The following is a 72,089-nucleotide window of genomic DNA, read 5'->3' as shown; positions in this document are numbered from 1 at the left end:
TCTTAGTGTCATTTCGCTTGGGGAAGAAGAAGTTTTATTTTTCTTAGAAAGGCAACTTCTTTAACACATGCACTCACGATTTAGGGATACTAAAATAACGTCGTTTTGGCTCAAATTTAATTTAACTAATTTAATTTAAATTTAAATTTAAAAAATAAACTTTAAAAAAAAGGGATGAGGAGACAGGCGTGGAGGGCTACAAGCTCTCGTTTCTTTGCCATCGCCAGGAGGGGCCAGCGAGGGTGGGGGATGGCAGGCGAGGGTCGCTAATGGTAGGCAAGGACCTGCGGATTTGGGTGAGGGTTCACGACCCTCTCCTAAATCGAGTGAGGGTCGCTCGCCCTCACCTAGACTTGGTCGAGGGCTGCCACTGGCGATCTTTGGCTAGGTCTGGGCAAGGGCCGACAACCCTCACCGAGTCTAGGGGAGGGCTGCGATCCCTCGCTTACCGTTGGCGAGGGTTACCGGCCCTTGGCCGGGGCCTTGTGACCCTCACTTGTCATCCACCACCCTCGCCGGCCTTCCCGGCGATGGTGGGGCGGCAGCGGCGAGGAGTGCTGCCCTCCTTGCTTGTCCTCCTCCTCTTCCTCCATTTTTTTTTAAATTTTAGCTTATTTTTAAAATGTATTATAAATAAAATTACTATTAAAATAATAAAAAAGTCTTGTCATCGTTACGTAGGATAAAAAAATAAAAAAAGCCACGTCAACATTTTCTATTTGCCAAATTGGATGGTGTTAATTTTATGACTCGATTGAACTAATTAATAAATTTTAGGATTTGATTGCACTTTTTGCAAGTTTTAGGATTCAATTGCACTTTCGTGACAAGTTTTAAGATTTCTAGTGAATATATACCCCTTTCTTTAATGTCAACGAGGTCCATAAAATGTTTTTTGTTTAATCTAGTCTTTGAACTTTCAAAAACCCAATTAATGTAGTCTATTCGTTAAAAATCCTAACCTTTTAGCTGACGTGACCATAATTTATACTAACCTAATATTAAATTTTTCATGTGGTATCCACTAGAGGTGGCAAATCGGTAGGTTGGGTTGGGTTTGGGTGGGTCATAAATGGGTTCGACCCAAATCCACCCATTTAACTTACATTAGCCCATTTATTTTTTAAACAATTTAGATGGTCCATATCCAATCCAAACCCACTCAAAACTCTAGTGTCTCTTTGACAAATCCTTTATTGTCCCATAAACCAAACCAACAACACTAGTAACGATGATAGCTCCTTCATTCCTGACCATTCTCAATCCTTTTTCCATCAACTGATTTATAAAAAAATCACACCTTTTTCATCATTTCCCTCAAAGAAACCATGAGCACAGCAAACCACCAGCAACACCGCTGATGACGACCTCAACAAGGACAACATTTTCCCTGTTAGCGACTTCTCCGATGCCAGTAACCACCATCACCAACATCGTGGCAACAACCTCAATGGCCTAGTTCTAACCCCCGTCACTTCCTCTCCTTGGCCCATTGGATAGCTTTGGCATACTCTTTGCCCTCCCCGAGTATGAGAATGGCTCCATCTTCGATCGCAAGGCCCTGGTCTCTCCTTCTTCGTCTCTCTAGGGGGCAATGCCTATTTCGTCTTCGTAGATAATCCATCGTTGGATAGATTTCCACTAGCTTCTTTTTCATTAGAAGCAAAGTACCACCAATCGGTACTGGTGAACGTACCTATGTTGATGGGGAAAAGACACCACGAGTTTGTTGGTTTTGGGGACAAGAATGACGATGATGATGGTGAGAAGGATTTGGATGGGGAAGAGTTGTTTCCACCACATGAGATTGTGCCTAGTCAACTATCACGTCGCAGAGCCAATTTGGAGGATCATCTGTGTGACATTCTGAATTTTGACCATTTTCGGATATATATGAAATGTTATTTTATCGATGCACTATTAATTAAATCTCACTCTGAATTGATTACTCATGAAATGACTAATCGTTTGGGAAAGGCTAACTAGGACTTAAGTACACGCAACCTAAGAACTCGTTCGTGGATTGAGCATTCGACCATAAGAATTGACAAGGGATAATTTTGGGCCATTATAGACCGATCAAAGGATGGTTATGGAATGATACACCAATGATATACAATCGAATCACGGGTGATTCCACTTGACCATTGTATAGATTGCTAACGACCCTAAACCAATTCCCAACGATCGTGTCATTCGGAACTAGTGATTAACCCTTGCAATTACAGACAGCCGAGGTCACCATGGCTTGAGTAAGCTTAAACATGGCTTGATTTCGAATCGACCACGGGTCGAACATGCGTAACTTCTAAAAGCCACCCGTTAGTTTGAGATACACTAAAGTCGCAATTGATCGATTTTGGCCATGAATTAGAATTCGAACTTGGGCATCGAACTTCCAAAGGTGTCAAGACTAATTGTTTGGGCGTCGCCTCGTTAAACTCATCTATTTATTGATTTGCTCAGAAATTCTCGAAAAAGCATGATTTAGATCGGAAGTTCGAAAAGACCTTTTTACCCTTAAGTTATTTTGGATTTCTTTGTCGTGTTAAAAGGCAAACTGGACGTTGTGTTACTCCCTCTCTTGGTTAGCCGAATTGGACAACTTTGCCCCTCTCCTCTTTGCTTAATTACTAGATTGCCACTAGATAGAGTGAATGGTGACCATTGGATCTTGGAGTATTGATCAAGATAGAATCTAGGCCATTAGTTCTTAGTGGGGTTGTTGGTGGGGTTTTGAGTGGTGATTGTTAACCTTGTCTCTCTCTCTCTCCTCCACTTTGATCAAGATCACTCACACACACACTCTCTCTCACTCTCTCTCCCTTTCTCCCTTCCCCTTCGGCCAAACACCACCGATCAACCCCCTGCCGTGATCACCATCAGCCACTAGCAGCCGTCCAATCGCCGTGAGGCCGCCGTTCACCGTGACCAACTGCGACCATTGCTGCTCACTGCCACCTCTTTCACTCCCTTTTTCTCCATTTCCCTTGCTCGATCATCACATCACCGCCACACCCGAAGCTACTACCCTTCCAGCCCATGCCACCCAATGCCGAGAACCGCCGTCCGCCACTGCTATCCTCGCTGTGGCTGATTGTAGACCAGCCACCCTCACCCCGACTCCTCTCTCTTACTCCCTTGTTCGACCATCATTCCCACACTATCGCCACCATCACCATCACTCGCGACCAGCACCACCACCGCCTTAGCCATCCGTTGTCCGCCGTGGCCGTTGCTTCGCCACGAAACTATTGGAGCCGCTTGCTGCTCGCCATCTCGCCGTGGCTATTACAGCTGTCTTGCTTGGCTTTCTTGTTTAGGTTAATGAGTAAGTGACTTATTAAACCTTGGTTAGGACAATATATGACTAATGGATGTGTTTAGGGGCTGTTTAGGGGTTGTAAGTGGTTGATTTTGTGGTAGTTTAGTGGCTGATTTGAGGTTGAGTAGTTAGTGGCTGATCTTGATTAGTTTAGTGGCTGATTTAGGATTGATCTTGTGCTGAATTGTCGGTTGATCATTAGCAATTAGTGGCTAATTTGTTGGTCGATCAGTGGTTAATTTCGGTTTATTTAATGGTCGATTGTGTTCGATTGTTTGATGGCTTGATTTAGTGGAATTGTAGCTAATTTGATTATGGTTTGATTAGTGGCTGAATTAGTGCATGATGATTGATTTCGGCTCGTCATTGGCAAATGGGATTTATTTGTGGAATGGACATGCTATCCGTGTTTGAAATTGAATGTGTTTCGTGACATCTTAGTTCATAGAGATTGGCACATCATAAACACTCGGCAATTGCTAAATTGCAAAGGTAAGAATTGGTATTAAATGATTGACGTATGTGCATGGTCATGAAAGTGCCATCTAGGCGGGGGTTCTAGACAATGCCCGGCGGGGGTTCCGATGCTGTCTAGGCGAGGGTTCTAGATGATGCCGTGTCGCGGTGGAGGCCAGACCGATGCTCCTTTATGGAATGCCGTCTGGTACCCGGCTTGTCAAGGGGTATTCGATCCTAGACGTTGCCGTGCCCGACGAAGCGGGACGATGCCCGGGTATGTCGGAAGACTGGCGAGGGTTCGGTTGTGGCCCGGGGGGTCATTAATAATCTGGACAACTACAAGTGTGATATGCATTGGGGAATGCTATATGCTTGAGATCGATGTTGAGCATGTCTAGATTATGGATTGTGTTTTGCATGCTATTCCATGGTTTGTATCGTGTGTGCTCGGGGAGCGTTGTTATGTTATGATGGTTATAATGTACAAGGGCATGTGTATGCCAAGGCAAGGTAAGAATGCTTGTGATTGTTCATGACACGTTGAATTATGCTAGAATTGCATGTTAGGGCAATTCGGAAGTACGTGTTATCCTAAGCGAGGCTTAGGGAGCTTGCTTATTGCGTTTTATCTCATTGTTGTTATCTAACCATTTCATACCCCCGACCATGAGCCGTCCTCCTTTGTGTTTTGGTGTGCCTGTGGACATAGACATAGAGTTTACGGAGTATGCAGTTAGTCCAAACATGGCTTACTAGAAGCACGAGTCCACTGTCTGGGTCGACTAGGGTCTATCCGGGTGGAAGGCTTATCGGTTTGTAGCATGGTTTATTCGAGAAGGGGACGTGGTATTTGGTCCCATTTGTGATTTTGACGGACCTCCTGCGGGTGGTATTGGGGAGGAAGTCCGAGATCCCATGAACCTTGATCCCCCAGATGGAGAAGTGTCTGATCTAGAGTCTGATCCGGATGGCATGGAGTCTGATCCTAAGTCGCCTCTCGGTTACCATCAGTAGGGTCGATGGGTTTGGAGACCTAATCCTGTTTGGACCATCCCTCTTTTTGATAGAGAAGCTAAGCTAACCCGACCACCGATCCCTTTTTGTACGCGAGTAGTTTGTTAGCAAGTGCCTCTAGTAAGGTTTGTATGTATGAACCTTCTTAAGGTCGGCTTTATGTTTATAAAAGTGGCTTCGTCCGTTTGTGTATCAAGTGCTTCCTTTTCTTTCCCTCTCTGACTGTTGTTTGGGTTGTGTAAGTTTGCTTCAGCATGTGTTCTCTAGTTAGTAAGTTATTTGGGTCGGCGACAAGTCCTGGACTGTCCATTCATAACGACCGAGGCGCGATGTTGCACGTTCGTAGGGTTTGGGGCGTGACATGCCCATTTAATTAGTACCAGAGCAAGGTGAGCTCGATCCAAGTTTGGTCGAGACCTGGAGTGATAAGGAGCGATTGCTTTTGGGATAGTTAGTTGGGGAGACCTGCTTGGATCACAAGTTTAGAATGTTTAACGCATGCCCTGAGAGTATGTGCTTGTGATTGCTGAATGATTTCGTGTTATTATTATTGAGTACTAACGTTGTAGGGGAATTGCAAGAGCAGGAGCTTTGCTGGTTTTATGTTTATAATGCTTGCTTTGTGATGGCCTGCTTTGTGAACATTGTTGTGGTTCGCTGTTGAAGATTGTTTAGCTTGAATAGACGACTTTGGTCTCTAATTCCATGATGGAATTATAGCAAGCTTAGGTATATGGTGAGTGTCCTGTGAGGATGAGCAACCGAGGAAGGGGAACTCGGGGCTAGCCCGATAGGCAAGAAAGAGCTGTAGAGGACCCTCGAGTGGATGGGGTCTTGTGAGCCCTTGAAACGATTAGAGATTTGATGGGACGGCAGGCTCAAGAACGAGCTGCTGCTACGGCTGCTACGGCCAAGGCTGCTGCCGTCACTGCTAATGACAATCCGGTGAATGGAAATGGGAAACGTCAAATGCACTTACTGGCGAAATAGTTTCTGAAGCTAAAGCCATCCAAGTTTGACGGAAATGGTGATTCTGAGGCTGCAACCCTTTGGGTAAAGGAGTTGGTGTTGACACCTGATTTTTAACTTATTTTTTTTTTCATATTTTTAAAAATCTCAAAATTAGGACTAGAAATCTTGGCCAAGCCTAGAAACCTATTTCTAAACCAAAAATAATTTTTTAGCATTTTCTTGCATTTTTCCTTAATTTCTTTTAGTCAAAATAAGTAAGAAAATCAAGAAAAATAGCAAATGGCATCAGAAAATTCCAAAGAAATAGTCATTAGTCTTATTTTAAATCCAATTTCATTAATACATCATCAATTTTGAAAAATCTCAATCGGGTATATTTTTTTCCCAAAATTGGACAAAATTAAACCCGAATTGAACCAAAAATGCAATTAAATATTTTCTAGTCATTTTTAAGTCATAGTGTCTTCACAACAAATGATTCTGGGACCTTGAATTACATAATGGTAGGTCCAATTGCACATTTTGTCAAAGAAATCAGCAAATACCAAATTTTAATTGAAAATTAAGAATTTTGAGCCCAAATTGGGAATCGTGCCCAATATGAAATTGTCGAACCATGATACCATCCTTTCTAGGGTTAATCAGATGTGGGTAATTCAATTTTGGCATCAATTTTGCCGAATCAGGTCATTAGGACATCAAATTGAATAAAACCCTATTAACCCGAATAAAAAATGTGAAAATCTTGGACACAATTATAACAAAAATTGGGGAAAATCACATATTTGGGTTCAAAATATGATGGGGAATTCAATTTCGGGGTTTAATTTTGAAAATTGGGTCAAAATTGAGTTTAATTTGCGAATTTAGATCAACCTGGGTCTGTCTGGTCGACCGGGTCAACCCGACCCGACCCGGGTTGTTCATCTCCCTTACCCGACTCACCCAGACTGCAATAAACCCATAAAACATACAGTTCAAACCCACGACTTCATGAACCTTCCCCGATCGATTTAACACGTGCAAATCGAGTTGGCCAGCTGGAAAAAATCCAGCTGGCGCTAGGGAATCACTCCAACCGATTCAAGGTCAGTCAATAACAAACTTTGGGCAGGAAATTGATCAATAAAAAAAGCTGGAAAAACTGATCATGAAGAGGAAGAAGTGTTCGACGAAATTACAGAGAGAGAGAGGAGAGAGAAACGGGCGAAACAAAAGGGAGAAAGTTAGAGAGAGGGTCTAAGGTTCCCATCCGAGCGTCCGGCACTGCCCTAGACGGCGTAGCACCGGCAAATCGGGGTTTGGCAGTAACCTCCCCTCACTGTTCCAGTCGGATTCCCTGGTCTTGAAGGTTTGAAACCGAGGCTTTTCCGGTCAATCCAGAGCTCTTCTGGCGAGGCCAAGACCACCAGGTGAAAGTGCAAGTGTCAAGGCACAACCCTATAGGCGCGGATCAGTTCGACAATTTCTTCTGATCATCGAACGAATAAGGCAAACATTGTTTATAGTCACGGTTTTCCCAAAAATTTCCAGAATTGAATCTTATGCTCATGTGATTTCGTTGATGATTTTTTCGCACTTTGATGTTGGAAACATGTTCCCGATCCCATTTTGTGCTGTTTGATTGCATTTGGATCATTAAAAATGTACAAACCGAGTCGGTCATGCATGAAAACCACTTCGTCGGAGCTCGGAGGTCCTCACCGGAGCATCACCGTGGCCATTGGCCTGTCAAGTTAGCCTCCTTCAACCTTGTTTGATGCTTTCTTAGTGATTAGAACCGAATTAGACGGCTAGGGCGAGTAGAATCAAGACTTGAAGTTTTGAGGAATTAATCTAGAATTGTTGCAAGTTAGGTTTTTTGACCGGATTTTTCGCCGGCCGGTGAATGACCGCCGGTGTCCTGAGTAGGTTAGATTAAGAATAGAACAAGTGGACTTTGTAAGGCCATTCAAAAGGATTGAAAAAGATTCAAGTAACTAAATGGTCATATGATTTTAGGAGTGGAAAGTCAATTTTGATGTATTCAGAGTTTATAAGTACTCAAATTGAGTCTTTCCAATCTTAATGGAGTATAGAAAAGGGGTACCTATTCCAAACATTAATTTTGACACCATTCTTAATCATATGTTCATTTTAAGGTTTAGAATGGAATTAAGATGTCAAATCATTCCTATTACATTTTTGTCTCAAAACGAACATATGGTTAAAATGGGATCTTTAAAACATCACTAGTAATCCATGGTGATTAACAAAAACTTTTTTCAATGCTTTAGATCAAACATGGTGAATTAGATATACAAGTAATTCCGATCCCGCGAAAAGAGCTTTTAACATGATGGGGAAATATGACAAAGGACAACCAAGGTTGTGTCAAGGAGAGACTTGGGTAGTTATTTGAGTTTATCAACCTTAAACCCCAAGTGAGTATGATTCAGGCATTAGCCCATTTTTAGGAGATTTCCACTAGGACATTTCAACTTGGTGAACATGAAATAGTCCCAACTTTAGAGGAGTATAAAGCCACTATTGGGGTGGACTTCAAACCAAGGATCATAAACCCCCAATTGGATTGAAACCTACAAGTGTTATAGCTGAGTTCCTTAATTTGAAGACTCCTCTAGTTGAAAAGTTGATCAAGTCAAATATTTGGAGGTTCCCCTTATCCTTCATAATAGCGAAGTACTCCAAACTTCCAAAGGATACTAGGAATACTTCTGCAAGGGTTTTTATTCTTTCCTTCTTTAGATTTATCCTATTCCCTACATCCAAAACCAGGTTGGATTCTCTAGTTGTAATAATCGCTAGGCAAGCTTGCCTTAAGTGGGACTTCTCCAATATGCTTCTAGTAGAGACTATTATCTCTTTAAACAAGTACCAAAGTCAAGGGAAGGGTGTACTTCAAGCCTTAACTGAATTACTTTCTATATGATTCATTTCACACATTCAACCTCGGGGACGCTATATGAGTATTCAGGAAATTTGTTCAGATGTCAACCCCATTGAGAGGTACCTCAAAATCCAAGAGAAATTACCAAATTACGCTTTCCATGAATGAGCTAACTTCATTAGGGCATTGACTCCTGATCAGTTCCAATGGATGATCAAGTGGCCGAAGATAACCAAAGCTCGAATTACTTGCCAAGAAGGCAATCTGGTGCCATTACTTGGTTTAAATGGTGGAATCGCATATTGCCCATTAAGGGTCATGCGACAGTTTGGAATAATTCAACATATACCACCTGTTTGGCATCCTAAGGAGTTCACATTCGAGATATCAAAAGGACCCCTACCGGTGGAAGAAAGTAGAGAGTGACAAGAAGGAGTTGACAAAATTATTGATTCTTTGAAGAGATCATATGAGCAAACAGTAGAATGACCCGAAGGTTTAAAAGAAGAAATGAAGCTTTACTTGGTGTCAAATGAATACATTAAGTGGTTAAGGGATAAGCGTCCAATTAACATCAAACCATATGTGCCATTGAGCGTTACCTCAAACCTTGATGAGCCACATGTTCCAAAGTACATTGTGCCAAATACACCCAGCGTGGAGCCATATATTCCCGAGGAAATTGTAATCGATATAGACGAATGGGAGGCACGAGTTAGAGAATGGGATGAATATGAAAAGGCTGAAACTACTTTAGCTAGCAAGAAAACTATACTTGATTAAGCTAGTTGCTCTATTTTGATTTGAAGCATTGTAATGTAAATTTTCAAAATTGAAACAATTTTTGGCAAATAAAAGTTTGATGAGATTTTGATCACATTTTGGAAAAGAAATCACCATGGATTACTATTCTTTGAATTGTATGATTTCTTAAGATAAACATTCATAAGAAGTTTTACACAAGGTTAATGCATGTCTAAAAGTTCTTATTCTTGTTAATAAAACAGAAAACATACAACTGAAAGAACATAAGTCATAACCATTGTTTCCCCATACTAATGTTTCATATCTTTAAAAAGAGGTAATATAGCAATCGAAGAAAGGAGAACTCGAATCCGAACCTGTTTACAGACAAAAATGGCGGAAGAAGAAACTCGCAACCGCTTGGTCGAAGTCGAGAATCAAATGACCTAAATGGCTGCTATGATGGCAGAGATAGAGGCTTTCATCATTACCGCAAGAGGATTTTATCCCATGGCTCCTAATGCTAATACTCCAAATGTTGGAGATACTTCTAATTAGAATCAAAATAAGGAGCTTGTTCAAGAAAACCCGCCAAAGACAACACCCAAGGTGGTGAACTTAGAAGAAGATTGCCCTTCGAAGAAAACTCTCTCTATAGCTAAGGATGAAGAAGAAGTTAAGAGGCTGGCTAAAATTGAAGAATGTTTAGTAAGTCAAGGCTATGAATTGCAAAGATTTGATAAATTCTCGCCATATGCAAAAGTGGTTGTTTCGGAAAATTACAAGAAACCAGAGTTCGTAAGCCATTTGAAGTATTATCTCTGCAAGATAGCGAGGTATTCAGATAACACGCCGCTTCTCATTAGCACTTTTCAAGATAGTTTCAAGGGAGCAGCTCTGGCTTGGTATATTGCTTTAGATATCGAGGACTTTTGTGAATGGGATCATCTTGCTGGTGAGTTTCTACGTCAATATAAATTCAATGTTGAAGTGCTCCCGACTAGGGAAGATCTCATCAGAATGGAGAAACGAAGAAATGAAGGATTCCGAGTTTATGCCCAGAGATGGAAGACTGTCGCGTCGCAAGTAAAGCCCGCCATAAATGAGGATGAGCTTATTGAGCTCTTTCTAAAATCATTGTCATATGAATACTACGACAAGCTACATGTATCAGGTTGTCAAACATTTACTATGTTGGTAAAGGTTGTCAAACATTTACCAAGGCCTTATTATAAGAGGAAAGACAAGGAGCCCATTCATGAGGTAACTATGGTGTCTGGCCCGAACACTCATCAGACACCATTTCCAAAACAACCCAATATAGCTTGGAAGAATCCAAGGCAATTTGAGCCAAAGAAGAAGCCCGTAAAGCAATTCACACCATTACCACGACCCTTGTCGAAGCATTGCCTATGCTTCTCGAGAGGCATTTAGTCGCTCAGGAGGTTTCAAGAGAGAATATTCCAAAATATCCTGGCTTTAATGAATCAAAGATATGTGTATACCATATAGGAGAGTGTGGACATGACGTAGACAATTGCCTCGTGCCGAAGATTAAAGTCCAACAACTCATTGATAAAAAAATCCTCAACTTTCAAGAGTCAGAACCAAATGTGCATCAAAATCCACTCCCTGAGCATAATACGGTAGGCATGATTTGGGGCAAAGAAGAGCTAATGGAGTCAGATGAAGAAGATGAGTATGAGGCCAAAGTAAAAGCCTCTCGATAAGGGGATGTCCGATTTCGCCAAGAGTCATTTTGAAAAAGTGAAGTCATAAACAACTTGGGAGAGGATTCCGGTAAATACAATTTTCAAGTAAAGTATACACTACCGCCATGGGCATTTAAGAACGAGATAATTTTGCCCGATGGTTGGGGCGGCATGGATGATGAAGCGAGCTCCAAGGAGGAGATTTTGTTTGAGAGAACAAAATTTGAAGAAGAGATAGATGAGGATGAGAAAGAAAATGAAAGATCTGTCAGGGTGAGATGCATTTTACCCAAGAATCACTCAAACAAGGTGAGATTATAAATCTACTTGGTCAAGACAGTGGCAGGTACAACTACCGTGTCAAATATACCCTTCTTCCATAGGTGTTTAAAGACGAGGTTATCGTACATGATAGATGGGGTGATATGGATGAAATTCCAATCAACAAGCTAAATCTCGAGGAAAAAGAAGATTGAGAGGAACAAAAGAAGGAAAAGGTTTGACGAGGTGATAGGCAGCTTATTCGCAAAGCATGAAAGCATGGTGAGACTGTGGACTTGTTAGGTCAAGATAACAATTGTTATAACTACCGTATCAAGTATACACTCCCTTTATGGGCATTTAAGAATTAAATCATCATACCTAATGGTTGGGGTGAAATGGATGACAAGGAAGCTAATAAAAGTATCATATCCATGATCACACCATTTGTGATCAAATTCGATGAAGTGGAAAAGTTCGGAGAGGAAGGATGTCATATTGAACCGGTTACTATTCAACTTCCAATGGATCAACTAAAGATCGTGGAAAAGGAATCAAAGCATGTGGTCATTATTTTGCCCCCTAAGGAAGAATTTGATACTAAGTGCGTACCTTGGGATTACGTACCAAAAGAGGTCGATGCTATAACCCGATCGGGAATATGCTATATCCTAAAAGATGGTGAGCATGAGAAGAAGAGTGTAACCGAGGAAGATGTGAAGCAGTTACCTTTAGTCATGAAAACAAGCGAGTATGAGGTGATTGAATAGTTAAGAAAGATGCTGGCGCAAATTTCCCTACTAGATCTCTTTAAAATTTTAGAGAGTCATAAAATGGTGTTCATGAAACTTCTCAATGAAGTTCATGTCCCAGAGACAATTAACGAAGTGCAATTGGAGGATTTCGTTGGCATCATTCTGTTAAAAGATCAAATTGCTTTCTCTGATGAGGACTTTCCAATTGATGGACATTCACACAATAAAGCCCTATATATTGCTGTTAAATATAGGGGCAAAGAGATGTCGCGAGTATTGATTGATAAAGGCTCTGCACTTAATCTGTGCCCGCTAAGCACCCTCCATTGTCTGGGGATCAATGAAGAGCTTATCAAGCCTTCTAAGGTAATTGTACGCTCGTTTGACGGAATGAAGAAAGATGTCATTGGCAATACTGAACTTGAAGTGAATATAGGCCTGTACCCTTCTTGATTGATTTTCAAGTGATAGATATTCTGAGGACTTTCAACTTATTACTGCGTAAGCCTTGGATTCACATGACCGGTGCCATCCCTTCAAGTCTTAATGAGAAGGTTAGATTTGTTATTAACGGCAAGATGATCATCGTACATGGAGAGACAGACTTCACTACCTATAAGGAGAGTGCAATACTCTACATTGAGCCTGAGGTAAAAGAAGAACCAAGCTACGATTCGTTCAAAATGATCTCGATGATACAAATTACTGCTGGCAATATTATGAAGACCCCGGAGCTCTCAACATCGTCTATCATGGCAGGGAAGATGTTATGCCAATATGAGTTTATCCCTCGTGACGGACTTTGATCGAAAGCCCAAGGGATTAAGGAGCCTATTATTCCACTTGCCACAAAGAAGAGATATGGTGTGGGTTATATCAAAAAGGGTTTAAATGATCACCATGGAGGCCAAGGTCGAGGTCAAGGAAATAGTCATGGAAACCATGGAGACTGTGGAAGCCGAGGTGATCGCATCAACAACCTATCACTTTGGAAGGATAAGGCTAAAGAGCTCCTGTACCATCAAATTCATATTTAGAAGGGTAAGGCTAAAGAGCTCCTGTACCATCAAATTCATATTTAGAAGACCTTTACCGGGCCTGCCATATTGCTCCAAGAGGAAGACATTCATTTAGAGGAAACGATGGCATTACCCGATCTCTTCGAGGAAGATACCATTAACGTCATCATTTCAAAAATTGAGAATGCTTATGCATTGGAGTAGGAAGTTTCTCCAAACTTTCTTCTTGCACTTATGTTTCTGTTGTTGCATTGTTACTTTCACAGTTCTCTAGCTACATTTCAATGTCATTTGTTATGTCAGTTGTGTTACATTCTTGATTCAAGTTGTAATCTCATCTTTCAATTTAGTAAAATGTTCAAATGTTTTGTTAAGAACATATGGCAACAAAACCAAACCTATGATGAATATTGCTCTCACTTGTGAGGCTTGAGGCTTTGGGTTTCTTTAGTGTTCCTAGTTGCAAAAAATGATTTTCAAGAACAAGGATGTTCAAGGATATGAGGACTAGCTCTATCTCTCCCTCCTTTCAAAACGAATTTCAAAATGAGTTTTCAAAAGAGCTTTTCATAAAACTACATGCATTGTTATATTTCATATGTAAATACTAACCATGTTTGTTGTATGTCGGGCATGAGTGTCGCGCCGCGCTTTTTTTTTGGGGCTTTCGGGATTTGCGCACTAAGGAGGTATTTCCGTGTAAGGGTTTCTCCTAGACCATACCTCACGTGACAGCAGATGGTAATTTCCTATTTAATCTAAGTTTGTGATTTTGGAGTTGTCACTAGTCATTATTGGTAGGTAGACTAGAAACCTAATCGAGGTACCGGAGAAATACCACAATTCTACGAACCAGAAATTCTGAGTACGGGACTTGGTTACGTTATTGATCCCGAATCGAGATCCCTAATGCCCTTTCGGTACCTAAGAACGATACAATGTCTAACGTGTCATCCAAATTTCCGAAACTTACCCACTAATTCTATCCATTATAATCGCGGGAAAAACCAATCAAGTATTAAATGCACAATCGATGTCAATCAAATCAATCATTCCTAAATGGTCTGTAAAAATGAAAATCAATCAAAACATCCAAACCCTAATGAAGTTTTAGAAGCTTATTCATTTCATGATTTACATTTTTTAGGGTTTTAGGGTTTTTTAGGGGTTATAACCCCTGAATTTGAAATTTTCTAAAAATGCCACGTGGGCACTTCCAAAAATTCAAATTTCACTTTCTAAGGTTGGCCACAGTGTTTTTGGACCATTCTGTGAATTTTAAATTTTTTGAATTTTTTTTCTTTTTTTTTTTCGAAAATTTCATTAACCGAGAATTGATTTTTATGATTTTCTGAAAATTTTTATAAATTTTCCAAATTTTCAATTTTTTTATGATTTTCTAAAATTTTTACATTTTTTATTTGTATTTTCTGAATTTTTTATGAATTTTCTGTAATTTTTTGAATTTTTATCAATTTTCTAATTTTTTATTTTTCTGTGAATTTTATTTTTTTTTGAAAATTTTCGAATTTCTAAATTTTTTTATATTTTTCTGATTTTCACATTTTTTTCGAATTTTTTTTATGTTTTTTATTTTTTTTACGAACTTTTTAGATTTTTTAAGATTTTTTTAGATTTTTTTTGTTTATTTAATTTTTAAATTTCCCGCCGGGAAACGAACCGGACCGGCCCGGTTCAACCCGGTTCGGCTTGGCCGAACCGGGCGTCGCCGGCGCCGGCGCCGATTGTCTCTCCAGCAGATACGGTGCTCAAAACGGCACCATTTTAGACCTTTTTCATAGGGGCATTTCCCCAAACACCTGGTGTGCATATTTCTGCATTGAGCATTTTCGAGGCTGCCGGTTTGAACCCATCTCCGGCGACCTTCCGGTGAGTATTTTGCCATTCCGATTAATTCATTGCAAAGTCCACTTGTTCTATTCTTAATCTGACCTACTCAAGACACTGGCGGTCATTTACCGGCCGACGAAAAACCCGGTCAAAAAACCTAACTTGCAACAATTCTAGATTAATTTCTCAAAACTTCAAGTCTTGATTCTACTCGCCCTAGCCGTCTAATTCGGTTCTAATCACTAACAAAGCATCAAACAAGATTGAAGGAGGCTAACTTGACAGGCCAATGGCCACGGTGATGCTCCGGTGAGGACCTCCGAGTTCCGGCGAAGTGGTTTTCATGCATGACCGACTCGATTTGTGCATTTGTAATGATCCAAATGCAATCAAACTGCACAAAATGGGATCAGGAACATGTTTCCAACATCAAAGTGCGAAAACATCATCAACGAAATCACATGAGCATAAGATTCAATTTTGGAAATTTTTGGGAAAACCGTGACTATGAACAATGTTTACCTTCTTCGTTCGATGATCAGAAGAAATTGTCGAGCTGATCCGCGCCTATAGGGTTGTTCCTTGACACTTGTACTTCCACCTGGTGGTCTTGGCCTCACCGGAAGAGCTCTGGATTGACCGGAAAAGCCTCGGTTTCAGACCGTCAAGACCAGCCAATCCGACTGGAATAGTGAGGGGAGGTTACTGCCAAACCCCGATTTGCCGGTGCTCCGCCATCTAGGGTGGTGCCGGACACTCGGATGGGAACCTCAGACCCTCTCTCTCTAACTTTCTCCCTTTGGTTTCGCTTGTTTCTCTCTCCTCTCTCTCTCAGTAATTTTGTCGAACACTTCTTCCTCTTCATGATTAGCTTTTCCAGCTTTTTTGTTGATCAATTTCCCTCCTAAAGTTTATTATTGATCGACCTTGAATCGGTTGGGGTGATTCCCTGGCGTCAGCCGGATATTTTCCAACTGGCCAACTCTATTTGCACGTGTTAAATCGATCGGGGAAGGTTCATGAAGTTGCGGGTTTGAACTGTTTGTTTTCTGGGTTTATTGCAGTCTGGGTGAGTTGAGTAAGGGAGATGAACAACCCGGGTTGATCTAAATTCGTAAATTAAACTCAATTTTGACCCAATTTTTAAAATTAAACCCCGAAATTGAATTCCCCATCATATTCCGAACCCAAATATGTGATTTTTCCCAATTTTTGTTATAATTGTGTCGAAGATTTCACATTTTTGTATTCGGGTTAATAGGTTTTTATTCAATTTGATGTCCTAATGACCTGCTTAGGAAGAATTGATGCTAAAATTGAATTATCCACAGTTGATTAACCCTAGAAATGATGGTCTCATGGTTCGACAATTTCATATTGGGCACAATTCTCAATTTGGGCTTAAAATTCTTAATTTTCAATTAAATTTTGGGGTTTTCTGATTTCTTTGACAAATTGTGCAATTGGACAGACCATTATGTAATTCAAGGTCCCAGAATCATTTGTTATGAAGACACCATGACTTAAAAATGACTAGAAAAAAATTAATTGCACTTTTGGTTCAATTTGGGTTTAATTTTGCCTAATTTTGGGAAAAACACATACCCGATTGAAATTTTTCAAAATTGATGATGTATTAATGAAATTGGATTTAAAAGAAGACTAATGACTATTTTTATGGAATTTTCTGATTCCATTTGTTATTTTTCTTGATTTTCTCATTTATTTTGACTAGAAGATCAAAGTTCTTGGATTTAGTAGCTGAAACTTGGAACACTCATATGGTTGGCTTTCCTATGTATGTGGTTTGTTGCAAACTTAGACTTCTCAAAGTCAAGTTGAAACACCTGAACAGAAGCTCTTTCTTAGCCATTTCCACCAGGACTGAACAGGCCAGATCAGAACTCTATTCTGTCCAGGCAGCCTTGGATCGTCTCCCCTTTGACCAAAACTTGCTTGCTAGGGAACTGGAGCTCACTCAAGCTTTCTCTACATTGAGAACACAAGAGGAATCCTTCTTTAGACAAAAATCCAGAATCCGTTGGCTTAAGGAAGGGGACTTGAATACCAAGTTCTTTCATCATTTTGTTAACAAAAGGCGGCTATAAAATCGTATTCTCTCGGTTTCAACAGACGATGGTACCCTTCTAACCGATCCTCTTGCGGTCAGAAATCATATTGTTGGTCACTTCCAAGAATTGTTCGACGGTGGTCCTGCTACTGTTCAGGCTTCTTCCCGGGAGATAGAGCACTTCATTGGTATGATGTTAGATGAGAATCAAAGGACCCTGATAGCACAACCGGTCTCGGATGGTGAAATTCAGTCGACCCTTTTCTCACTTGCCAAAGGCAAGGCCCCGGGCCCGGATGGATATAATGTTGATTTCTTCAAATCCTCCTGGGAGATTATTGGACCTTCCATACTTAAGGCGGTAAGGGATTTCTTTGAGTCCGGTTGTATGCTTAAAGAAATAAATACCACCATCTTATCCTTGGTCCCGAAGTCCCCTAACGCCTCGGCTATGAGTGACTTTCGACCAATTGCATGTTGCAATACCATTTACAAATGTATATCCAAAATCTTGGCAAGGCGTATTGCGCATGTTCTCCCTTCTTTGATTAGCCATTCCCAAACGGCTTTTGTTAAAGGGCGCAGGATTAGCGACAACATCATGATTGCCCAAGAATTGTTTGCGGGTTTTCATCATGAGGCCTACCTTCCTAAGTGCGCTATCAAAGTGGATTTCGAGAAAGCCTATGACACAGTTGACTAGAACTTTATTGAAGAGGCCCTAAAGGCCTTCAAATTTCCGGATTCCTTCACCAAGCTAGTTATGGCGTGTGTTACAACAGCCAAATTTTCGGTCTCAATCAATGGAGAATCTCATGGTTTCTTTGCTAGTAGCCGTGGTATACGCCAAGGTGACCCCCTTTCCCCCTACCTTTTTATATTGGTTATGGAAGTCTTTTCCGGAATTCTCAAGACCAAAACAGACAATCGGGAGTTCCGGTGGTATTGGCGGTGCAATAAAACCCGGATTTCTCATCTATTTTTTGCGGATGATGTCCTCCTTTTTTCGGAAGCTCACCTGAGATCGGTTATACTGGTCAAGGAAGCTCTTGATTTGTTCTCTGACTGGTCTGGTTTAAAACCGAATCATGGGAAAAGCAATGTCTTCATCTCGGGAGGTTCTCCGACTTTATGAGGCCAAATTCTTCAATGCCTTGCTTTTCAACAAGGAACTCTTCCTTTTCGGTATCTAGGTGTACCCATTATTTCGTCTAGACTTCGTAAGGAGGATTGTAAAACCTTGATTGATGCTATAACTGCTCGAGCCCGCTCGTGGACTCAACGCTTTCTGTCTTTTGCTGGTCGACTGCAACTCATTAAATCTGTTTTGCTTTCCATTCAAGTGTATTGGGCCACCATTTTCTCCCTTCCGAAAGCAGTGTTGGATAGAATTGAGACTATATTGAGGAAAGTTCTATGGAAAGGCCCCAACCTAGGCATGGGTGGAGCTAAGGTAGCATGGAGTAATGTATGTCTTCCTAAGGAAGAAGGTCGGCTCGGGATTCGTCGGCTCCTCGAGTACAATAGAGCTATGCCTTTTAAACACATATGGCTTCTCTTTTCTGATAAGGAATCCATGTGGTGCAAATGGATACACTCAACTTTCTTAAAAACAAACTTCTGGGTTGTATCCAAGCCTACCTTTTGCTCTTGGACTTGGAAGAAAGTCTTGGATATTCGAGCCTCAGCTCAAGATCTTTTTCGTTGGAAAATTGGCAATGGTCTCTCCATCTCCTTTTGGTTCGATTGGTGGCATTCTAGAGGCCCTCTTTACCGTCTGTTCAGCGATTCGGATATATATTAGTCGAGGATCCCCAGGGAGACTTCGGTAAGGGCGTTTTATGACTCTGCTTGGCAACCTTCAGCGACATTGAATTCCTTCCTGAGCTGGTCGGATTCACCGCCTATTTTCGTGGATGATGTTCCGGATGAACTGACATGGGCTCCCCCCCCTTCTTCTGGATCCTTCTCGGTTTCGATCGCCTAGAACCACATCAGAACAAAGGGACGTCCAGCCCCTTGGCACTCATTCATTTGGGATCATCACAATAACCCTCGCCATGCCTTTCTTCTATGGTTAGTATCCCTTAACCGTCTACCTTCCCAGGTATTCCTCTTACAAAACCGCAGGATTGACTCCGCCATGTGCGCCTTCTGCGGGTCTATACCAGACTCGGCCAATCATCTCTACTTTCAGTGCACGTCAACTAGAAGGCTGGCTTCTTTCTGGGTCACAAAATGCTGCCTCCCATGGCGCAACCGTCCTTGGCACGAACATATTACTTGGGCTATGAAAGTGTGCGGTGGTCCTTCTTTTGCTCACCGTATATCCAGGTTCTCCTTTGGCGCCCTTTGCCATATCATTTGGACCGAAAGGAACAACTCAATATTCAGAAACAAGGATGTCTTCATTCCGGGTATTCGCTCACACCTTTTCATAGTGGTGAAAGATAAAGCTATATCCATGGGGACAATTGCTGACACTCCTAGAAACCGCAAGCTACAACGGAATTGGGGTCTTTCTCCTTCAATCTTTGAAGTGACTCGAGCGGCTACCTAGTTTAGTGTTTACCTTCTTTGCTTTTGCTTGGCCTTTACATGGCATCTTGTATAGATCCTCCCAAGCCACCCATGACCCTATTTGGACATCACCTTGTCCTTGTTGGGTCAAGGGTTGGTGTTGGTTTTAGGTTGTATTTGGTGTTTTGAAAAGTTATACATATTATTACCTTTACCAAAAAATAAAATAAAAAGGAAGACTATGTTAAAGAGTGATAACAAGGAAAGTAAATTGGAGCGATACATTCCTTTACATTTTACCAACTCCTTAAGGGAATTTGATATCTTTCATCATCTTAAACTCCTTTTGGTTTTAATCTGCAAAACGAACAAACATGCACATGAAATGCATAATATGCATGCTATGCACATATTCTATAGTGGCCCAAATCATTCTTTTGGAAAAGGCCAATCTGATTTTCATTTCATTTAGGAGTAGAATATCTTGACTGCATCTGAATTTACAAGATAAGCCAACTCTATTCCATCCATATCTACAAGAATCAATGCTCCTCCAAGTAAGACTTTCTTGACAACTTATGGACCTTCATAATTTGGCGTAAATTTCACAAGCGGATCTGAATTATTGGGGATGATCTTCTTTACTTCTCGATCTTCTATTTCAAAATGCCTTGGTCTAACCTTCCAGTTGAATGATTTAGTAACTCTCCTTTGATAAGCTTGACCATGACATATAACCCTCAATCTCTTCTCATCAATCATGTTAAGTTATTCATATCTCTATTGAATCCATTCAGCTTTAGAAAGCTTCAATTGCGATAATATCCTTAACGAAGGAATTTGCACTTCAACAGGTAACACCGCTTCCATTCCATAAACCAAGAAAAACGGAGTTGCCCCAGTTGACGTTCGAATCGAAGTTTAGTATGCCATTAAAGCAAATTGCAACCTTTTATGCCAGTCACGATAGTTCTCAGCCGTCTTGGACAATATCTTCTTAATATTCTTATTTGCTACTTCCACTGCTCTATTCATTTGTGGGCGATAAAGAGATGACTTTAAATGACGAATGTGGAAATGTTCAAGCAAATTATCAATAATCTTGTTGTTTAAATTCGATCCATTGTCAATGATGATTGCTTTTGGAACTCCGTATCTGGCGATGATATCCCGCCTAATGAACTTTGCAACATTTTTGGCGGTGATGTTGGCATAAGAACTTGCTTCAATCCACTTGGTAAAGTAATCAATCGCAACCAAAATGAAGTGATGTCCATTTGAGGCCTTGGGGTTAATCGGACCAATCATATCAATACCCCACATTGAAAATTGCCATGGCTTAGACATTTGATGTAGTTCATTTGGCGGTGCATTGATTCTGTCTCCGTACACTTGGCATTGGTGACAACACCTCACATGCTGGATGCAATCTGTGTCCATTGTCATCCAGTAGTATCACAATCTCATAATCTTTCGGGCTAGAAGGTGTCCATTTATGTGTGGTCCGCATTCACCTTCATGAATCTCTTTCATAATTTGATCAGGTTCTTTGGTATCGACACACCTTAGTAAGACTGAATCAAATGATCTATTGTAGAGAGTTTGGCCGTTGAGTAAGAATTTGGTGGCTATCTTCTTTATGAATTTTTCGTCGCCTGGTTGGCTTCCTTCATGAAATTCCCCAGTTTGGAGGTACTTCTTAATATCATGAAACCATGATTCATTATCAAACTCCGCTTGAACTACCATACAATATGCCGGTTGTTCTACAATTTTGATCCTCAATGGCTTAATGTCAATGCCATCTTCAACTTGCAGTAGAGATGATAAGGTCGCGAGAGCATTTGCGAAATGATTTTGTGCTCTCGGAAGATAATCAAATATTATTTCTTCAAATTCCTCCATTATTTCATCTAAGTACCTATGATAAGGTATCAATTTGATATCTCGGGTTTGCCACTCACCAGTTGTTTGCAATATGATGAGCATGGAATCCTCGTATACTCGCAGCTTCGTTATTTTCATCAAAAGGGCTAATTGCAAGCCAAGTATGCAAGCTTCATATTTAGTAATGTTATTAGTGCATGGAAATGCCAACTTTGCAGATGTTGGATAATGTTGACCTTTTAGGGAAATCAGTATTGCCCCAGTCCCTGATCTAGATAGATTAGTTGCACCATCAAAATACATAGTCCATTTATCATCCACCACCGTTAAAACACGGTTGTCATATTCATCCTCTTCAGGACTGGGAGGACCTTAGGAATTCTCTGCTAGCATGTTTGCTATTGCTTGTCCTTTGATGGATTTCTGTGATGAACTTCTAATATCAAATTTTGATAACAAGACTTGCCATTTTGCTAATTTCCCGACCACAGAAGATTTTTCAAGTAAGTACTTGATCAGGTCATTTTCGGTCACCAACAAGATTTGATGATGTAGGGTATACTGTGTTAGCTTGTGCAATATCCATATCAGCGCAACACACGTCTTTTCTACCATCAGGTAATTTACTTCAGATGTTGTAAATTTCTTACTCAAGTAGTAAATGGCTTGCTCCTTACCATCACTTGGTCTTCTTTAAACAAGCATCGCCCCTGACGATTCATGGTGAATCATTAAATATAAGATCAACGGAATCCCAGGGATTGGTGGTACAAGCACTGGCGGGCATACCAAATATTTTTTTATTTTGTCAAAGGCTTGTTGACACTCTGTGTCCCATTTTACTTTGGCATTTTTCTTCAGCAACTTGAAGAACGGCTTGGTAGTTTCAAAAAGTTGATAGATGAAACGGGCAATATAGTTCAACCGTCCCAACAGACTTCTCACTTTTTTTACCGTTGAAGGAGTTTTGAGATCATATGTCGCCTTGCTTTTCGAGGGGTTTATGTCGATGCCCCTATCGCTAACCACAAATCCCAATAGTTTGCCAGATTTTTCCCAAATACACATTTGTTGGGGTTTAACCTTAACTTGTATATCCTAAGTCTCTCGAATAACTTTCTGAGTACTATTACATGATTTTCTCCTTGTCTGGATTTGGCAATCATGTCATCTACATATACTTCGATTTCTTTATACATCATATCAAGGAATAATGTGACCATTGCTCTCTGATTCGTTGCACCAACGTTTTTCAAACCGAAAGCATTACTTTGCAACAGAATGTCCTCCATAGTGTGATGAAAGATGTTTTCACCTTATCTTCTTTCTTCATGAGGATTTGATTATATCTAGAGAAACTGTCCATGAATAAAAATGTTTCAAACCCAGCAGTGCTATCCACTAGAACGTCAATATGTGGTAGCGAAAAATCATCTTTGGGAGTTGCTTTGTTTAGGTTACGATAATCGATGCAAACCCGCACCCATCCATCTTTCTTCAATATGGGGACTATATTGGCAACCCATTCTGGATAAGGTACCACTTCAATGAATGTGACATTGAGCAATTTCATTACTTCTTCTTCTATCTTTTTTGCCAACTTTGGCTTTGTTCACCGAAGTTTTTGCTTCTTTGGAGGAATGTTCGAATCAATTGGTAGAGCATGTTCAACAATCTTTGGATCAAGACCCAGCATGTTAGCGTAAGACCATGCGAAAACATCGTGATATTCATTGAGTAACTTGGTAATCCTCTTTGCTTCTTTAGAAGAAAGGCTTTCTCCAATCTTAACTTCTTTGGGGTTCTCATCATTACCCAAATTAACGGTAACTGTTTTCTCTAATGTAAGTGGCTTTGATTCTTCGTGACGGATCCACTAGTTTTTGACTCATTCTTCATCTTCATCAACTTCCTCAATATCACAAATAATTTCTTCTAAAGGATTCGGGCCACATAGGAACCTATTATGAGTATGCAAATACTCATTGTTGACACCTGATTTTTAGCTCATTTTTTTTATATTTTCAAAAATCTCAAAATTAGGACTAGGAACCATAAGATCAAAATTTAATTCGTCAAAATTATCACCATCATCAATCTACACTTTGATATAATCAGCGAAGAAGCTCTCACAGACAGGAAAGTTTCTCTCTCTCCTTCAATCACTAAAAATTCATCAAATACACCAAGGTGAAAAATTGGATTTAATCAAGAATTTTAAAGCAAGATCCCTAATTAGTTGTTGTAAAATTTTCATTTGTTTTTTTTTTCAGTTGAGTCAACCAAGACTCAGGTGTCACTTTGTCTTTGAGATCAACCTCTGACGAGCTTTGTGACATTCTAAATTTCGACCCTTTTTGGGATTTATGAAATGAATATTTCATCGATGCACTTTTAGTTAAATCTCGCTCAGAACTGATCACTTATGAGAGAACTAACCTTTAGAGAAAGGCTAATTAGGAATTAAGTACGCACGACCTAAGGACTTGACCGTGTTTTAACACTTTGTCGCGCCGCGCTTTTTTTTTTTGGGCTTTCGGGATTTGCGCGCTAAGGAGGTATTTCCGTGTAAGGGTCTCTCCCAGATCATACCTCACGTGACAGCGGATGGTAATTTCCTATTTAATCAAAGTTTGTGATTTTGGAGTCGCCACTAGTCATTATTGGTAGGTAGACTAAAAATCTAATCGAGGTACGGGAGAAATATCACGATTCTACGAACCAGAGATTTGAGTACGGGACTTGGTTACGTTATTGATCCCGAATCAAGATTCCTAATGCCCTTTCAGTACCTAAGAAAGATACGATGTCTAACATGTCATGCAAATTTCCGAAACTTGCCCACTAATTCTATCCATTCTAATCGCGGGAAAAACCAATCAAGTATTAAATGCACAATCGATGTCAATCAAATCAATCATTCCTAAATGGTCTCTAAAAATGAAAATCAATCAAAACATCCAAACCCTAATGAAGTTCTAGAAGCTTATTCATTTTATGATTTACATTTTTTAGGGTTTTAGGGTTTTTTAGGGGTTATAACCTCTGAATTTGAAATTTTCTAAAAATGCCACTTGGGCACTTCCAAAAATTCAAATTTCACTTTCAAAGGTTGGCCACAGTGTTTTTGGACCATTCTGTGAATTTTAAAATTTTTTGATTTTTTTTTTCCGGAAATTTCAATAACCGAGAATTGATTTTTATGATTTTTTGAAAATTTTTATAAATTTTCCAATTTTTCAGTTTTTTATTGATTTTCTAAAATTTTCACATTTTTTATTTGTATTTTCTGAATTTTTTGAATTTTTTTGAATTTTTATGAATTTTCTAATTTTCTAGATTTTTTATTATTTATTATATTTTTTAAATTTCCCGCTGGGAAACGAACCGGACAGGCCCGGTTCAACCCGGTTCGGCTTGGCGAACCGGGCGTCGCTGACGCCGGTTACCGGTCGTCTTCTCCGGCGAGACCAGAGCAAAAACACGGCGCCATTTTGATCTTTTTCATTTAGGCATTTTCTCGAACGGTTGGTGGGCACTGTTCTGTATTTAATGTTTTCGAGGTCACCGGTCCAGGCTCGTCGCCGATGACCTTCTGGCGACTATCTCACCATTCCGATTGCACCATTGTGATGTTCCTATGTTCTATTTTCAATCCGATCCATTTAGCACGTCGTCGAACCTCTACTGGCCGGCGTAAAACTGATCCAAAAAACCTAATTTGCTAATTACCCTAAATCATCTATTCAAGCCCACTGATTATCAAACAAATCGCCCTAGCCGTCTACGTTGATCTCAATCGATATAAAATCGTCAAACAAGGTGAGAAAATGCTAACTTGGATGGCCTATGACCACGGTGACTCTCCGGTGAGGGTTGCCGAGCTCCGGCGAGACTCCTCCGAATTCTGGTGAGGAGATTTAATGGTGGCCGACTTAGTTTACACAGGTTTTTCAATCAGAAATGCAACTAAACAATGTAAAACATGAGCACTAACAATTTTTTAGCATCAATAATCAAGAATTTTGCAAGATTTAGCTCGGTGAAGTCCATTTTTCAATCTGGAATTCTGGAAAAAAAATGATCGCGAGCGATATTTATCTTCTTTGTTCGATGATCAGAAGAAATTATTGAACTGATCCGCGCCTATAGGGTTATTCCTTGACACTTGAACTTCCGCCTAGTGGTCCTGGCCTCGCCGGAAGAGCTCTGGATGGACCAGAAAAGACTCGGTTTCAGACCTTCAAGACCAGCCGACCCAACTGGAACAGTGGAGGGGAAGTTTCAGCCAAACCCCGATTAGCCGGTGCTCCGCAGTCTAGGGCGGCGCCGGAGGCTCGGGTGGGACCCTCAGACCCTCTTTCTCTAACTCTTCCTCTTTTGTTTTGCCTGTTTCTCTCGCCTCTCTCTCTCAGTAATTTCGTCGAACACTCCTCTCTCTTCATGATCAGTTTTTCCAGCTTTTTTTGTTGATCAATTTCCCACCCAAAGTTTGTTATTGACCGACCTTGAATCGGTTGGGGTGATTCCCTAGCGCCGGCCGGATATTTTCCTGCTGGCCAACTCGATTTGCACGTGTTAAATCGATCGGGGAAGGTTTATAACGTCGCGGGTTTGAACTATTTGTTTTCTGGGTTTATTGCAGTTTGGGTGAGTCGGGTAAGGGAGATGAACAACCCGGGTCGGGTCGGGTTGACCTGGTCGACCCGGCAGACCCGGGTTGATCTAAATTCGCAAATTAAACTCAATTTTGACCCAATTTTCAAAATTAAAACCCGAAATTGAATTATCCATCATATTCCGAACCCAAATATGTGATTTTCTCCAATTTTTGTTATAATTGTGTCCAAGATTTTCACATTTTTGTATTCGGGTTAATAGGATTTTATTCAATTTGATGTCCTAATGACCTGATTAGGCAAAATTGATGCCAAAATTGAATTACCCATCTCTGATTAACTCTAGAAATGATGGTCTCATGGTTCGACAATTTCATATTGGGCATGATTCCAAATTTGGGCTCAAAATTCTTAATTTTCATTTAAATTTTGGGTTTTTTTGATTTCTTTGACAAATTATGCAATTGGACCAACCATTATGTAATTCAAGGTCCCATAATCATTTGTTGTGAAGACACTATGACTTAAAAAAAACTAGAAAAAATTTAATTGTATTTTTTGTTCAATTCGGGTTTAATTTTGCCCAACTTTGGGAAAAACATATACCCGATTGAGATTTTTCAAAATTGATGATGTATTAATGAAATTGGATTTAAAAGAAGACTAATGACTATTTTTATGGAATTTTTCTGATTCGATTTGCTATTTTTCTTTATTTTCTTACTTATTTTGACTAAAAGAAATTAAGGAAAAAAATGCAAGAAAATGCTAAAAAATTAGTTTTTTGTTTAGAAATAGGTTTCTAGGCTTGGCCAAGATCCCTAGTCCTAATTTTGAGATTTTTGAAAATATGAAAAAAATGAGCTAAAAATCATGTGTCAACACACTTCGATCATAAGGATTAACAATGGACAATTTTGGGCCATTATAGACTGATCAAAAGATGATTATGGAACGATTTGCCAACGTTATACAATTGTATCGTGAGTGATTCTGTTTGACCATTGTATAGATTGCGAACGACCCTAGACCAATTTCTAATGATCGTGTTCTTCGGAACTAGTAATTTACCCTCTCAATTACATGACAACCGAAGTCACTATGGCTTGAGTAAATTTAAACACGACTTGATATCGAATCAATCACGGGTTGAATATGCATAACTCCTAAAAACCGCCTATTAGTTTGATATACACTAAAGTCGCAATTGATCGATTTTGACCATAAATTAGGATCCGAGCTTAAGGATCGAACTTTTAAGGATATCAAGACTAATCTATTGGATGTCGCCTCATTAAGCCCATCTAGTTATCGGTTCGCTTAGAAATTCTTGGAAAAGTGAAATTCGGACCAGAAATTGAAAAAGACCTTTTTACCCCTAAGTGTTTTAGGATCTCTTTGTTGTTGAAGGGCAATTTGGTCTTTGTACCTCTCCCTAGTGTGGCCCACCAGCATAGGACAAAATTGTCCTTTTTGTCTTTTGTTAATTCCTTGTTTGCCTTTGATTGTCTTGCTTGGGAAGTTTGATTTGTGGCCATTGGATTAAACTTAGGGACCAAGGGGTAATCCTAGCTCTTCATTTTGGATAGAGCTATCAACCCATTCTCTCTCTCCTCCATTATTGTTCAAACCAGCCATCACTCTCTCTCTCTCTCTCTCTCTCGGCCGTGAACCACCAACCCTCACCACCACCGTGAACCACCACCTCCAACCGCCGTGAACCGCCACCGTTGCCGCCGTTCACCACCATCTTTCTCCCTCTTTTGTTTCGGTCAGCCACTACCATCACCAACACCACCTCACCATCGCCACCATCACCGACCAGCCACTACCAGTAGCATCTCGCCACCACCACCATCACCACACATGAGCCACCATCACCGCTGCTGTTACACGTCACCAAGTCGCCGGAATAACTGCTTCACCATCGGGGCCGAGCTGCTGGTTTAGTTGCGTTTTTGGCTTAGGTTTATTGGTTAGTAACTTCCTTAGGTTGATGGGTGACTAATTGATGTGTTTAGGGGCCAATTAATGGCTAATTGTGGGCTGATTAGTGGACTAATTAGTTGATCGTGTGGCTTAAAGGCTAAATGTATGGTTTATGTGGCTGATCACGTGCTTAGGGTAATCATGTGGCTAATTAGTTAGATCAATGGTTGATCATATACTTAATGATTGATCATGTGGTTTAAATATTAATCATGTGGTTGATTAATGGCTAATCATGTGCTAATAGTTAATCATGTGGCTGATTAGTTAAATCAATGGTTGATCATGTGCTTAATATTGATCATGTGGCTTGATTTGGCTGATCATGATTGTTTAGTGGCTGATTCAAATAATCAATGGTTGATCTTGCTTAGTTGTGGTTGATCATGGTGATTGATGGCTGATCATGGTTGTTTGATGGTAGATCATATGGTTAGATGTTGATCATGTGGCTTAATGATAGATCGTGTGGTTAATCATGGCTAATCATGTGATTCAATGGTTGATTGTGATTAGTTAATGATGTTTGATATTGAAACGAGTGCGAGTCATGACCTGTTCGTTCGTAGAGAATTACACATCATAAATACTCTGTATTGGCTAAATCGCAAAGATAAGAATTGGTATTGAGTGAATGATGTGTGTGTATGGTCATGATAGTTCCGTTTATGCGGGGATTCTAGACGATGCCGTGTCGTAGTGGAGGTCGGATCGATACTCTTAAATGGAATGCCATCTGGTACCCGGTTTGCTGGGGGTGTTCAATCCTAGATGTTGCCGTGCTCGAAGTAGTGGGACGATGCCTGGCTAGACCGGAAGACCGACGGGGGTTCGGTGTAGCCCGAGGGGTTGTTAATAATCTGGACAACTACGCGAGTGTTATGCATTGGGAAATGCTATGTGCCTGAGATCGATGTTGAATATGTCTGGATTATTAATTGTGTTACATATATTTATGCCATGGATTGTATTGTATGTGCTCAGGAAGCAATTGTTATGTTGTGGCGGTTTCTAATGTGCAGGGTTTGTGTATGTGCCAAGGCGATGTAAGGGCACTTGTGGTTATTCATGGCATGTTGGATGCTAGAATTACATGTTTAGGATTGTCCAGAGGTACATGTTATCCTAAGCGAGGCTTAGGGAGTTTACTTATTGAGTTTTATCTCACTGTTATTGTTATTAACCATTTTAGATCCCCGACCATGAATGATCCTCATCAACGTTTTAGGATACTGATGGATATGGATCATATATTAACGGAGTACTTAGTAGGAGAGGATAAGGTTTATATAAGGCATGCGTTGACGGTTTGGGTGGATGAAGGTTTTGCGTTGTAAAAGCCACATACCTTTTTGGCTTGGTTCTATTGAGAGGGGAGCGTTTTGTTTGGTCTTCTTCGAGGCTTTGATGATCCCCATGATGGCAAATTGGGAGTTGCTGAGTGGGATCCCATGGAGATAGATCCTCCCGACGGGGCCATTACTGACCTTGACACCAGTCCCAAGAGTTCATATTCCGAGCTGGATTATTTAGAGTCTGATCTAGAGACGCCTCCAGGGTACCACGGGGACTAATGATAGGATTAGTTACCTCGTCTTTTTTAGCGCCCTCTTTTGTGTAGAGAAGCTAAGCTAACCGACCACCCGATCCCTTTTGTTTGTGTGTGGTTTGTAGAAGTGGCCTCTAGTAAGGCTTGCATATTGTATCTTCTGTGAGTAACCATATGTTTGTAAAAGTGACTTGGTTGGTTTGTGTATATTGTGTCTTCTTTACTATCCCTTTGTATGATTGTTATTTGGGTGTTTCAAGTTCGCTTCCCCATGTGTTCTCTCGTAAGTAAGTGGGTTGGGTCAACGACAAGTCCTAGGATGTCGCATTCGAATGACCATTGGTGGGATGCTGCGAGCTCGTAGGGTTCGTGGCGTGACAAGCTTAATTTCAAAGATGAGCAGTTATTGACACTTGAGTTTTTGCCCATGTTTCAAATTTACATAAAAACCACAAATACAGGATTAAGAACCTTGGCCATGCTTAGGAACCTATTTCTAAACCAAAAATAAAATTTCTAGAATTTTTGTGAATTTTTCCTTAATTTCTTTTGGCCAAAATGAGAGAAAAATCAAGAAAAATGCTAAATGGAATTCAAAAATTCCATAAAAATAACCAATAGTCTTCTTTTAATTCCAATTTCATCACTAAAGTTTCAATTTTGGAAAATTTCATTTGGGGATACGTTTTTCCCAAAATTGGGTAAAATTCATATCCTAATTGAACTAAAAATCCAATTAAGTCATTTTTAGATCATAGTGTCTTCACAACAATTGATTCTGGGACCTTGAATTGCATATTGGTTGGTCCAATTTCACAGTTTGACAAAAGAATTGAAAAACTCCAAAAATCAATTGAGAATTGGGGATTTTAATGCCCAAATTGAGGATCTTATTCAATTCGAAATTTTTGATTGAAGGCCATACCTGTCCTGGGGGTAATTGATCATGGGTAATTCAATTTTGGCCTCAATTTTTCCTAATTAGGCCATTTGAATACTGAATTGAATAAAAACCCAATTAATCCGAACCCAAATTTGGGAATTTTATGTCTAATTGAAACATAAATTCAAGTTGACTGCATATTTTGATGTAAAATGTGTCAAGCATTCAAAATTTGGGGTTAAATTTGAAAAATTAGGTCCAAATAGAGGTTAATTTGTGAATTTGGACCGACTCAGGTCTGCCGGGTCGGTCTCCTTCTCCACTCGACTCGCCTCCATGCCTGGAAAAGAAGAAAAATATCTTCTTGGACCCGTCCTCTCACCGACTTTGATCCCACTATAAACACGTGAGAATGCCCATTTAATAGCTGGAGAATCTCCAGCTGTTATCAGTTATCGATTATAACAAACTTGGAGGTCGGTTGGACCAAGAAGGCGGCGAGAAATTGAGCTGAAAAAAGGCGGGAAGATCATTATCCGAGCAGAGAACCTGCTCGACGAAAATCCAGAGAGAGAGAGAGAGAGAGAGAGAGAGAGAGAGAGAGAGAGAGAGAGAGAGAAATTGAGCGAGAGAATAAGTTGAGGTTCCAGAGACCGAGTGATAGGCATTTTTCTACCATAAAAGCGCCGACAAATTGGTCCTGACGGTGAACCTTCTCACTGGAAACCTCGAGACAAGCTGGCCATGGAGTTTTGAAACTGAGTTCCGGCCAATCAACCTGAGACTTTTCTAGCGAAATGACGACCATAAGCTTGAAGAACAAGTTTCAAAGAGCCAACCTGAAGTCTTCATACAACTCGGAATTTCCATTTTGACCTCCATTGAAAAAGGTAAAGTTGATTCGTGATCACAGTTTGATAAAAGTCCAAAACATGTGTTTGAGTTCCATCATATTTGATCATGCAATTTTTTTCGTGATTTTGAGATTATTGATGTTTTAAACATGATTCTAATCATATAATTGTCTCTTAGTTGCATCTTGGATCATTGAACTTGCATTTCACCGAGTCGGCCACCACGAACTTCATCACCAAAGCTTCCCAGACCTCACCAAAGCATTTCTGCTGTCAATGGCCACTCAAGTTAGTGATTTCCGACCTTGTTTGATGTTTTAATCATTGTTTTGAGCGATAGAAATGGTTAGGGTGTTGTATTTGTTGATCTGGTTATTATAAACATGTGCTAGAACAGCTTCAATATTAGGATTTTAGGTTCGGTTTTCGCCGACCGACGGTGAATTGACTGGATTAGATTGTCAGAAGATGATAGGGACTCAACACAGAACCTAAAATCATGGTCGAAAACTTCCCGAAAGGTCGTCGGAGCTTGGTTCGAATTGGCAGCCTCTAAAATGTTAGAACCAGTGTCACGTACACTAGGTCTTCGGCGAAATGCCTAGAAGAAAAGAAGAAGAAACAGTGTTGTTTGGCACCATCCTTGCTTGGGCGGTCGGAGGCCGATTTGGGCCGGTCTGGCTAGCTCAGACCGGTCTGAATCGGTCCGGTTCAACCTTGGCAGGAAAATTCAAAACGAAAAATTAAATAAATCAGAAAAAATTATAAAAAATCATAAAAATTTTAAAATTTTAAAAAATTATAAAAAAATTATAAAAAATAGAAAATTCATAAAATGTATAAAAACTCTAAATTTTTTTTTCAGAAAATTCATAAAAATTTGAAAATTCTAGAAAATCCATAAAAATTGAAAAATGAAAAATTCATAAAAAAATTCCCAGAAAAATAAAAAATTAGTTTCCGGGAAAGTAAAAATTATCAATAAAAAAAACAATCAAACATCAAAAATTTCAAAAACTCACAGATTGACTCAGAAATCCTGTGGCCACCCATTTTAGGTAAAATTTAAATTTTTTGAGGTGCCCAAGGGGTATTTTTGAGAACTCTTTAGTTTAGGGGTTAAAGGAGTTTAACCCTTAAAAGGGGTCTTTACCCCTAAAAAACCCTAAGACAACACAAATTATTAAATGAATAGGCCTTTAGGGCTTTACTAGGATTTGAGTATTTTGATTGATTTTCATTTTAGAGACCATTTTAGGAATGTTGTGTTTGATTGAAATTGATTGTGCATTTTCTTATTGATTGGTTGATTTCTCCCGATTAGAATGGTTTGAACTAGTGGATAAGCCTTACGGACTCGCGTGACATGTTAGACACATGGTATCGTTTTAGGTACCGAAAGGGTATTAGAGATCTTGATTCGGGATCATTAGCGTAACCAAGTCCTTATACCCATGCAATCTTTAGTTCACAGAAATCGTGGTATTTCTTCCATACCTCAATTAGGTTTCTAGTCGACTAATAAGGACTAGTGGCGACTCTAAATTAAAACTTAGGTTAAATAGAAAGATAAAAAAAAAAATAATACCCACTGTCACGTGAGGTATGATCTGGGAGAGACTCTTGTTTCTCTAGTGATAGGATGTCTGCGAGACGTTTGGGCAAATATCCATTTCGGACCTTAGTAGCTTATTCGGGGACAGTTTCCTCATTCGTGATGGACGAAAATACCTCCATAGGCGTGCAAAAGCGCGGTGCGACAAGTTTCATATAAACTTCCTCATCCAAGTCACAATGTAGAAAATGGATTGTTGACATCCATCTAATGCAACTCCTAATTACGAGCCAATGCAACTGCAAGAAGACACCATACAATGACTAGTTTAGCCATTGGTATGAAGGTTTCATGGAAGTACACACCCTCCATCTGAGTGAATCCCTTTGCTACAAGACGAGCTTTATATCGCTCAATACTACCGTCAGCTCGACACTTGATTTTGTAAATCCACTTGCACCCTATGGGTTTTTACCCTTCGGCAAAGTTGCTAAAGTCCACGTCTTATTATATTTTAGTGCTTTAATTTCTGCCGCCATCGCTTCTCTCCACAAAGGATTTTTAATAGCCTTAATGTAATTCCTAAGCTCAATATCAGAATCAACAACAGCTAAAAAAGCTATGTGAGGCTCAGTAAATTGTTCATAAGAAATAAACTTCTCGATTAGATGGATCGTGTCTGAAGATATCGATGGAGTAGGTTGAGGAGTTGGGGTTTTCGTTTGGACCGTATGGCACACATAATCTTGCAAATGGGTTGGCTGTCTTTTCTATCGTGTGGGGCTAATTAGGAGTGAAATTTGGTCATCGGGCTACTCGCTGGTTTGCTCTTCAACTTGGACTGTATTATCACTATCTTGCATCATAGTCTGCCCGTTTTCTTCACGAACTTGGCTTAGAACCCTCTCTTCCTCCCCCTAAGGTTGATTCCACCCCTCATCAATAGGACTCGGCTCTCAAGTCAATGTCAAAAGAGGAAGAGAGTCTTGATCCTTTTGTGCAGGTTGTTGAGTAAATGGGAAATTCTCTTCATAGAAAGTAATATCACAATATACCAATAATTTTTCAGTTTCCAAATCAAAAACCTTCCAAACCTTCGTGCCGTATGGATATCCCAAAAATATACATTTTCTTGCCCTTTCTTCAAATTTATCTTTGCCCTTTGATAGTTTGTGAGCAAACCATAGTGTACTGAAAACTCACAAATGACTATAATCCGGCAATTTTCCAAACAAAAGCTCATGTAGAGTTTTTCCGGATAATAATGGAGTTAGAGTATAACTGACTAAATAAGCAATCGTTAATACATATTCATCCCAAAAATGAATTGGTAAATTCACTTGAAAACAAAGTGCTCGTGCTACATTGAGGATTTGTCGATGTTTTCTTTCAACTCACCCATTCTACTGTGGCGTGTAGGAGCATGATGTTTGGGGCGTGCATGATAATCATTCTGTTTCTGTTTAGAACTAGTTTTTTGTTCCTAGGAACAGGTTTGGAACAAAAATCCGTTTGATAACGCAATTTCATTTTTTTATTTTTGGAACAACTTTTTGTTCTAGAACTGGTTTTAGACCAAAAATCAAAACAAAAAAAAGTAGTTTTTCTATTTCTGGACGAGAAATGAGAACAATTTCTAAAAGAACTTGTCTTCTTTCTTCAAAACACATATCTTCCTAAATTTGGCTGCGGTCTGACTTGGTCAGACTGGTACGAACCGATTTGGTTCGGTTCATTCCTAGCGGCAATATAAAAAAAATTAGAAAAATCAGAAATAAAATAAAAAAATTCAGAAAATTCATAAAAAAAATTAGAAAATTCGGAAAATTCCTAAAAATCTCAAAAAAAATTCAGAAAATCCATAAAATTGAAAATTTCCAGAAAAATTCATAAAAATTTCTAGAAAATAAAAAAATTCAGTTTTCAGGAAAATAAGAAATTTGGTGAACTTTTTCAAAAAAAAATCAAAAAATCAAAAATTTCAAAACTTCACAGAATGACTTAGAATACCTGTAGCCACCCACTTTAAGTGAAATTTAAATTTTTTGAGGTGCCCAAATGATATTTTTTAAGACTCCTTAGTTTAGGGATTTAAAAGGGGTTTTAACCCCCAAAAGGGGTCTTTACCCCTAAAAAACCCTAAAACCCTAAATAAAACACAATCCTTTGAATGAATAAGCCTTTAGGGCTTTAGTAGGGTTTGGATGTTTTGATTGATTTTCATTTTAGAGACCATTTCTAAAAAATGAATTTCTGTTTCGAGAAATAGAAATTTGTGTTGTTATCAAACGGGTTTATGTTCCAGGAAATACAAATTTTATGCTGTTATCAAACGGGTTTCTATTCTAAAAATAGAAATTTTTGATCATTATCAAACGGGTTTCTTTCCTCAGAAACTCGTCCTGGGAACAGAAATAGAAAAATCTATTTCTGTTCCAGGAATTGTTTCTAGAATAGAATGGTTATCATTCGCACCCTTGATATATCACTCCATTATTGTAAAAAAAAATTTCATGGAATTAGAAAGAAATTCACGGCCATTATCACTTTGCACCATTTTAACTACTCGACCAAATTTGGTCTTTACCATCTGACAAAAATTAACAAAGACTTTGTAACGTCTCTAATTTTTCCTTCATAAAATAGACCCAAATTGCCCGACTATAATCATCGACGATGGTTAAAAAATAATGTGCATCGGAGAGAAACCCAATCTGATATGGTCCCCAAACATCACAATATAACAAATCAAAACATCCACCGGCTTTATTATTACTTAAAGGAAATGAGGAACGGGCTTGTTTTGCACGACAACATATATCACACAAATCATCCCCATCTTTATTTATTTCAATACCGGTGATTAAACTCAAAGCTTGCCATGACGGGTGCCCCAATTATTGATGCCAAATGTCAATATTCTGTCCCTTTACTGCTGGAAAAGCCGAATGAGTGCCTATACATCCAAGATAATAAACCCCTTCTCAAAAATTACCCACTCCAATCGATCTCTTCGAGGATAGGTCATGTATGATACATTGAGAATAGAAGAACGTTACTGAGCAATCCAAATTCGACCTGAATTTTATGACAGAAATAAGATTGCACTTAAAGTTTGGGACATATAGCACATCGTGCAAAATAAAATTAGGGCTTAAATAAACATCACCTCTTTTGATGGCATGAGTCACTTTTCCATTATGAGTTCGTATAGGATATGCACCCATGATATTCCTTGGTCAATTAGAACCAAAAGTTGCCATGTCATATGTTCAGAGGCGCAACTATCAATAATCCAATTTGTGTAAACATCATTGGGCCAATAGGCCTTACCTATGAGTTGATCATTTGAAGTAGACAATTTCATTACCATAAGCAAACTGACCAAATGCTGATATTGATCATTGCTAATTATTGTTGTCGTCTCTGTCCCCTTCAGACCTCCTCGACCGGTATCTGCAAAGTGTCAGAACTGTTGATGCTAGCCTGTGCGGAATATACTGCCGCTGTGGAATGATACCTTTTGCGTGCCTTTCCACCTCGCCTTGACTCCCAATTTGGAGGATATCCATTCAACTCCTAGCAATGACTCTTCTTGTGCCCAACCTTCCCTTGGTGGTCACATATAGGTTTTTCGAATAATGCTTTCTTTAGGCCCACTCTTCCAATTGAGAAAGCAACACCTTCAATTTTCCTTCCTCACACAATTGATCATTGGCGCTCCCCTTGCGTGATCATAGAATAAACGTTAACGAGGGACGGGAGTGGCTCAATGTTGAGAATTTGAGAATGAACATTCTCATTGATCTTGGCATTAAGGCCCATAAGAAACTGGTGGATCTTCTCCACTTCCTTCTTCTTTGCGTACATCATGGCTACAGCATAGGTACAGTTTGAGAAGTCATCATAGTCATCGAGTTCGTCCCTTAAGACCTTCAATTTGGTGTAGTATTCCACCACCAAGAGTCCTCCTTGCTGTAGGAGCCCAATCTTGGTTTTGATCTCGTGGATACAAGGTCCATTATCTTAGGCGAATCTCTCCTTCAACTCATCCCGCATTATCTTTGCTTCTTCTGCGTATGCCACACTTCCCTGGAGACTCCTGTCATGGGAATTGAAAATCCATGAAACCATCATGGAATTACAAATGTCCCTGGCATTTAATTCGGGTACGCTTGGATTCGGTTTCTCTAGTGATCCATCAATAAACCCGAGTTTATTTTTCTCCCGAAATGGGCGTCTTGTCGCCTTCGACCATGTTGCATAGTTATCCCGGGTCAGCACACATTAAACAAGTACGCTTCCAAGATTGTCAGAGGTGTTGAGATAATATGGTGAGGAAGGGTCAATTACCTTCTTGGTAGACGCTTCCAAAGCCTAGACCCTTCCAAAGCCATAACGCAAATGATGCGAGTCAAATTGTTTGTGTGTTTAAGCTCTATGGCTCTAATACCATGTGAAAATTCGTAATTTGCTTGTATTGCTGAACATATGGCACAAATATTTATACAACATACTTAATAATGAATTTAACCATCCAATAATGAATTTTACAAATTGCAGCAAACCATCCAATAATGAATTTTAACCATATAGAAAAACATAATGTAAATCCTCAGCAAATCTTCTGCAATAGTGCGACTCTATATTTAACCATTCAATAATGAACTTTACAAATTGCCGCAAACCAACAAGCATTGAACCAGTTCAGTTCATAAACAAACGTTTAAGATGATTATTTTCGGAGGATTTATAGGATTATTTTCATCATTGGTTCATTCAAGGAATAAATTAAATGAATGATATATATTTAGAAAACTGTGAGGTAAAATCCAAATAAAAAGAACATATGAAATATCTATTTACAGAGTATGGAATATGATTTACTATTATCTCTATAAATTTGTATAGTTGTTCTAAAAAGATAAGGGAATTCATTGCTTAAAAGCAAAGAAATCTCTCACCATGAGATTGCATATCAGTTTCCTTTATCTTTCGAAATTAATTCTAAATCTATTTTATTTCCATCCTCATTAACCCTTATGATTAATTAATTAAAATATAATATAATTAATTTGCCCAACTTATGTTTATCGTCAGTCTTATTTTCATGAGATATGTCGGACTATCTTTTGGCAAGTGGACTCATGCGAATTTTGGGTTTGCAATTCGTCACTATTCCGAAACACTCAGAAATGAATCATATGTTCTTCAAATTGATTAGGTATATTTAATTCGTTGAAGTGTAATGCACGAGCATGGAAGATAGTCACGTTCACGTGGTCATCGCAATCGAGTTGTTTCTATCAATATAGAGTGATCAAAAATTGCATAAAAGTAAATTATATATGTTTGACTTAGATAATGTCATCAACGGACAATTAATTTACCGTGCATAACCCGGTCAATAAATAAAATAGGCACAATCAAACCTGATGGAGGACATCACATCACAAGCATAGACTATGGGGGAGACACATATGGTTGATAAAGAAAATCATGTCTCCACTGGGTCTTTATTAGATAAATATATAAATATATGACCGAAGACAAATGAGACCAGTACCAAAATAGTTATTTTATTATGACAATCATCGTTTACTATATGACCCATCAACAAAATATCCTCATTCAATTGTAACATAATTTCGTGTTACCACTACATCACGGGAATAATATCGTGGAAGTCGAAAGATTTGAATGAAAATTCCCGAGAGCAGAATTTTTGCATTTTTTTTACTATTGGAATTTCGATGATCAAACAAAAACCATTCAAACAAGCAACAAGGTGTATCTCATGCAAAACTAAGTTCAACTCCTTGGCGTGATCGAGAATGTGCGTCACATCTATGTTGATGATGACAAAAAAGGTGGCTTCGTACTAGAGTGGCTCTCTGCTTCTGGAGACTTGTGAAACCTCCATACTTTTTTTCCATTCACAAGAAGTTGTGAATTGTCCATTTCCCAAGGCAAAGTCTTACGCCCAATAATATAGACCTTCTCGAATAATTTGGTAAATAAGATCCGTACCTGAATGATCACTACCTTAATAATTGTTTGAATTATTATTTTTAGACTATGCGAACGTGAATGGGACCATGTTATTTAAAATGTTGTCATAGCAAGATCTTTTTTGGTAGATGTAGTTCAAGGATGGCTGAGAGAAGAGACTAATTGCCAGAGTAAGAGGACTCAGACAAGGTTGACTCTAACAAGCCTTAAGGGTAGTAAAGGAGCGTGAATCGACCGAATCACATATAAAATAAAGTTAGTATCGTTAAACGTTGTGAGCCAACACCAACGCTGATGTTAGTGTTTTAAGGAAATATGCAATATCTCAAGTCCCAAATTAGATAGCAGAGGACTTCTTAAATGATTTAGAATTACATAGGAACCACTCCCTATTGGTTGCCACCTAGTAATGTCATTTGAGTACTTTTTCAGGTTTTATCTTCCTATATTGTGCGGGGTTGTTGCAAACCGTAGGATATATAAGCACTGAAAATCAGTTTGCAAAATGGTCCGACAGGTTGTAAATAAATATTTGAACAAATTGTTGTATTCAACAACGGCAATTTGTCGTGCAATAAAAAAACGCACAAGACTTCCAATTTCCATGTTATTTGGACTAGAGGTCATTGGTTCTAGGGTGAGTTGGTTTCCAATGTAAGTTCTAGAATCATTGGTTCATGAACCAGACACTCTAAAACTGATTCTTCCTAAACCATAGCTTGACCGTCCGGTCCAAGTCGGTTCAGTTCAATTTCCGAGTTGAACCGGACCCGTACTCACCTTATTCAATTAAAGGCGGGGTTGTTGTAGTGCTAACGTATTTCGTTTTTCTCGTCTTTTACATCCAAAGCGTGCAGCCCACGGAGATGGTCTCCACATTGCAAAAAGGCAACGCAATTACGCAAAAAAGACTTTGACATGTGAACCCGCATTAAGTGATGCCCCGTGGGACTGTGGTCGCCAGATGGATTAATCTATAGACCTCGTTATAAGCGATCCCAACGTGTTCGTCGAATCAAAGTTTTGGTCTTCACGTTGTAAGACTATAAAAGAAGAAGAAGAAGAAGATGCAAGAGCCTTGAGATTTGATTGAGTGGTCAAACACGTTGTAAACACGGAGCAGATGAGGCCAAGGCAGCGTTTGTGTAAAGTCCTACGCAATGCGTGATCGATAAAAAGCGGTTTGCGGAGATCGCAGACCTGGTTGGTCCGTAGTGCCCCCAACGCCTATGTCCGAAAATTCCCTAATAAAATTTCTCTCGTTTGCCTAACTTCATATTCTTGATCCGCCTCTAGTTTACTACTATTTGAAGAAATAAACTGAACCGGAATGTTCCGAGAGGATATGTTACTCAAAAGGAAGATAAACCTTTGAGAAGTTATTAAACAGAGTAAGATATGTAGTAAACTGAATCTGAACCACTAAAAATGGTGGAATCTATATAGATTCCATTATATCTAAAAGTTCATACTTAATTCAATTCATATAATCCGAATTCCCAGAATAATTTCTCGCGACTTATTGTCAGGACAAGCCTCCAGGCAGCTTCCCTGTGCTCATCTCTTTGGTTGTTGATTTAAAAGCGAACAATTGCCGTTGTTTCAGATCTGTTTATCAGGAATGATTCAAAGTCAAAACCACTCGTTTGAAAACTCTGAGACAAATCTCAGTCGGCGAAGGCCTTTTTCTAAGAAAATGAGGGCAACGTTCCCATTTTTTAGGCGTCACCTGCCTTGGAGGTTCAGCTGAAACTTGTGTGTATATATAGCATGTAGTTCAACCAAACCATCATCACACGTTTGAAACTTTCACATAATTTGTCTTTGAAGTCCCAGTAGTGCAAACAAATTCCTCCCCCAGTGTGCGTCCTACCACCTTCCCGGAATTGATCAAACAGCTTCGTTCCATCATGTCTTCGCCTTCACAATCCATTCACATCGTGTTCATTCCGCTCCTGGCACAAGGTCACATGATTCCTATGGTGGACATGGCGCGAATTTTCGCTTTACGGGGAGCAGTTGCAACTATATACACGACCCCTGTCAATGCCCTCAGGTTCAGAACAACCATCGATCGATCCGGCAAACTCGGAATGCCAATCCGGCTTGTAGAAATCCCTTTCCCGTGTGAAGAAGTGGGGCTCCCTATCGGGTTCGAGAATCTCGATATCCTCCCGTCACCAGAGCTATTGACCAAGTTCTATAATGCGCTGGGAAAATTGCAAGAACCGATTGAGAAGCACCTTCGAGAACAAACCCCTGCTCCTAGCTGCATAATATCGGACAAATACATATTTTGGTCATCCGAAACCGCTCAAAGATTCGGAGTTCCAAGATTTGTTTTTCATGCAATGTGTTGCTTCTCCGTGTTGAGCGCTCATAACTTGAAGCAATTCATTTGCTCGGATTCGATTACTTCTGACATGGAACCATTGGAGGTGCCGGGGATGCCAAAGGGGTTCAAGATCACAAAAGCACAGCTTCCAGGAAATTCCGTGCGTCGACAGGATTTCGAGGTCTTCCGTGGGAAGATACAGGAGGCTGAAATGGCAGCTCAAGGGGTTGTGGTCAATAGCTTTGACGAGCTGGAGCACGGATGCATCGAGGCGTACCAAAAGGCGATTGGGAAAAGAATTTGGAGCATTGGACCCGTTTCTTTGTGCAACAAAGATGAGTCAGACATGTTTCAGAGAGGAAACAAAGCCTCCAGCGATTCAGAAAAATGCATGGCATGGCTCGATTCAATGAGGCCAAGATCAGTGATTTACGCCTGCCTAGGAAGTCTATGCCGTTTAGTCCCGTCGCAGCTGATGGAGCTGGGGAGGGGCTTAGGAGCATCACAACAGCCTTTTGTGTGGGTGATCAAAAGGGAAGAGGGAGATTCGGAATTAGAGAGCTGGTTAATGGAGGAAAGATTTGAGGAAAGGATAAAAGGAAGAGGAATTGTGATAAGAGGGTGGGCTCCTCAGGTCGCCATGCTATCTCACCCAGCAATCGGAGGATTCTTAACGCACTGCGGTTGGAACTCGACCTTAGAAGGCGTGTGCTCGGCGCTGCCGATGATAACTTGGCCTCTATTCTCTGAGCAGTTTGTGAATGAGGCGCTCGTGGTGGACATACTGAAGATCGGAGTTCGAGTGGGCGTGAAGGTGCCGGTGAGATGGGGGGAGGAAAGGAAGGTTGGTATATTGGTGAAGGAAGATGAGATCGCGAGGGCTATTAATGCGCTGGTGTCTGAGGATGAAGAAGGAGAAGAGAGAAGGAAGAGAGCAGCTGAACTTGGGGGGAAGGCAAGACAAGCAATGCAGGAGGGAGGGTCTTCTCACTCCAATGTGTCGCGAGTGCTGCAGTATATTATGGCAGGACCAACCCAAGAAGCTGTTTGAGGCATCATATAGATCATGTGATTAAGTAGATATGAATCGTGGATTGAATAAGAATTGCATTCGACTGAGTGCACGGAATACAATATGTTGTGCTTCTTTCAGACTTGACCGTTCCGTATCAATTTAGCCACTGTGCGTCAAGCCGCATGAAACTCATGTTGCAAATGACTGGACTTTTATCACATCCACATCCCACTGATGAGCAGGCATAAAAATTTGATGATCGTCTTTTCGGTCTAATTTCAGTATAGAGTTTTCTAAGTGCTCTTGACCTTCTAATTTTGTTAGAGATCTTGACAAGTGGGAAACTTTGCAATGCTTTCAAAATTTTCATTGATTCTTAGGGCATGTTTGGTTCAACTTTGAAAATACTACTTGGGGGAATGCAAAAACCTTTGGGTGAAAGCCCATTGGGAAAATGCAAATGATATTTGGTAAAAATATTTTGTAAAGCTACTTTGGCCAAAATATAGTGTTTGGTGAATTTTTTTTACAAATGAACTTTGAGAATTATCTTATTTATTAAAAAAAAACTAACCTACCCATCGCCGGAGCCGGCCGCCGGCGATGGCCTACGGCCGCCGGCGAGATAGATCTGGCGCCGGCGACCCCCGGCGAGCCAGATCTGCCGCCGCCGGCGGTCGTCCGAGGCCAGACGACCCTTGGCGGGGGTCGCACGACCCAGGCAATGGTCGACTGAGGTCACGCGACCTCAGGCGACGGCCACCTGGGTCGCATGACCTCAGGCGACGGCCACCTGGGTCGCGGGACCCAGTCGACGGCCGCCTGAGGTCGCGCGACCCAGGCGACGGCTGCCTGAGGTCGCGCGACCCAGGCCGGCGGCGCCTGGGCGGTCGCGCGACCTCCGGCGGCCGTCGCCTGGATCGTGCAACCTCGCCGGCCTCTTGCCGGCGCGATCCAGGCGCCGGTCGCCCTCCCTCGCCGAAGAAGATGAACAGTGACGCATGAACAGTAGCATTTGGCAAAGGCTGAAAGCCCAAGGCTGGTCCGGACCAGCTTTGGGCTTTCAGCATTTGGAATGCTAGCATTGGCCAAATGCTAGGTCAAATGCTGAACCAAACACCCCAACATTTTGGGAAAGGGCTTTCGAGGCTCAAAGCCCCTTCCCAAAGCTGAACCAAACACCCTCAAATATCAGGCATAACCTAAAAAGAACAACGAAACTGCTGAGAAGTGACAACTAAGTTGAAATGGAAAAGGATGATAAACGAATATGTCCTTAAGATATATGGATCGACCAACGGCGAGGGACTAATCTGCCCTCTGGTCCTTCAAGTTTCCTCGAAACCAAGAATCCAACTGAACAGCAGCATCTCATCCCTTCCTCAATAACTGTAGCCCCGACAACTGTTGTCATAAGATTTTGAAAAAAATAAATTAATCGCTCTGCTCGGTGCAATATTAAGAACGACAAGATCCAATTCATGTGACAATTGTGGAGAACAAATAATGGCCAGTTAGTCATGGGATTGATCCATATGGCTAGACAAAAAGACTGCGCAATGCGGAGTGGGCGACCCGATATAGACTCCACGTTGGAGTGATAAAAGAAGCACATAGTAGAGCGCAAGATAGATTGATCCAATTAAACACCTGGTCAAGTTCCATCTTTACGAAACCAAATTTGTTAGGTTCCTTACATTCAAGAAACCCAGCAGTTTCTGAATGCAAGAGAATAGTAGTGGAAAGTAACCTAGATTGAAAATATTAGATCAAAGCCAGTTGAGTGAAAATTCATAGTTGTTAATGTTTACTTGACTACCTAATCAAATTTATTAGGTTCCATGACACATAGAAACTGATGGGCATGAGGCAAACCATGCATGGTGCTTTACTAGATAGTGGAGAAACCACATCCACCTTCACATTTTGAGCAGCTACAGCAGAGAGTGTGTTTCTTTTTTCACATCAAAGATAGGCATGCATCATTATGTACAGTAAAGTTTCCCTAAATTTGATGAAAACTGCTCGGTCCCAAACTGCATCACCAGTTCAGAGAATTTAGCAGTCTCGTCCACAGCTTCAAATATTACACTGAAAACCCAAACGAAGTATGAAAATCACTATTTTAAAGGAAAAAAGAAGGGGCTACCTAAAGAGTGCGGTCCCAAAAATTTTAAATATGTAGTGGTGAGAATTTATTGGAAACCAGGAACTGTTTATCGTATTTCTGAATGTTGAGCAAAATCCCTAATGAGTTTTGAGGAATGACAAAACAATCTATTATTGACCAGAATTACACTTAAGTTATTTGATGCAGGTAAATACTGAGTCATCAAGCTTAGTCGACGAAAGAACTTTGTCATCAGACTCAAAATTACTCGTCAGACTCAATGAGTGTTATTTTTGGCAAGTTTATGCAGGATAATCAAATTGATATTTTAAAATATCCAAATTGGTAATCACAAGATCGTTCCTCAAATACAAAGAACTACACTTATGGAAACCTTGATTTTATTGTATGAGCGATCAAATCACTCGGAGATAATGGTTCTTCTTCTAACGGCTATGCATCCTATTTTGGGAAGAATCTCCAACGGATTGATTTGGAGACCAATCCTCTGAAGACTATCTAACAGATAGATTGGAAGTAGAGGAGTATAGAAGGAGTACAAACGTCGTGCAAGATATAAGAATCAGAATCAAGAATTCCAAAGTCTGAATAGAGCTTCAATCTTACACACTTGTAATTACTGTTTTCCACGTTGTGTTTATAGAAAGAAAATTACTTGAGTGAAGAGTGTACGTGATAGTGCAGTCTATCATCTGAGAAACACTACTCTTGTAATCTTCTAGTGATTTAATAGTGAAACACAGCCAACAGGCTGGCAATGTGGAGAGTGGACGTGTCACGCCCCGAACCCTACGGACACGCAACAACCTGCTATGGTCGTTATGATGCGACGACCCAGGACTCGTCGTCGGCCCTTGTCTTTTTATCTTTGAATTACGCAAGCGAAAACGATAACCAACACGACAAACCCCAGACAATAATCCAATCAGGGATAGCAAAGGAAAACCAGTCATAACAAAAGCTTTTATCAAATAATACTATTTTGATTTTCACTTGATTAAACCCTGGGAGCACTCTTATAAGCTCACTTCGACATTTCCATAAAAGTCTACAAAAGATATCAAGCTGGGGGTCGATCTACTACACCAAAAGATCAGCTTCCAGGCCTAGCCCTCAAGGACAAACCAAAAACTGCGGTACTCCAAACCGCATAGGAAGCAACGACATGCTAAGGTCCTGAAAAAGGTTTAACAACAACAAATGAGATAAAATCTCAATAAGTTAACGGCCTAAGCCCCGCTTAGAAGGTCAACTCGCACGGGGGTCCCTAACCAGGCAATACAGCATCAACAGCAACATTATTAAACAACCACAGGCATCCTTACCTCGCCTTGGTATACTAATTGATGAAATGAACATGTCACATACTCGAAGCATTTAAATAGATTTCCCATGCATCAATGCATCACAGGTGCGCGTGTCTCGATTATAAGACAGAATCCACTTGGGCACGTCCCATACCATGCTTAGCAGTTTCTATCACATAATCAGGCACTATGCATCACACGTATTCCAGTTATTACGCCCCCTCGGGGCCACTACACATCAAGCGATCTGCAGCAAGATGGTAGTCTTCCGGCATAACCGGGCTCCGTCCCGCCCCGTCGGGCATGGCTACGTCAAACGATCTACAGTAAGACGGCATTCCAATACGGCAACATCAAACGATCTACAGTAAGATGGTATCCCGTAAGGAGCATCGAGTCCAGCCTCGGGCCGCGACAAGGCATCCGGAGTATCGGCAATCCAGATAATCTCCAGGCATCCGATAAATCGAGTATTGTCAAGCGATCTACAGCAAGACCCCGATAAATCAGGCATCATCAAGCGATCTCCAGCAAGACTGCTCCGACGTGTGACCACACGAGCACACAAGCATTCCGGCCAATTATTATCTTTTCAATTAGCCCATGCGTCCATGAATAGTGCTCACACAATGCCGCATAACAAATCAAGTGGTCACATATGCAAACAGTCAATCAATTTGTAAATCTCATTTCAAACATGCTTTCTTTCTCAAGACATCAAATTCATTTTGTAGACATAGCGATGACAAAAATTCATTTTCGAAAACTCGAAATCATTTAATGAAAATAGTTATAAAAATCATTTAGCTATACCAACTAATTTTCACGGAAAAACATAACCTAAGCATCACAATTCAAAGCATAAAAAAATCACAATTTGGTATTAAAAATCATTCAAATATTCATATTTAATTTTCGGAAATAAATTATTTTTAATATTTTTTAATAATAAAATATTAATATTTAATTCCAAAAATTAATATATTTAATAAAATAATCAATAATAATAAAATAATTGATAAATTATCAACAAATACGCGATAGCTTATCGCAAACCCAATAATAGCTTATCATGCAAATAATCACAGCTTATCGAACAATTACCGATAACTAATCAAGCAATTCCCGATAGCCTATCGCCAAATTTACCGATAACCTATTCCCCGATCTTCAACTATAACTTATCCATCGACGATAACCTATCGCCAAAAGTTATCTAATAATTTACCGATAACCTATCACCTAATCCCACTTAATTAACTATAGACTAAACTTAAACTTAATCTAAACTACCATAAGCAAGTTTAACACCCTAAACGAGGGATTTGGGGTTAACTTACTCGGCTAACGTCGGCGAAGACGCGAGGACGACGGCGGCAACGAGGGCGGTCCGCGGTGTCCTTGGATTGCTCTGGCGAGCGGCGAATGGGCGCTGCGAGGGGAGGCAGCTGTTGTGGGCTGCTCGGGGGTTGTTCCCGGCGGAAATGGCGGTTGGTGGCGGTGGCTGGGGGTGCTGGACAGCGGCGGTGAGCGGCGGAGATGGATGGCGAGTGTGGCTGGCGAGAGGCACAGCCCGCGCCCTGCTAGAATGGATCAGCGACGGGCGGCTGCAGGGCGTGGCTGGTGGTGCGGCTCGGCCAGAGGGGAGCTGGGGTGGCGGTGGTGTGACGGTGAGGTGGGGTGGCTTACGGCAGTGGCTGGTCCGACGGGCGGACCGGCGAGGACATGACCCGTGTGCAGGTCGGGCGGTTCCGGGGCGACGGCGGCAGCGCTGCTCGGCCAGAGGGGAGCCGGGATGGCGGTGGCTCGCGGCAGGAAGGCGGCGTGCGACGGAGCTGGTCCGACGAGGGCAGGCCAGCGATGGGCAGCAATAAGCAGCAGCCGGGCAGAAGCAAGACCAGCGAAGGAGAAGAAGAAGAGAAGAAAAGAAAAGAAAAAGAAGAAAAAAGAAAAAGAAGAAGGGAGGAAATGATGGGGTTGGTGGGAATGGGTGGAGGTTAGCCGAGAAAAGGGGGAAAGGAAGAGAGAGAGAGAGAGAGAGAGAGATATATATATATATATATATATATATATATATATAATGATCGCGATCCAACGGTCCACATTTGAACCCGAAAACGATCTAACGGCTCACCAAAAATTCTAATTATAAACTAAGGAAAAATCAACGGACACTAAATAAAATAAACCTAGAGGGAGGTCTACTAGTCCAAATCCGCACCCGGTCAAAATTTCACTTTTTGCATATCTCAGGCAATATCGAGGCTGGCCACAATAATATCGACACCGTCCAATTAAATTCGTCCTGGAACTCCGAGAGATTCGACACCAAAGTTTAGGCTCTAAATAACGGCCAAATTAAATAACGGCCAAATTCGATCGAGTGCGATTATAGCGAAATCTCAATTTTAAAAATAATAACCGAGAGTGATCAGTTCCCGGGCGAGATTTTACTATAAGCACACTGACGAATTACACGTTTTATAAATCCCAAAAATGGGCCGAAATTCGGAATGTCACAACACGTAAGCTTGATAAAGCTGAACCATTATAAAGATCTGTGTGCAGTATTTTCTATCCCTAAACTTTTATTTATTGTTGCTGATATTATACTGCATACATATCTGTTAAACAAGTTCGTCAGAACATCGTCTTAATTATCAGACGCAATCATCTGACGATAATTTATATATAAGTTTGTCATATGCATCCATTTGATATTAATCATACGAGTTGTTGACCTCAACTATATTCATTCTGCACGTTTAAACCATTTAATTTGTAAAATCACCTATTCACCCCCTCTAGGTGATAGCACTAGCCCTAACAATTGGTATCAAAGCCTAGTGCTCATTTTTCTTTGAAGTGTTATCTAACTTCTGAGTTAACGATTCTTGATGGCTAGTAATGCTGAGTCAAGTCACAACAACAGACCACCTTATTTAAATGGAACTAAGTACAGTGTCTGGGAAAACAAGATGAAGACATTCATCTTGGGAATAGATCAAGACATATGGGACATTGTTGAACATGGAATCATCCCGAACGAAACAAAATCCCCAGAAACTTCAAAAGGACAAAATGAAACACCTTCTTCTGATGGAGTTAAAGAGCAAATCAGACCTCAAGCTTTACGTCTCTCGGCCAAGGAAATTTCCAGAAGAATCCATCCGGATGCAAAAATCAGAATGGCTATATACAATGGTCTGGCAAGTGTTGAATACAAATGAATTGCAAATCTCAAAACTACGAAAGAAATTTGGGATCGTCTTAAGCTTGTTCATTAAGGAACAGAAACAGTCAAGGAGACAATTCTCAACATTCTCCTTGGGCAGTACGAGTCCTTCACTCAGAAACCAAATGAAACAATCTCTGAGATACAGAGCAGATTCACTGAGATAGTAAATGGGCTTGAATTCCAAAACAATCCCATCTCGGAACCTATGAAGGTGAACAAGTTGCTAAGAGCTCTTTCAAAAGAATGGAACAACATTAAAGTTTCTATTCGAGAAACTCAAGGGATTAGACCACTCACGGTGGATGAACTTATCGGAACTCTTCAATCCTATGAAACTGAAAAGTTCTTAGAAATTAAAGAACCCAAAGGTAAAAAGTCCATTGCTTTAAAAACTAACATTGATTCTGATGACACAGATATAGATTCAGATGAAGATGAAGATGAAGATGAAGAGTTGGCTCTAATGGTCAAGAAACTGAGAAAGATGGCAAAGAAGGTGAAGATGAATAAGTCAAAGAAGCAATTCAAGAATTCTTTTTTTTTTTTTTTTGGTAAAGGTAAGAGTTTGTATTACTTTTCTGAATCACCAAATACAAGGAAATGACAAGAGAAAACCCCGAATCCCGAATCTACATGAAGTCCGAAAGAGGGGGGGGGGGGGCACTCAACAAGGCAAAAACGAAAAACTAACAACCAACAATTCAAGAATTCTGAGCCATCAAAAGACAAGAAGCTAAATTTTCAGAAGAAATCAAGTGCCAAAAATGAAGAAAACAAAGATGTGATATGTTTCCACTACAAAAAGAACGGACACATAAAGCCCAAATGTCCCCTTCCCAAAAAGAACAAAGGAAAATATGAACAATATAAGAAGGCTTTCAAAGCTGAAACATGAAGTGTTTCAGAGGATGAAGAAAGCGAACAAGAGTTTGCCAATATTTGTTTGATGGTAAAATCAGACTCAGAATCAAGTTCTGATGAAGAAGATGAGGTAAGTAATTCAAATATTCCTGAAGCAGTTGCAAATTATATTGATGAATTAATTTATGCTAATAAAACCGTCGTCAAAAAGATTTCTATCTTGAAGAAGGAGATTGTGTCTCTAAGAAGTACGACTCAAAACAAGGAAATTGATGAGTCAATTGAATGTTTAAAAAAGGAAAACAATCTTTTAAAATAGCAAGATATTTTGCAAAAGGATAAGATTGATTTCTTGCAAAAAGAGTTTAATCTTATAAAAAAGAATAAAGATTTTCTTGAAAAGGAAAATGATTCACTGAAAAAGGAAATTTCAGATCTGAAAAATATTTCTAAGGAAACTTTTGATCGCATCTCTAATGAAAAAGAACTCTTGAAAAATGACATTTCTAATATAACCAAGAAATTCTCAATGGGTTCTAAAAATCTTCAACATATTTTGTCAATTCAAATTCCTTATTATAATAAATCAGGTCTGGGTTTTGATAAAAATACTAAATTGAAAAATTCTTTTCCGAATGTCAAAGAAAGACTAAAGAAAAGACCTTCTAAATTTGATTACAGAAATCACTTTCAAAAGCAGTTTGTAAAATTCAATGGTCAAACTTCACAAAAATGTATAAATTACGGTAATTCAAATCACTTTAAGAGTGACTGTTCAAAGGTTTGGAGACTTATTCAGAGAGATATTCTGAGAATGACTGATCCTAATCAAAATGGACCCAAGAAAATATGGGTACCAAAGAAAAAGTGAGTTACTTATCTTTTGCAGGTACCAAAGAAAAGAAAGAACAAGTGATACCTTGACAGTGGTTGCTCAAGACACATGACCGAAGATCCTCTAAAATTCATTAAGTTAGAAAGAATTAAAGGAGGAAGTGTATCCTTTGGAGGTAACAACAAAGGAAAAATAATTGGCAAAGGAACTGTCAGAATCGACAATCTCATCATCAATGAAGTCTCACTTGTTAAAGGTTTGAATTTCAATTTAATTAGCATTAGTCAATTATGTGATATTGGTTACAGAATTACTTTCCAAGAAAACAAATGCTCTGGGATAAGTAAAGACAACAAGTAATCATTTACGGGTCAAAGACATGGAAACATCTACCTATTATATACAAAGTCTGATGACTTGCAATGTCTTATTTCCATAAAAGAAGAATCTGATCAGTGGCACGGGAAGCTCGGACACGTCAGTGTCAAGTTAATTTCTAAAATAGCTTTCAAGAAACTTGTCAAAGGATTGCCAGAACGAAATTTTAAAGCACAGAATTATGTTCAGCTTGCTCTAAAGGTAAGCAGGTAAGAAGTTCATTTAAATCAATAAATTATGTAAGCACTAACCGAGCTTTGCAGTTGCTTCATATGGACATTTTCGGACCTACTCAAATTCTAAGTCTTGGAGGTAAGAAATACTGTTTAGTTATTGTAGACGATTATTCAAGATATACTTGGGTATTCTTTTTGACTCATAAAAGTGAAACATTTGAATATTTCTCAAAATTTGCTAAAAAGGTACAAAATGAAAAAGGTTATACTATTTCGAGCATTAAATCTGATCATGGAAGAGAATTTGAAAATCAAAATTTTTCTTATTTCTATGATGAAAATGGTATTCAACCTATTTTTTCTTCACCTTATACTCCTGAACAAAATGGAGTAGTTGAAAGAAAGAATAGAACTTTGCAAGAAATGGCTGGAACCCTTCTATTTGAAAACAAAACTCCAGCACATTTTTGGGCTGGAGCTGTTTCAACAGCTTGCTATATTTCAAATAGAATTTTTCCAAGACAAATTCTTGAAAAGACCCCTTATGAATTGTTCAAAGGTAAAATTCCCAATGTTTCATACTTTCGGATTTTTGGATGTAAATGTTTTATTCTTAAAAATCCTAATGATCGTGTTGGTAAGTTTGATTAAAAGTCAGATGAAGGAATATTTCTTGGATACTCAACAATAAGCAAGGCCTACAGAGTATATAATAAAATAATCAAACAGTGGAAGAATCGTTAAATGTCAAATTTGGAGACACAATTTAGACTCAACAAGATGATTCTGACATTGAAAATCCAGCATCTGAAAAATCGGACATAGCATCTGATGAATTGACGGCAAGTGAAAATGATCAGAATCAAAGATCTGATGAAGCTCAGGAATCATCAAACCAGCAACACAATAAAGAATCATCAAATCTCAATGATGAAAACGATGAAAGACTCAACAGAAACTGGAAACAAAAATCCAGTCATCCCAAGGACCTTATCATTAGAAATTTAGATAATGGAATCAAAACCAGAGCAAAAGCAAAAGAAGTCATAAATACAATGGCTCTCATCTCTGAAGTTGAACAAAAAAATGTTGAAGATGCATTGAAAGATGAAGGCTGGATTGAAGTTATGCAAGAGGAACTTTTACAATTCTAGATTAATCAAGTATGGGAACTTCTTCCTAGACCCAAAAATCATTTAGTTATTGGAACAAAATGGGTATTTCGTAATAAACTGGATAATCAAGGAAAAATCGTCAGAAACAAAGCAAGACTTGTGGCCAAAGGATATTTACAAGAGGAAGGAATAGATTATGATGAAACCTATGCTCCGGTGGCCAGGTTAGAAGCAATAAGAATTTTACTAGCTTATGTTTGTTTCTGTGATTTTAAACTGTTTCGGATGGACATAAAAAGTACATTTTTAAATGGCTACATCAAAGAGGAAGTATATGTAGAACAACCTCCAGGTTTTGAAGATCTTCACAAGTCTGATCAGGTATATACTCTCAAGAAAGCATTATATGGTCTCAAACAAGCACCACATGCTTGGTACGAAAGACTGAGCAGCTTTCTGGAACAAAATAGTTTCACAAAAGGTAATGTAGACACTAGCCTATTCATCAAAAGAAAAGGTAAAGATATTTTAATTGTTCAAATCTATGTAGATGATATCATTTTTGGTTCTACAGATGAAAAATTGTATAAGAATTTCTCTAAAATGATGCAAAGTGAATTTGAAATGAGCATGATGCGAGACTTAACTTTCTTCCTTGGATTACAGATTAAACAAACCAAAAATGGCACATTTCTTTGTCAAGAAAAGTACGCCAGGGAAATTACGAAAAAGTTTGGTTTGGTAAATTGCAAAAGGACTGATACTCCAATGTCATATTCCATTAAATTAGACAAGGATGAAAAAGGAAAACTAGTAGATAAAAAATTATATAGAAGCATGATTGGTTCTCTCTTATATTTAACTACTTCACGACCAGATATTCTATTCAGTGTTTGTTTATGTGCAAGATTTCAATCAGAACCAAAAGAATCTCATCTTACTGCAGTCAAAAGAATTATCAAATATGTTAGCACTAATCCTACACTTGGGTTGTGGTATCCTAAAGGATCAAACTTTACTCTTATTGGATATTCTGATGCTGATTATGCTAGTTGCAAAATAGACAGGAAAAGCACCTCAGGAACGTATCAATTATTAGGACACATGCTTGTTTCATGGTATTCAAAGAAGCAACAAACTGTAGCTCTTTCAACAGCAGAAGCAAAATATGTCTCACTTGGTAGTTGCTGTGCTCAAATTCTTTGGATGAAACAACAATTGAGAGACTTCAATGTCGAAGACTCAACTGTGGAAATTAAGTATGACAATACCAACGCCATCAATCTGACAAAAAATCCTATTCTACATTCCAGAGCTAAGCATATTGATATTAAGCATCATTTTATCCATGATCATGTTTTAAAAGGAGATATAATTGTTCAATTTATAGACATTAAACAGCAATTAGCTGACATTTTTACAAAACCTTTAGAGAAAAAAAGTTTTGAGCTTATTAGAGATAAATTAAACATCATTAACCCACTTTATTGAGATATGCAGAATAAACTCTCATTGTATCTGATGACTTATTTGATCAAGCATATATTTGAAGTATCTGATTTTGGAGCGCAACTCATCTTATAAAAGGTATGTATATCTCATATATTTTAAATATCGTGATTGTTTGAAATTAGTTGCTTTGATTGATACCGTTTGAGAATTATATTCCCAAAATTTTCGGAATATAATTTTCGAAATTTCCCATAACTGTCAATTGACAGTTTCCAAAAAGGGTTTTATAAAAACCGATATAATGTACTCCTCGTTTTAAAACCTTTTTCATCTTCTCCCTCACTCTCACACTCTCTCCGAACACACATTCTACTCTCTGAAACCTTAAAGATCTCCAAAAACACGATTTACCCTAAAAGATCTCATCTTTCACTTCGGAAACTCAAAAATCTCTTCAATGGCACCGAAATCGACCACTGAATCAAAGAAAGGAATTAAGGGTTCTAGACGATCGAACATAATCGCAGGAATGTTCATTAGAGCAGACAAAGGTGGAGAAGTAGAGAAAATCGATATATCTGACTCGGGCTCTGAGCAAGAGTCGTCTGCAGGTAATAAATCTCCACGTATCCCTGTTCAAGAACGTGATCGTTTTGTTATGGCAAGACGATTGGTAAAAATCCTTAGAGTACTTCGAGAAAATCGGAGTGACTAGAGTACGGTAAATGCCGTATGTGAAACCTTAGGTTTTCTATTTGAGCATGAAGTTATGGAGGAATATAAGAAGGATATAAGACTTGGAAGATCGCTTGTTGCTGAAAAGGGGATAGTTCTTAGAGAATCCTCTAATGTTGAGGAAACCCCTATGACCATAAAGAAAGGAGTTTCTCGAAAAGGAAAAGAGAAAGTAGGAGAACTTTCGAATGTTGCAAGAGAAGAATTCGTTGGTGAAGAGGAACGACAGACTTTGGAGAAATGCAAAAACATTGATAGTAGGAAGGAGGATAATTATGAAAAACTATTTGCTGAGTTTTTACCCATTTCTGGAATTCCTGTTGATGACAAGAAAAGTGATAGCTTGTTTAGAAACAAAACTCATCAAGTTGCTTACAACTCTCTTCTAACAAGAGGAATAATAAATAACAGAGTTGTAGACTTCACCTTCTTTGAAAAATTCAGCGTCTGATTGAAAATCTTGATTTTCAAAGAATGTGCTCTCTTCCTCACAAAGTCTACCCAGAACTTACGGCTTACTTTTATTCAAATCTATCATTCATTTCTCCTTCTGAAATTGAGTTCTTTGTTTTTCAACAAGATTACAAGTTATCAGCCTTTGATCTCGCTGTCATTCTAGGAGTAAAACATACAGAATTCTCTCTTATTCTTATCACTTCAGATTTGGCATATCGATCTTTGTCTGGTAACTCTTCTTTTATCAGAGGCTCCACATCTCATGTATCTCACTCTCTTTTTCCTCTAAATTCAATTGTCCTACACAAAATCATCATCAATTATCTCAGACCCAAAGGTTCTTTCAAAACTGATGTCTCTCGCTATGAGGCCAAGTTGATTTGAGCAATTCAAACCTCCTTTCCTATTTCTCTGGCACATATGATTCTCCTTCAAATGTATAGAACTGTTAAGAAGAGTAAAGGTCAACTCCCTTATGGAGCTTTGATCACCGCTATCTTTGAGTATTTGAAAATCTTCATTCCAGCAAAATTCAAAGGTAAACTTCTTCAAACTATGACTGCTAAAGAACTCATGATGACTAAGATGAGATACAGATTTGATGGTGAAAATTGGAAGGATAAGAAGGGTAAGATTATTCCTGCAGAAGTGATGAGTGCACAAGACAAGGGCTCTGTTAACATTTTTCATGATTCTGATGAGGAGGAATCAATTGAAGCCTTAGTAAGAAAGAGGAAAGTACAACCGACAGCCTCCAAAACTGACAGACCAGCCAAAAGAACTCAAACCATGGCCAGTGATTCTCATGAGATGCAGATATCCAATGACCAATCTGCTGAACAGTCTCAAGCTGATGAACGAAGCCTTGAGGAGTCAAGGTTTATGCAATAGCTAACTATTCAAGATGCCAAATACAAAGCCCGTGCAGACAGACATGCTATCACTCAGCTTGAAATTCAAAGACTGCGAGAAGAGGAGGAATACTTAATGAATTCACTTAGTGAAATTATCAACAAAGTAGTCATGGAAAATCAGCAAGAGACAATGGCCACGGCTGAGAAAGAGGCTGAGAAAGAACCCTTTAGAAGACAGGGGGAGTTTGAACATGATCATGAAGCAGAAATGCATGAGGAGTTTGAATAAGAAAATGCTCACAATGATGAGGAAAATAACATTAATCTGGCTGAAATGCAGGAGGAGTTTGAAGAAGAAAATGCTCCAGATGTTGAGGACAATGACCACAATTAGAATGCACAAGAAGCAGCTCCTTCAGTAGCAACTTCTGCAGACTTTCCTCTTGAAGGCAATAACTATGAAAATAGTCCATCTGAAGCTCAACTAAGAGGCAAAGGGAAGGAAGCAGCATCTCTTGACATTCGAACCACTCATACTCTAATGTGGACATCGAACCCTATCGAGGAGGAGGGGCTAGGGACCCATTGTTCTATCCGCTAGGCCCGATCGCTCGAGCGAGAGCGAAGGAATTCAAACAAGCTGTCGGCATCATGGTTCAAGATATTTGGAATGGAGACAATCTGGATTCGAGACTTGAAGATTCTGAAGCTCCTTGGCGCAACATGATTACTCTTGGTCCAGCAAATTCCGAAGGAGCTTGGAATTGACGAACTCCGAATTGGCTCAAATTTGGATGGACACTTGGAAACGGGCCGTTGATCAATACACAATACTTTAGTAGTGATTGATGACGTTTTTTAGCGATTTGGAGTCGTTTAGATGAACTTTTAGGCCTTTTTCCATTTTTGGAAGAATTTTTAGTAATTAAGGTTAGTTTTGTAATTTTAATCCTAGTAGGGTTAGGATTAGGGTTAGCACCCTATATAAGGTTGCTTATAGATTTCTAAGAGGAAGATGCAGAATTTTATATAGAGAAGTTTTCTTCTTGAGTTCTCTTGAGGATTAGATCTTATCAAGGCTTGCTTGTGGCGATCGAAATTCAACTTATCGAGCAAGATCGCGAATTCTCTTATTCGTGGCATTATAGCGTGGATTGGTTGACACAGGTTCGTCAATAGGTCGCGTTCATACCGAGATTACCAATCACAGGTTCGATTGGGGGTCGAGGTCAGCAATTTGTAACTCACAGATCTTCGTAGAACGATCATCTTCCGCACAAATTCATATCATCTGGTATCAAAGCTAGTTCTACAAGGTCTAGTTATCCTACTTTTACTGCTTTTCATTCATCAATCTAGGGTTTATAGAAACTAGGGTTTATAGAGTTAGGGTTTCGTTATTAGTCAAATTAGGGTTTTGAATTTGTTCTTGTTGTGATTTCAATTTTGATTTAGGGTTTTCGGTCCTAGTTGTTTTTTTATATTGTACTTGAGTTCGTAAAAAAAAAAACAAAAGCAAAAGAAAAACAAAAAAAAAAATTCAAGAGGACGACTCATTTTTTTTTATCATTGATAGTTGGACCGAATAAAAAAAAATTTCAGTAGCAGAAATTGAATATGAATCCGAATCTAGCAAAAATTTACTGAATTACTGAGTTGAGCGGTATATTGCTGAATTTAATCTTGCTTGGTGGTTTATCGATTGTTGTGAGGAGCTTGTGAGACTGGATTCAAGTCTAAAAAAAAGAGCTTGCTAGAAGGAAACGAGAGGTAAAAGGCAAGAGTGTGTGAGTTTAATTGAGGGAAGAAAAAGCCGAAATTGAGTTAAACATGAGAGGAGTGACAAACGCTTTGAACGGAAAACGTGAGGGTGTGACTAGTGAGATTTCTTTTGTCTCTAACATTTTCTTGCAGGTTTAAAAAAAATGTCAGGCTCAGGCCAGGGAAGTGTGAATCAAAGGGAGGATCGCACTCATCCAAGGATGATGCGATTCTAGCAGGCATCCAGCAATTGAGTTTACAAATTGAAGCACTTAGCAACCGAGTTGCAAGACGTGAGACGATACTTGAAGATGACCGAGAGCCACCACGAGGAAGGCCACAAAATTAGCAAGAGGAGCCTAGGGCACAACCTAGATCGCAGCGGCAATTTGATGATGCATATGTGTCCGATACAGAAGATGATCCAGATGGCAGGTTTGAGAGGAGAAACAGACGTCGAGGATTTAGACATCGAAAAGATGATGAGCTTGGCAATATCAAGATGAAAATTCCATTTTTCCAAGGAAAGAATGATCCTGATGCGTAGCTAGAATGGGAGAAACGGATGTAGATGGTATTTGATTGCCAGCGATATTCGGAGCTCAAAAAGGTAAAAATTGCAACTGTTGAATTCACTGATTATGCTATAATTTGGTGGGATCAACTTGGGACTAGCAGGAGACGCAATGGTGAAAGACCAATAGAAACGTGGGATGAGATGAAATCAGTGATGAGGAGGCGCTTTATACCTAGTCATTACCACAAAGACTTGTTCCATAAGCTGCAAAATCTCACACAAGGCAATAGGAGTGTAGAAGAACACCATAAAGAGATGGAGATTGCTATGATCCGTGCTAATGTGGTGGAAGACCGTGAGGCCACAATGTCACGATTTTTGTGTGGTTTGAGCCGAGATATAGCAAGGGTGGTAGAGCTGCAACATTATGTTGAGTTGAAGGAATTGGTGGACAAGGCCATCAAAGTTGAGAGGCAATTGAAGTTGGACCGAAATTACAAGAGTGGTGGAGGTTCAAGCTCGAATTTGAAACCCCATTGGAAGAGAGATGAGAAGCCGAATTGGAAGGGAAACAATCCCAAGGCTGAAACTTTAAAGGAAAAAGAGAAGGATGACAAAGTTGGTTCGAATCCGGTGTCAGGTAAAACTGAAAACCCTAACACTAAAACTCGTGATATTAAATGTTTCAAGTATTTGGGCAGGGGTCATATGGCAAATCAGTGCCCTAATAGGATGGTGATAATCATGGCTGGACATAATGATGTTGAATCAGAAAGTGAGAGGGAGGAAGAGGATGATGACATGCCACCATTGGAGGATTATAGTGATGTTGAGATGCCAGCAAAGGGTGAATTGATGGTGGTTAGGCGTTCTCTTAGTGTTCAAGTCAAAGAGAAGGAGCATCACCAGCAACGCGATAACTTGTTCCATGCAAGATGCTTGGTGAATGGTAAGATTTGTAGCTTGATTGTTGATGGAGGTAGTTGTACAAATGTAGCAAGTTGTACCATGGTGGAGAAGTTGGGATTGAAGACTGCAAAGCATCCAAGACCATATAGATTACAGTGGTTGAATGATAGTGGTGAAGTGAAAGTATCAAAGCAAGTCCGAGTTCCATTTGAGATAGGACGATATAAGGATGAGGTGATGTGTGATGTTATACCTATGCAAGCAGGGCATCTTTTACTTGGTAGGCCATGGCAGTATGATTGAAAGGTACATCATGACGGGTATACTAACCGATATTCATTGGTGATGAATCAGAAGACATATACATTGGTGCCAATGACACCTAGTGAGGTGTATGAAAATCAATTGAAACTACAACGTGAGGCTGAGAGAGAGAGAAAAAGTGATAAAACTAAGGGCCTGCGTGGAAACTCTGAGACGCAAGTAAAATGAGAGGAAGATAAGAGTAGAGTGGTAAAAATCGAGAGAAAGGAGAGAGAAAAGAAAAGAGAGAAAAGAATTTCTATGCAAAATCGAGCGAAGTGAGGAGAGCTTTGATTTTGGACCGACCGATACTTGTACTTTTGTACAAGGACGCACTGTTTACTACTAACGAACTTGACCCAAATTTGCCAAGTTCTGTCGTGTCTTTGTTACAGGAATTTGAAGATGTCTTTCCTGATGAGCTTCCTGGAGGTTTACCACCGATTCGAGGCATAGAGCATCAAATCAATTTGATTCCTGGTGCACTATTGCCTAACCGACCCGCATATCGAAGCAATCCTGAAGAGACAAAGGAACTTCAGCAGCAAGTTAGCGAATTACTAAAGCAAGGATATGTGAGAGAGTCTCTTAGCCCATGTGTTGTTCCTATTTTGTTGGTGCCAAAGAAAGATGGGTCTTGGTGAATGTGTGTTGATTGTCGAGCAATCAATAACATAACGGTAAAGTATCGACATCCTATTCCTAGGCTAGATGACATGTTGCATGAATTGCATGGAGCTTGCATATTTACTAAAATTGATCTGAAAAGTGGTTATTATCAAATTAGGATGAAATAGGGGGATGAATGGAAAACTGCATTTAAGACCAAGTACGGGTTATATGAGTGGTTAGTCATGCCATTCGGTTTAACTAATGCACCTAGTACTTTCATGCGACTTATGAATCATGTTCTGCGTGCTTTTATTGGTCGATTTGTAGTTGTCTATTTTGATGATATCCTGATATATAGTCGAAGCCTTGATGACCATATTGAGCATGTGCGAGCAGTTTTGCAGGTTTTAAGGGCTGAGCAATTATATGCTAACCTAAAGAAATGTTGTTTTGTAACTGACAAATTAGTATTTCTAGGTTTTGTTGTTGGTGCTGATGGAATATAGGTTGATGAAGAAAAGGTAAAAGCAATCCGTGAATGGCCGACACCTAAGACAGTAGGAGAGGTGCGCAGCTTTCATGGTTTAGCCAGTTTCTATCATAGATTTGTAAAAGATTTCAGCACCATCGCCGCACCTTTAACCGAGGTTATCAAGAAGCACATGGGTTTCACATGGGGAGAAGAGCAAGAGAGAGCATTCAATTTGTTAAAGGATAAGTTGACTAATGCTCCTTTGTTATCTTTATCGAATTTCAGTACTACTTTTGAGATAGAATGCGATGCTTCCGGTACAAGAATTGGAGTTGTGTTGATGCAAGGAGGACGTCTCATAGCGTATTTCAGTGAGAAGTTAAGCGGAGCGACATTGAATTATCCGACTTACGATAAGGAGATGTATGCTTTGGTGCGAGCTTTGGAGACTTGGCAACATTACTTGTGGCCAAAGGAGTTTGTGATCTACACCGACCACGAAACCTTAAAGTACTTGAGGGGGCAGCAAAAGTTGAACAAAAGACATGCCAAATGGATGGAGTTCATTGAGACTTTTCCATATGTAATCAAGTACAAAAAAGATAAGGAAAATGTGGTAGCCGATGCACTTTCTTGAAGGTACGCAATTCTAACTACTCTAGGAGCAAAGTGTCTAGGTTTTGAGCATATCAAAGGTTTATACGCTGACGATGATGATTTTGGAAGAGTATTTGAAGCTTGTGAGCATGCTGCGTTTGAAAAGTTTTATAGGCACGATGGATATTTCTTTCGTGAAAATAAGTTGTGTTTGCCTAGATGCTCTTTGCGCGAGTTGTTAGTGCGAGAGGCACATAGTGGTGGTTTAATGGGGCATTTTGGAATCAATAAGACTTATGAAGTGTTACATGAACATTTTTTTTGGCCACACATGAAACGAGATGTCACACGAGTTTGCGAGAGATGTATCGCATGTAAGTAGGCTAAGTCTACAATTAAACCACATGGTTTGTATACACCTTTGCCTATCCCGACGCATTCTTGGGTTGATATTTCTATGGATTTTGTGTTAGGATTGCCTAGGTCTAAGCATGGCAAGGATTCTATTTTTGTGGTTGTTGATCGATTTTCTAAGATGGCTCATTTTATACCTTGTCATAAATCTGATGATGCATCGAATGTTGCTGAATTGTTCTTTCGTGAGGTTGTACGTTTGCATGGCATGCCTAGGTCCATTGTTTCTGATCGAGATACTAAATTTCTGAGCTACTTTTGGAAGACATTGTGGAAGAAGTTAGGTACACAACTTTTATTCTCTACTACTTGTCATCCACAAACTGATAGTCAAACTGAAGTAGTTAACAGGACTTTAGGGACATTGTTGCATGCTATCATTAAAAAGAACATTATGTCTTAGGAAGATTGTTTACCGCATGTTGAGTTTGCTTATAATAGGAGCGTGCATTCTGCTACTATGATTTTAATCCCTTAACTCTGTTAGATTTAACCCCTTTGCCTGTTGCTGAGTGTGTGGATTTAGATGGTGCTAAGAAAGCTGAATTTGTGAAGACTTTGTATGAGAAGACGCGGCTGAATATTGAGCTTAAGACAGAGCAGTATGCAAAGCAAGCCAACAAAGGACGCAAGAAAGTAGTGTTTGAGCCCGGCGATTGGGTTTGGGTTCATATGCCCACAGAGTGTTTCCCCAAACAGCGACACTCTAAATTGCTACCGCGAGGGGATGGACCATTTATGGTGTTGGAGAGAGTCAACGATAATGCTTACAAGCTTGACCTTCCAGGTGAGTATGGTATTAGTGCCACTTTCAATGTTTTTGATTTGACTCTTTTTTATGCAGACGCTGATTTGAGGGCAAATCCTTTGCACGGGGGAGGGAATGATGTGGACATCGAACCCTATCGAGGAGGAGGTGCTAGGGACCCATTGTTCTATCCGCTAGGCCCGATCACTCGAGCGAGAGTGAAGGAATTCAAACAAGTTGTTGGCATCATGGTTCAAGATATTTGGAATGGAGACAATTTGGATTCGAGACTTGAAGATTCTGAAGCTCCTTGGCGCAACATGATTACTCTTGGTCCAGCGAATTTTGAAGGAGCTTAGAATTGACGAACTCCGAATTGGCTCAAATTTGGATGGACGCTTGGAAACGGGCCGTTGATCAATACACACTACTTTAGTAGTGATTGATGACGTTTTTTAGCGATTTGAAGTCGTTTAGATGAACTTTTAGGCCTTTTTCCATTTTTGGACGAATTTTTAGTAATTAAGGTTATTTTTGTAATTTTAATCCTAGTAGAGTTAGGATTAGGGTTAGCACTCTATATAAGGTTTCTTATAGATTTCTAAGAGGAAGAGGTAAAATTTTATATAGAGAAGTTTTCTTCTTGAGTTCTCTTGAGGACTAGATCTTATCAAGGCTTCCTTGTGGCGATCGAAATTCAACTTATCGAGCAAGATCGCGAATTCTCTTGTTCGTGGCGTTATAGCGTGGATTGGTTGACACAGGTTCGTCAACAGGTCGCGTTCATACCGAGATTACCAATCACAGGTTCGATTGGGGGTCGAGGTCAACAATTCGTAACTCAGAGATCTTCGTAGAACGATCATCTTCTGCACATATTCATATCATACTCCTTCTGGATACAATATCTCCTCATCCATGTCAGACCATGCAGCCATTACCGATCTAAGATGGAGACAAGCTGCAGTTCAGAATGAAGTTCGGGAACTTCGCAATGAACTCAAAGAAGGAATTCAGGAGATCAAGGACATGATGGCCGCTAGATTCAACTATTTGAAGGCTCAAGTTAGAACTGATGTACAAATTGCAGGAATTAACATTGCAGGCCAAATTCATCAGCTCTCATCACATATTGAGCAACAGTTAAACCAAATTTCTAGTTTCCATCTTGTCCAAGTGCCTTTCCTATCTGCACCATTTGGAACTTCTTCATTTGAACCCGCAAGACCCTCAGCCCCTCTAGAAAATCCGCAAAATTGATTACATCTCTTCCTATCTTATCATTCCTGATCTATCTGTTTCAAATTTCAATATTGATTTTTGTTATGTGTTTGACTTGGTGTGAACTTTGAATATTGCCTTATGATTAGACAATGGTTGTTTGACTTTTGGTTATGATGTGAACTTTGTCTATCAACTTTGAATACTGATCTCTTATTGCATTTTTATTGATTATGATGTTTATCCTTTCTGCTGATGTCAAAAAGGGGGAGAAGTATTATAAAAAATGAATGTGAATATGAAGTGTGGGAGCGGCATAATATGAACTGTTGGTAGAATATGAGCTGCTATATTTCAGAGCTTAACAATGTTTTATATGCTTCGAAAGTTATATCATCTGAATAGACTATATTTTGTTTACATCACATATAGATAGTTTTGTCATCATAAAAAATGGGGAGAATGTTGAGCAAAATCCCTAATGAGTTTTGAGGAATAACAAAACAATCTATTACTGACCAGAATTACACTTAAGTTATTTGATGCAAGTAAATATTGAGTCATCAAACTTAGTCGATGAAAAGACTTTGTCATCAGACTCAAAATTACTCGTCAGACTCAATGAGTATTATTTTTGGCAAGTTTATGCAGGATAATTAAATTGATATTGTAAAATATCCAAATTGGTAATCACAAGATCGTTCCTCAAATACGAAGAATTACACTTATAGAAACCTTGATTTTATTGTATGGGCGATCAAATTACTCGGAGATAATGATTCTTCTTCTAACGGCTATGCATCCTATTTTGGGAAGAATCTCCAACGGGTTGATTTGGAGATCAATTCTCTAAAGACTGTCCAACGGATAGATTGGAAGTAAAGGAGTATAAAATGAGTGTAAACGTCGTACAAGATATAAGAACCAGAATCAAGAATTCCAAAGTCTGAATAGAGCTTCAATCTTACACACTTGAGATTACTGTTTTCCACGTTGTGTTTATAGAAAGAAAATTACTTGAGTGAAGAGTGTACGTGATAGTGTAGTCCATCATCTGAGAAACACTACTCTTATATTCTTCTGGTGATTTCATAGTGAAACATATCCAACAGGTTGTCAGCGTGGAGAGTGGACGTAGGCTTGATAAAGCCGAACCACTATAAAGATCTGTGTGTAGTATTCTCTATCCCTAAACTTTTATTTATTGTTGCTGATATTACACTACATACATATCTATTAAACAAGTTCGTCAGAACAACGTCTTAGTTATCAGACGCAATCATTTGACGATAATTTATATATAAGTTTGTCATATGCATTCATTTGATATTAATCATAAGAGTTGTTGACCTCGACTATATTCATTCCGCATGTTTAAATCATTTAATTTGTAAAATCACCTATTCACTCCCTCTAGGTGATAGCACTAGCCCTAACACTGAAGTAGGTGGTTAGTACTCTACAGCATAAATGAGAAAAAATTTCATGCATCCTAATCCAAGATGAGATCCTAAGTGCTTGTTGAAGTACAGAAAGTAGCATTCCACATTTTGGTGGGAAAGCCGACATACCATTGTAAAAGGTGATTTAAAGGGCCGCATAGCCACAAAAAGAAACAGGGAAGGTTGTGGAAGGAGACTATGAAGAAAGGTGTAGAATATCTCGAGCTTCCAGAAGATTTGAAAAACAAGAAAGCGCTACGGCATGACATGATCTATACAATCGACCCCACACCGACATAAGACTTTGTCTTTGTAGTAAAAGTTGTCCTCCTTAACTCTTTTTCTCAAAATATAAAAAGGAGAACTTGATTACTAGATAATTTGGGTAGCCAGAGCTGCCAAACTATATCAAAACACCTGGAGAGAGCAACATAATTTAACCTGGTCTTGGCTGATTTTTTTTGTCGCTAAGACACACACATATATATAAAACAAAGAAAGAAAAAGAAGATTTTCCGACTTCGGAAATTGACCTGATAGTTCACATCGTTATTTGTTCCATTAAATGCTCACATGACAGTCCATGTCAAAAGGATGAATGTGACGCAGTCAAATACCTAATAGAAGGACTACATAGAGCCGATTTTAGAAGTTTTATGGACTAGAATGACCAAAAAAATTGATGTGGCAAAAAAAAGTTTATAGATTATATTGAATATTGAAGAAATGTTCAAGAACCACTTGTCGCGACCCTAAAAAAAATTCCTCATTTTTCGGGCTAATGGATTATTAAGACTAATCTTAACTCGGGCCCTCCCAAGCCCTACCAATTCGCAACTTAGAGTTTAAGTTTTTAACATGCAAAAGTTTTTATGCTCGGAGTCGCCACTAATCAATTTATGGTAGGTTGATTAGAAACCTAAATAAAACATAGGGAGATATGTTTTATTCCTACGAACCAGAGATTCTAAGCCCGGGGACTTGATTACGCTAGATCTTATCTAACGCCCTTTCGGTACCTTTTCTTTTCAAAAATGTTTTGGCAGGCAGTTTGGATCCATTTCAACTTAGTTACTAACATGTGAGGTGTTCATGCGAGTGCGCAAACTACCAATTTAACACCCAGAAAGCATTAAATAAATTGCAAGTTTGGAAGAATTACTTACTTGGAAGCAACGTAAGCATCTGCATTGTTAGCTAGAAAATCACATTGACACCCTAATATGATTTCTAATTAAGAAGCAATTCACTCAATTTCTTTTTTTGGATTTTCACTTATTTAAATGAAATCTAGCCTATATGCAATGACATGCGAAAATGACATGCGATTAATGCAACCTAGCATGCAAACTATATGTCATGCGACGACGTGACCTATTTCTAATGACAGGACGAATGATTATTTTTGGTATTTTCTCAATTTAAATTCGGAATAATAGAAATGCCTAAATTAACATGCAAACTATGATGACTTAATCTACCCTAGCATGATTTCTTTTTAGGATTTTTGTTAAAATTCGAAATAATGAATTGCTTAAATTAAGAATACAATCTATCCTAATCTATCCTAAAACAATTCATTCTTCTTTTTTGGGATTTTCATGGAAATTCGAAATAATAAAATAACCTGAATAATCTATTAAGATTAGAATATTACTTAATTTAAACTAGGAAATAAATCATCTCAAGTCTTAATTTAAATTAAATAACTACTCTATCTTCTAGATATATTTAGGATTCCTAGACATGCAAAAACTCTAATTCAAATCTAATTAATATTTTTTTGAATTTTCTGTTTATTTGAAAAAGGAAAGCAATTAAATAAACAAGGATAGCAACCACATTCAAAACGTCCACGGGATCCGCCATATTTGTTTCAAACTCGGATTAGGCACAAAAATCAAACTATCGGTCATATCTATAGGGTTATAGATATCGACGGAAAGTCGATTATTCAAATTTGGAAAGCGGATAAAAATCATTATCGTACCCAAGTGGTTATGGATAGGATAATAATTTTCCGTATCGCCGCGTATCGAACCTTAGGGATAAGGTCGGATAGTCGTCCAGATACGTTGCTAAATTAGGAAGTTTTCCTAATTTTGAATATTTAAAAATATTGCGGATATATCGAACATTATCCTAAGATATCTAAATATCCACATGATATTCACGAAATATTCAAACACCCATATTAGGAAATTAAATATTCTGAAAATATCGGATAATGTTGAATTACCTAATTTGCAGATAATTCCCAAATTCAAATCGACTCGGGATCGAGTTTGCGGATTGGGATCGGACTCGGACGACGGGCGACGAGGCGTCGGCGCGGCGGCTCACGGTGGCGTCCGGCGACGGGCGCGGTGGAGCACGCGGTGGTGGCGGGACCAACGGCGGGAGACTCGCTGAGGCTGAATTGTCACTGTTGGAGACGTTGGTATGAGCTGGTAACCTCCTGGAGTTCACCGAGAAACCTGCAGAAGATAAACAGATGGATGGGTCTCGCCGAGGTGCTCGAGGAACTCGCCAGTCGCTGCTGTGTATTCGGTGACTCTGCAGCAAAGTGTTGTGACGTCGATGACTCGATGGTGCAGGCAAGAGCGCTTCCGTTCGGCAAAGGTGTAAAGACCGTCTTGGAAAGAAATCCGGACGTTGCTGACGCGGCTGATGCAGGGAAGTCAAGGAGCAGCAGACCACCGAGAGTGCAGAGACGAGATGATGACCAGGGAGGTCTTCGAAGAACTCTGACTTTTCAGAACGTGCAGTGGGAGGTCCTTTCCTTTTCTTTTTCTCTGGTGCAATCCCTGTTTTGCACGTGAAGTCTCGCAAGAAGCAAGACAGCCCCTCTCTTTTCAAAGTCAAACTCTCTTCTTTCTGTACGTGATGAACATTACAGAGAAGGAGAGCTCTTTTGGCCGTCTCCCTTCGTCCAGAACGTGGAGACCTCCTCTTGAACGAAGCCTCTGTGAAGAACTCTTCCTCTGTGAAACTACACTCATGAACGTCACCGTTGGATCACCATCTTCAATCTTCGAGGGCCCTGCCATATTTCTTCCTCGGCTGGGAACTTCTCGGCACTCAACTGGACTCACCCGGAAATCTGCCGGAATTCACTTCGAGATGCTTGTTGGCTATTGAGAACCCTTGAAGAACCGCCAGGGGATCAGAATCGTGGTGATGCAAAAGGCGTGGAGTTCAATCAAAGAGACAAGGCAGTGACCCGAGTCGTTCAAAGGGAAAGAACGACTTTCTTTCTTTCTTCTCTCTTACTGTTGTGGCCGTGTATTGAATTGTGTGGCCTCCTCCCCTTTGATTAAGGGGTATAACATGTATTTATAGTGTAACCTAAGTTTACCTTGCTATTGCGGGCTTAAATTAAGCCCATTTTCCACTGTAATGAGCTTTAATAACCTAAGGCTAACTTGTGATTAAACTTTAATGGGCTGAATTATGATCAAGTTAAATTCAATTGAGCCAGTCATGCCTTGTAATTTTAGGCCCCCTTTTCCTATTGCCTAGCCGAGTGTCGCTTGACGTGCAAGTTAGGTATGCGCGACTAATTCGAACTTATTTGCCACCGCCAATCCAATGCCAAATGTAATTAAATTATATGATTCTAAACTATATGCTATGCGATTTTGATATTTTTGTTTAGGGTTTAAAATGTGATCCCTAATTTTCTATGCAATTAATTACTAAATAGTTAGCTAAAATTTAGGTGTTAACAACAACCTTCATCATGATTATCCGTGGAATCATGTCTAACAAACATCAAATCAATGTTTTCAAAGCTTCAAAATTTGAAGTTGGCCGATGAATATGGCCCCAGTTTTCATGCCACAAGATTATGAGTTTCACACTTTAAAACAGGTTTTTTAGACATTTGAGAAAAATGAATAGACCAATGAGTCTTATGTCCTCAACGGATTTTGAATTACTCCTAGAATAAGTCCCAAAATATAAAATGTATAAACTTGCCAAAAATTGTAGATGCATTGACATGAAAGTAAAGCTAATCTATGAAAAAGTGTTTTGACACGCATTAGATATTTTCACTTCAGTGCCTACCAATAGGTTATGCTGTAATTCTAAATAGCTATAAGTTATTGCTGATTTCGTAAGTCAGATTGTATTTAATTCGCAAGAAACTTCCGATTGAAGGATATTTTTTTTAAATGGTTGATTTCAATTGATTGATGATGTACTTGAAAGTGAGACAACAAAACTTTTTGATGCTTAGATCTTACTTTCAAAAGTCATTCTCTGCGTAATAATTATATTGTGTTATTAATATGAGATACCAAGATGATATACTACTCTTATCTAAATATTACTGATATATGAATTATAAATTTAAATTTTCTATTAGCTGAATAAAGCAACCTAAAAAAGGATGTCTGAAAAATAAATATGCAAATAATTAACAAACTTAATCTCTCAATACTTATAAAACTTTGTGTGAAAATAATTCCCCTTTCCAAAATTATAGTCAAAGAGTGACACTATGACACTATAGTAAACATCCAAACAGAAAGAAAAGTAGCTTGGAAAAACGATTTCTTCTTTTTAGGATAGAGAAATCATTTTCCCCAATTTTAAGTATGGTTGTTTTCCTTGACTATGATTATTGTATTTTCAGTTAACCAAACACATGAAAGCTCAAAAAATCATTTCATGAAATTCTTTTTGATGAAAACAAAACCAAACCCTAGAAACAATATATCGACACTAAACCAAATGGGTCTTGACGATTGTAGTAAGTCGATGTATTCGTGGGCCTTTGTCCAATTTCTTTTCTTCCTTTTTATTTAAATTTCTTTTGGGCTTTAAAGTTCGTAGATGGGTTCTTTTCTATTGTTTTTTGTGTTTACTTTTCTTTCTGGCCTTAGACTTGTTAAATGATTTTTCAGAATTAGGTACTAGCATTCCTTTTCTTCTATTATTCCTAAACCTTTAATCGAAATGGGGAATTTGACTCCTTCCTATATCCATTTTCCATTCTCGAAGTGTGACTCTATATTTAACCATCAAATAAAGAATTCTACAATTTGCACAAAAACCATCAGGCATTGAACCGTTTCACTTCATAAATAAACGTTTAAGATGATCATTTTCGGTGGATTTATACGATTATTTTCATCATTGGTTCATTCAAGGGATAAATTAAATGTATCATATATATTTATCAAACTGTGAGGTAAAATCCAAATGCAAAGAACATATGAAATATCTATTTACAGAGTATGGAATATGATTTGCCTTAATCTCTATAAATTTGTATAGTTGTTCTAAAAAAAAAGGAAATTCATTGCTTAAAAGCAAAGAAATCTCTTGCCATGTGATTGCATATCAGTTTACTTTATCTTTCGAAATTAATTTGAAATCTATTTCATTTCCATCCTCATTAACCCTTATGATCAGTAAATTAACATGCGCTAAAATTAATTTGCCCACCTCATGTTTATCGTTAATCTTATTTCATGGGTTATGTCAGACTATCTTTTGGCAAGTCGACTCATGCGAATTTAGAGTTTGCATTCGTCAGTATCTTGAAATATTTAGAAGATAATTATATGTTCCTTTCAAAAACAAAATTGATTAGATATATTTAATTCATTGAAGTGTAAAAAATGTTACATGCTAGACAGTCATGTTCACGTGGTCAACGCAGTTGAGTTGTTTCTATCATTATATAGTGATCAAAGATTGCATAAAAGTAAAGTATATATGTTGACTTAGATAATGTCATCAACAAAAAAATAATTTTTCCATGCATAACCTGGTTAACAAATAAAATAGGCACAATCAAACCTGATGGAGGACATCGGACCACAAGCATAGTCCATGAGCGAGACACATATGGTTGACAAAGAAAATTATGCCATGTCTATAGGGTCGTCATCAGATATATACAGAAGCATATGGCCGAAGACAGACGAGGCTGGTGCCAAAATAATTATTTTGTTTTGACAATCATCTTTTAATAGATGACCCATCTCCAAAAACTATCGCACATAATTTTGTATTGCCACTATATCACGGGAATATTATCATGAAAGTCAAAAGATTTGAATGAAACCCGAGAGCAGAATTTTCACGTGTTTTTCTCTTTTTTACTATCGAAATTACCATGATTGAACTAAAACCATTCAAACAAGCAACAAGGTGTATCTTAGTATCTAAGTTTCGACCGTGTTTGAATGTTATGGTCATGACTAATATCTCATGCAAAACTAATTTCAAGTCCTTGGCGTGATCCAGAAGGTGTGTCCCATCTCTGTCAGAACTCGTCCACGCCAAATTATTTTGTCGATGATGATAAAAAAGGTGGATTCGTACTAGAGTGGCTCTCAGCTTCTGGAGACTTGTGAAACCTCCATACTTTTTTTTCATTCACAAGAAGTTGTGAATTGTCCATTTCGTTAGGCATGGTCTCACATCCAATAACATAGACCTTCTCGAATAATTGGTAAATAAGACCCGTCCCTGAATGATCACTACCTTTAATGATTACTTGAATTATTTTGTTTAGACTACCTGAACTTGATTGGGATCAGATTATTTAAAATGTTGTCAGATCATGATCTTTTTCAATAGATATGGTTCAAAGATGGCTGAGAGAAGGGAGTAATTGTCAAACTAAGAGGACTGAGACAAAGGTAACTCTGAACAAGCATTAAGGATGGTAAAGGAGTGGGAATGGACCGAATCACATATATAATAGAGATAGTATCGTTAAGCATTGTGAGCGGACACCAACACCGATGTTAGTCTTTTAAGTAGGAAATCTGCGATATCTCAAGTCTCAAATTAGGTAGGAGAGGACTACTTAAATGTTTTAGAATTACATATGATTGGTTTCAAGGTGAGTCGGTTTTCAGTGTAAGTTTTAGAACCAGAGGTTCATGAACCGGAAGGTTTCGGTCCAGTTCTTGGGTCAAGAACTGGTCCACTTTATAGTTTTGGTAAAAAAGAAAACCAAATTCTTATAATAAAGATAAAAGTTGTACCATTTCACTATAAAATTTTAATTTGGTCAAATGGTTATGTTATTGTTTCTCATGTGGAAGACCAAGTGTTATTCTAAATGACGCAAAAGTATCTTCTTCTTTTTTAGAAAAGCATAGACACTCTAAAACCGTTTCTTCCTTAACCAGGCCTTGAACCGTCCGGTCCAAGGATGGCTCAGTTCGATTTCCAAATTGAACCGATCCTGGTACTCACCTTTTTTAACTGGATGGAATCTCTTTGTTTGATCACC

At 39.1% G+C, this 72,089-nt stretch overlaps 1 protein-coding gene, 1 long non-coding RNA gene and 1 pseudogene across 2 annotated transcripts; 2 read left to right on the top strand and 1 right to left on the bottom strand.

The window, feature by feature from the left end:
* Positions 1-40,762: 40,762 nt before the first annotated feature.
* On the top strand, positions 40,763-42,509 carry LOC115675238 (UDP-glycosyltransferase 73D1-like). Its single transcript, XM_056303681.1, has one exon. The coding sequence runs from the start codon at positions 40,852-40,854 to the stop codon at positions 42,325-42,327; it is 1,476 nt and encodes a 491-aa protein (XP_056159656.1). The 5' UTR covers positions 40,763-40,851; the 3' UTR covers positions 42,328-42,509.
* A 3,132-nt stretch (positions 42,510-45,641) lies between these two features.
* Positions 45,642-47,131, bottom strand: LOC130135173 (uncharacterized). Its single transcript, XR_008814650.1, has 2 exons — positions 47,070-47,131; positions 45,642-46,091 (listed from the first exon to the last, which is right to left on the bottom strand). It is a non-coding gene; the product is annotated as an uncharacterized LOC130135173 (long non-coding RNA).
* An 11,030-nt stretch (positions 47,132-58,161) lies between these two features.
* On the top strand, positions 58,162-67,829 carry LOC130135147 (uncharacterized; annotated as a pseudogene).
* The last annotated feature ends 4,260 nt before the right edge of the window (positions 67,830-72,089 follow it).

The sequence above is a fragment of the Syzygium oleosum genome, unplaced genomic scaffold (assembly GCF_021117445.2).
Source record: "Syzygium oleosum isolate NSW1041296 unplaced genomic scaffold, Sole_v2.1 Sole_v2.28, whole genome shotgun sequence".
In the NCBI taxonomy this organism is placed as follows: Eukaryota; Viridiplantae; Streptophyta; class Magnoliopsida; order Myrtales; family Myrtaceae; genus Syzygium; species Syzygium oleosum.
This window is presented reverse-complemented; position numbering and strand designations above follow the sequence as displayed.

Coding starts and splice junctions, on each gene's coding strand:
- LOC115675238 (XM_056303681.1), top strand. CDS start 40,852: ATGTCTTCGCCTTCACAATCCATTCACATCGTGTTCATTCCGCTCCTG.